The 66,268-nt window shown below is 34.8% G+C and overlaps 2 protein-coding genes, 2 long non-coding RNA genes and 2 pseudogenes across 8 annotated transcripts; 1 reads left to right on the forward strand and 5 right to left on the reverse strand.

The window, feature by feature from the left end:
* Positions 1-5,752: 5,752 nt before the first annotated feature.
* On the forward strand, positions 5,753-10,225 carry LOC145801026 (uncharacterized). Of its 3 annotated transcripts, XR_014341837.1 has the most exons (5): positions 5,774-6,294; positions 8,519-8,633; positions 8,963-9,090; positions 9,357-9,493; positions 9,731-10,225. It is a non-coding gene; the product is annotated as an uncharacterized LOC145801026 (long non-coding RNA). The 3 variants fall into 3 exon arrangements; XR_014341836.1 differs by having other exon boundaries at positions 5,753-6,294; positions 8,519-9,090; XR_014341838.1 differs by having other exon boundaries at positions 5,760-6,294; positions 8,519-9,083.
* Positions 10,226-22,320: 12,095 nt separating this feature from the next.
* LOC114272439 (putative disease resistance protein RGA3 pseudogene) lies at positions 22,321-29,735 on the reverse strand (annotated as a pseudogene). Of its 2 annotated transcripts, none has more exons than XR_014341831.1 (3): positions 29,117-29,735; positions 22,835-26,273; positions 22,321-22,722 (listed from the first exon to the last, which is right to left on the reverse strand). The product of XR_014341831.1 is annotated as a putative disease resistance protein RGA3 pseudogene, transcript variant X1 (transcript). The 2 variants fall into 2 exon arrangements; XR_014341832.1 differs by having other exon boundaries at positions 22,835-26,233; positions 29,117-29,734.
* On the reverse strand, positions 23,780-24,448 carry LOC145800227 (disease resistance protein RGA2-like). The gene has a single exon (XM_082889884.1). It carries the CDS (start codon positions 24,446-24,448, stop codon positions 23,780-23,782), a length of 669 nt encoding a protein of 222 aa, XP_082746010.1.
* A 20,859-nt stretch (positions 29,736-50,594) lies between the features above and the next one.
* Positions 50,595-51,461, reverse strand: LOC145801582 (uncharacterized). Its single transcript, XR_014343197.1, has 2 exons — positions 50,965-51,461; positions 50,595-50,851 (listed from the first exon to the last, which is right to left on the reverse strand). It is a non-coding gene; the product is annotated as an uncharacterized LOC145801582 (long non-coding RNA).
* A 468-nt stretch (positions 51,462-51,929) lies between these two features.
* On the reverse strand, positions 51,930-52,948 carry LOC145800228 (putative disease resistance protein RGA1). The gene is made up of 2 exons (XM_082889886.1): positions 52,074-52,948; positions 51,930-51,978 (listed from the first exon to the last, which is right to left on the reverse strand). The coding sequence occupies exons 1-2, from the start codon at positions 52,946-52,948 to the stop codon at positions 51,930-51,932; spliced, it is 924 nt and encodes a 307-aa protein (XP_082746012.1).
* A 732-nt stretch (positions 52,949-53,680) lies between these two features.
* Positions 53,681-54,314, reverse strand: LOC145800229 (putative disease resistance protein RGA3 pseudogene; annotated as a pseudogene).
* Positions 54,315-66,268: the final 11,954 nt, after the last annotated feature.

Below are 66,268 nucleotides of genomic sequence, written 5' to 3' on the forward strand. Positions count from 1 at the left end.
CGATTTTCCAAAACGATTTGCCGAATTTGGACTCTTTGGTGATTTATCAGTTTTACATTGCACTTTGTGAGATTAGATTCAGAACCGTGACAGGAGTCCGAACAGTAGTAACTAAGAACAACGATTCACGCCCTCGCACGCGGAGCGGAGTTCCGGGCGGTCTACAGACTGCTGAGTCGGTGACCGCTGTACTGGTGATCTAAACTTACTGCTCTCTGTCTCGTAACTGGGGGTAATGAAGCAAGCACCGGTTGTCCGTCAACTAGATCCTCAGATCGGTGAATCCTCCTAACTCTGGTCCAGAGTGCTCGGGGGGTATCTGTCTCTTCGGAAGCAATGATGAAATACTACCTTGCAAAAAGAAAAATAAAGCAAAAGAAAAGAAACATCAATCAGAAAACGAACAGCATCTCGGCTTAGATAAGGACAACACACAGTTGATATCATAAGCTGAACAATCTGTACTCAAACACTAATTTCTGTCCCCAAATTCTTTGTCTCAAAACTGATACATACTCGAACACTGATGTCCTCAGACTGATACCCAGACTTGCAACTGATACATGCATTCCTGCAGAGACATACTCTAACAGCACATAGCAAGCAAGTGAGAGCCAAAACACCCCTATAGTGGGATAGGGTTTCCCTGTCCTATTTTTTTTAGGAACTAGGGTTTCACTACGCACGCATGCGGTTTCAAACAATCCTGCATTTGGGTGAGCAACCTGTCCTAGTTTGGAACAGTCTCTAAGGCTTCCGATATGCACTAGGCCAAATGGTCAAAAAGGGTGCCTCAGCAAGACCACCTAATATACCTCTCGCTCCTAACACTGAGAAGTGAAAGGAGGATCAAACGGTACAGTGGTGATCCAGATCCAAGGTCTGTGTTCCCATTGTGGTAGAGCCCGTAACCGGTCAGCCTTATGGCATACTTTTTCAAGTAAGCCTCCGATAAACCGTTCAGGAATAACAGATGGCAAACACTATGACTTAGACGCACCAATGCAAATGCAATGCAAAGAAACACATAAGTGTAAATCAAACAACATATCATGAGTTCGAGTCAAGTTCTCTAAATCTCCTACAGAGTCGCCAGAAACTGTAGACCCGACTTTCTTCGCGCGCCCCCTCTTTTGGAGAAGGCGCGAATTAGTCTTACTACAGTTCGGACTCCTGTCACGGTTCTGAATCTAATCTCACAAAGTGCAATGTGAGACTGATAAACACCAAAGAGTCCAAATCTAGCAATTCGTTTTGGAAAATCAATTTTGAATGAAAAAACACCAAACATGGACTGCTTTGCCAGATTACAGAGTCGCCACCTAAATATTTTATTTTTGAGAAATTTAAGAAACCCTGACTCGTGCCAAATGCCATGTGTCCGTCATCACCAAAGTTGCCTCGACTCTGGAACTTGGGTACGAGAGGGGAAGGTCATGCAATGAGCACCCCCGCTCACCCGATCAAAGGATCGACCTCTACTAAGCATGATATGTTATTTTATAAACACATGTGTTCTTATTCCAGTTATTAGCTAACTTACTATGTGATGCGCACAACATACAAGTATAGACTCAGTCACAAGAATTAGAACAAAACAACTCATGTTTGTTTTTTAAAATAGTTTGAAAGTGCCACTCGCAAGTGGGCTAAAGCGCGGATTTGCTATCCTCAAGTGGGCTTAAAACATGATTTTGCCATTTCGCAAAGTAGGCTTAAAACTCACAATCGATGAATTGTCCCAATTCAAGCAACGAAACCTTCATCCACATGCATTCAAGCAGTTAAGCACTTAAGCAAATAGCCTCATGGCAAACATGCTATCATGGCAACACTCACACTCATGCAAGGATGCTAAAGCGTAAATACTTACAGTGTACTCCGGGCCAAAACAGAAAACTAGTTCGAAACAATGCATGATCCTAACTATACAGAATGCCTAATGCAACACATGCAAAATGCAACTAAATAGGCTCGGCTATCTAGATGGCATATGAATGCAACAATCGATACATGTATTCAAATAGGAATTGAAATACGATGCAGTTTGAATGATACGCCAAGCCCGGTGCATGCAATACAAATGGATGATGCAAACATGCAATCATAAGGTATGCTAATCAAAACGTGCCCTAAACTAACCATCGAAAGCGGTTAAGTAAAAAGGAAAAAGAAGTGGGGGTTGAAAGACATGCACACACACACACACACTTATTACAACATTACGCCCTCTCGAAGGAGGGTCCGCATAAATAAGCTAAACTACTCTAAGCTAAGCTAAACTAACTAATCAACTAATCTAATTAAGCTAATTAGACTAATTATTACACAACCAAATTGAATAACTGGCAAACTGCTTGCTAATTATTACAACACTTTAACTAATCAACAAAATTGCTAATTAAATTACAAATTCAAATGCTAACTAACAAGTAAAGCTCTACTTGTACTGTCTCAGTTCTGTTGGAAGAAGTTGAACATGCATGCCTCGATTTTTGTCTCAAAAAAGCTCTCCGGATTGCTCTTTAGAGGCTCTGTTTGTAGGGTGTCTTCAAGAACTTTCTGCTGCACCTTACCAAAACAATGCTGGGGAGTGCACCAGTGGCCTGCCGGCCATGAGGAGATGTTGTCGGCCATCTGATGGCCAAGAGTGTGCCTCTGCCGGCCAACAATGAAAGGGTGCCAGACACCAGAACACCAAACTGCAACAGAGCACAAAACAGAGAAAAATTGAGCTTCTTCCAGGGACATGTTTGTACCATGCCACCCCTTATCATCTCAAAACATAAGGAGTGGCACCATTGGGTCCAAAGCCACCAATCAAGCATCTCAATGCATAATGGCCAAGGATCCAACTTGCACAAATTCAATAAATGCAAGACAAACAAGACTCTAGGACCACTACCTTATCATGGATAATCAAAGGCAATGGAGACAAAAGGAATTGGCTCATTTTCATCACTTTGAGTATGAAATGAATCAATCCACCTTGTGTTCAACATAACGTCCGATTGAACACCATGCAACACAAACAACATGCTTATCTTGGCATGTTTTATTTGGTTCAATTCTTGTTTAACATTTTAAGTTACCAAGCCATTCATTAGTTGATTTGTCCAAATGTGAAAGTCGTCTAACGAGAGGAAGGTCAATCAAAAGATGACATAAGACATGAGAGAAGCCATGCCTTTGACTAGTAGAAACTCTCAAAAGAAGGTTAAAGCCATTTAAGCATAAGCCTCAATCCCATGGCTTAAGCACAACTCTAAGACTAACCAAGCCTCAAAACAAATCAAAAGTGAAGAAATAAGAGAGTTGGCAAGATTTTAGTGCTAAAATGGCATGAAACACAAGACTCTAACATGCAAACAACTCAAGCATAACACGTTAAGAAACTTAAGCAGTAAAGCTAGTGAAGAGCTTTACACTAGAACCATGCAACATCAATCCCAAATGGCCAAACTAGCTATAGACAGACCTCAAACATGCCAAAATAATGGTCTAAATGTGTTGAGATAATAGCATGAAAAGCAAGAAAATGATGTGTATGTATTGGCTCACAAACAAGACACAAAGCTCAACTCTCAAAAGCACTTAAAGAGTGAAATATGTGGAAGTGTGACAAAGTTATGAGTACTGAAATCACATGATAAATGACAACATATCATGCAAACATCACAAGTATAGCATGCTAAGGGCCTCAAAACTCAAAACTAGTGAAGCCAACTATACCATAGCTATACAAAGCAAGCTTTAAGGGTCTAAGACCATTCCAAACAGAGTTTAAGCATGTCAAAACAAAGCCAAAAACATGCTGAAATGGAGCTAACACATGCTAGAATAATAGGCTAAAACATCAAGTACATTAAGCTAGTGAGCATGATTACACTACAAGTGTAAGAAGCAAGCAAGAAGTGATGCAACCAGCCAAAAACAGAATTATAACATGTTGAAATAAATCCTAAAACATGCTGAGATCAAGCCATGAGATGGTAGAAACACATGCTCATATGTTAAGCTGACAACACAAGCAAACAAGATACAAGGAGAGGGGATCACCCCTCCTATTTTAAGCCTCAAAACCAACTTTTTACCACTGAAATTCCTCTGAGTTTCAGTGGTTAGAAGGCCAAGCAAAGAATGTTACAAAAGCTTAAAAAAGTGGCTCAAGAGGCTTTACAAGCCAAAAAGCAAAAGAGGGGAACCACCCCCTAACCACACAAGGCTCAAACCAACATTTAAAGACCTTAAAAATAGAACTTTTTAGAGGCTAAAACCAGCTTCAAAGTTGCATACAAAGATGGCAAAGCAATGAACTAGAACAAAGCTTAAAAGATGTAGGTTCTTACCCTTGAAGCATAGCAACTAATCAGCAAACTTCTGAGCCGAAACCATGCCAAAACCACTCCAAGGAGCTCAAACAAGACCCCCAAGATTCTCAACACTAAGGTAGAGGTGTTTGGCTAAGGGTGCTAGTGCAAAGGTGAAAAGAAAACACACTTTCAAGCACAAAATATAGAGAAAGATGATTCTAGAGAGAGAGAGAGAGAGAGAGAGAGAGAGAGAGAGAGAGAGAGAGAGAATTCTAACTCAGCTCAAACTTTGTAACCATTTGCATGCATATAGATGAGCTCTATATATAAGAGATACAAGAAGCCTTCAAACAAATCCAGCCCTCCACGTGCAAGCAGATGAGCTAATCTATGGAAACAGCTGTCAAAATATCTGCAAAAATATCTGTTAAAACATTGGTGGCCGGCAGTGCCTCATTGATGGCCAACATGGCCTATTTATGGCCGGCAGTGCCATACCATAGCCGACAGGCCATTAAGAACATCACTATGCAAAGACCAACACATGGTCCAAATATGAGACAAAATGGAAATAGGGTCTAGAAAGATCAAACCTAGAGCATTCCGTCGCAAAAGTCGAGTACTTGACGAGCGATCAAACTTGTTATTGGATGTACACTGCAAGAACATCCAAGTCTTGAGGACGATCAAAAATGGGTTATCTACAAGTCATTTTTCATCAAATTCAAATTTGATACTAGATTTGAATAACCGTTGGAGTCTAACCCGCTTATTCATCACACAAACAAAAAATTTAAGGATTCAATGGATATAACAAGATAATATGGCATGAACTTATTCAATGATGATCAAACCTGTCTACACAGTTGTTGCAAATGGAGCAATGAGAAGCACGTGGTGAACAATATAGCAAACAAGTATTTTTATGCAGAATGTCATTGATGGCGCCCTTATTAGGAATGTAGATGAAAACAGTGATGTCTTATCAGGACCAAAGATCAATCTTCCACCGCACAAAATGAAACTTGTTTGTTATGTTATTTTTGTTTGGAAAAAGACTTAGACCCCAAGTGGGGATGACTCCTACCACCTCACTGTTTTTTGATTGGTGCAAAATTTAATTTAATTTAATTTTTTTTTTTTTTTTTAGCCTTGCTCTCACAGCCCCCCACGTGGAGGTGGGGTTGTTGGGGGTCTGCAGCAAGGTTCTTTTTGTTTTGGGCGAATTACACGTTTGATTAAAATATTAATTTTATAAAAAGTTATAAATATTTTTTTATTAAAATTTTTTATTTAACAGAATTAATTGATAAAATAAAATTTCTAATTATTCTTTTATATAATAATAAAATTATTGAATTATTAATTGAAATAAAATTTTGATGTTATTAAAAATAGTTAATTAACTTGATGATTTATTTTAAAAATGAATAATTTGTTATGAAATTAAAAACTTCAAGGGATATGATGTAATTTTTAGAATCACAAGAAATAATTTATATTTTAAATTAACCTAATGGGTTGTATTTATCATTTACCCTTTTGTTTTTAAGAAAGTGAAATTGACTCTAAATTTTTTGAACTTTTTTATTAAAAAAATAAAGAAATTTTTAATTATTTTCGAAACAAGTTTTACTCTCTTCTGCCTTTCCCACCACCACCGGCCAATTGTCATTGAGCTCTAGTCACTTCAGGACACTTCGGCCACTACATCTATCTACCCTCCACTGTTTATCACTATCTTTTGTAACTCATCAAATATATTTTATTATTTTTATACCAAACAAGTTTTGTTACGTGTTTTTTGCAAACGGAAAACTTGAAATTGACAATGCTACTAAACGAGGCCTAGCTTATGCGTGTTTAGAATTTTTGTTGTGCATTATCTATAACTATCTGTAAAAGCAGGAAAATCTGTGTCTAACACCAGTGTGCCTAACCCAGTTGAAATGGCCAATTCACCCTCCTTGAAACAGAAGAGGTATGACATTCTTCAATTTCCATTTTTCAGTTGCAGTGAAATCCAATTCTTTCTTCCATTGTCATATGTTTGCTTCATTGAAAATTGTTTTTTAGATATCTGTTTATGAGCTTGGTTTGTGCCTATATTGAATTTAATTTCTTCTTGCTGAAATTAACTGTTCATGAATTTGTGTTTTGGGATGAAGTTCTTATTTTTTTACATTTGTTAAAATTTCTGCCCACCAAGTGTTTGATTCTATGTTCAAGTGAGAGATTCATTAGAAACAATTGGAACATGCTCACCAAGTGTTTGATTATTGCCCACCAAGTGGTTGTAACTTTGTTCCCATTTTGTAAAACGAAATTGGAACATGCTCACGTCTTGTCTTGGACCACAAACGCAACAGATATATTGAAATGTTGGATTGCTCCATTGACTTTAGTCTAAACCCATAATCTGCATAATTTTCCAGAAATCAATGTTAGATTACATTTAGTAGATGGCGTATTCTGAAAATTCTGTTTAAGTCGGTTTTACAATTTGGTGTTTATAATTAAATTCATTTGTTTTTTTTCCTTAAGATATAAATATATATAGTGTGACTAGGACATAGTTAACAACACTAACCCTTTGTAGCATCAGGAAGATGGCCTTCAATTGGTTGCTCAGGCTTGTCCTGAGATTAAGAGAAGGATTTCAATTAGAACTGAAAATAAGTTGAGAAGCTAAAAATTATATGACTAGACAAATGCCAATACCACAACAAACTTCGAAGGTGACTAATTCACAAGTTTGTCTGCATGTGTCAACACACGTGGAGGTACTTTCACGAATATTGTAATGTAAATGACCATACAAACATGAGGTCAGTAAATTTTGACTGGCAACCTATGATACATGTATACTAACAGACATCCAATTTGTAGGCCAATCCGAGTATTTGGGTTGGTCTCTAAATCTAATGTTCATGAACACCTATGGTCAATCTCTAAAGCGAATTTTTGTTTTCCTGGATTCTATTATTTGGTTAGATGTATTATTTGCACTTTATCATGTTGTATGTTGAATATCTTAATCAATTAAACTTCAATTGTCCAATTGATGGACTCTTATTTCTCTCAACAGAATATTTCAATTCAAATAAGCTAATGAAATAGTTCCAAATCCCTGACTGACTTGGAGTTTTAGTCTGCTTGTGAGATGACGGTGGTTTGGATAACTGGAATTTTGAATTAGGGGACATTAGAAATGATTGTTTGTTGATAGTTTTTATTTTTTATATTTTCATTTAAAAATTTACTACTGGTTCTCTATATAATTTATTTTTCTTCTTGTTATTAACATAACCAGTAAACCAGAAATGAAATCTCTTATAATTTATTTTCTGTAATTTATTTTTGTATTCCTTCGCTTTTGTTATTTGTTCTCAAAACAGAGTACTAGAAAAACTAGAATATTTTACTACAAACAAACTCTATTGTGTTGTCTGGGTCTTTCACTTTTTAACCTGGTTCTTAGTAGGTTGAACTGTTTTTATTGGTATAGAAATGGTTGGTCTGATGAAAAGACTGTAACCCTTTTGGATTTAGTACTCAGAACCCTTACTTGGTTAGCAATCTCTGTTTTTTTGCATACCCATTTCTCTAATTCAAGTGAACCAAAGTTCCCAATTTCGTTGAGGGTTTGGTGGGGTTTTTACTTTTCATGTCTTATTATTCTTTCACAAAAAATAGTAACTTTAACCATAAAAATCGTAACTTTTCTTATGGTGTACAAGTGCACATTGTAGCATTCACCCCCCACTCACATTCTTTTTTTTTTCCCATGCTTTTTTGCTTTTCTTTATTTGCAATTCAGCCAATTGGTTGTTCCTGTTGCTACTTGCTGGTTTATGGTTGTTTCCTGTTGATATACGGATATATTTCTGATAAAATGAAAGGGCAATGAAATATCACGGGTCAATAGTTGTGGAGTTGTATGCAAAAAAATAGCAGAAATTCTGGTCTGTAAAAGTTCCAAACGTCCAAAAAGATTTGTGCTTTATTACAATGTTGCTCAAAACATGGACAACAAAATAGAAAGGACCATAGTGTTCTTTAATTTGAACTATGCAATGAATTATTTTTATTTATTGATTGATTTGTTCTTTCATTGGAGGCTTATTATCAAGAAGCTTGTAATTTTCTAACATGCAATGGCAACATATATATGATATTATACTTATCCGGCAATGGTATTACAGCCAACCTTGCAGCCAACTGAACAATGATTTTCCACAAGCATCGGACGATGAAGTGCTTGTAGCATATTCTCATTCAAAGTTTTACATGTTCATGTGGTAGATAATATTTGTTGAGGTATTTTTTCTTGTGAATTTGATTTTTGGTTGTTTGTAGAATTGTAGTGTTCTCCATGGCAATACTGTATTGGTAATTTATGAATATGAAAGTGTTTTGTTAATTTTTATGGCATGTTTTTAAAAATTGGGTATTTGATCTCTCCTCACCTTCTCGTCATCTGAATGTCTCACTGTCAAGCATCTCTCTTGTTATGCATTTTGCTCTGATTTGGTATTTTTTTCATTTGGAATCTCCATGGTCACAATATCCACCCTCATGTTCTTCATTTGATTTGCATTTCCTTCAGATTTTGCTGTGTTTTTGCTCTGATTTTGCATTTTCTTCAGACTTTGGTGCACAGTTCAGAAATGGATTTAGTGACATATATAACGTGAAGCTTAGTGGTTGATGGGAATAGTGAAGATGAGGCTTTGCAAGGATGACACTCTGATTGTCAATGTGCCAATGGTTAAATGTAAATGGAACCCTACTTATCTAATCATTTTTGGTTGTTGAGAAAATTGAGTGAAGATAATGGAACAATAGATGAAAGTATAATACATATTGATTAATTTCTTGTTGCTTTGTTAGATTGTTGATGTTTTTGTTTTGATTTAAGTGGTTTTCATGGGCTCTCATATGTCCTCTTAGTTACTGCTTCAGATTCATTCTTCGTTTATGTTTGCCATTTTGCTCTCTGTTTGTTCACACTTCTACCCCTCTTATTTTCTTCCATTATAGCCACGCAAGATACAACCTGCATCAAGACAGAACAGAGGCCATGCAGCATTTTAGCTAGCATACCCAACTCACCAGGCACCACTAGCAGCAACCATCTTATCTCATTCCACCACCTATGCAAATCCTACACTATCCAGGTACGAAGAACAAATGATAGTCTAATCTCATTCTCTTCTTCACTTAAATAGTATTATTAGGCAAATTCCACACCACCTGTCCTAATTTGTGTTTGGATAACCTTCCAACTGCTTAAACATAACTAATCAAATCTTTTATACATTTTCACTCTCAGTACATCATTATACATTTTTACTCTCACTACATCATTTGTGCCCACGCAAATAACTAATGCTATTTTCCATTTAACTTCGCAGAGAAAACTCGAAGATGGATTTGTTTCCAGTTCCACCTTTGGAAGCAGTGGCAACATAGAGAGAAGGAAAAGAAGAAACATAAAGCAATCCTTCCACCTGGTTAACTCACAGAGTTTCATTTGAAGACAAGGGGACCAATCTATTTGCTAGTTTACAATTTCGTGAAATATGAAATATGGTTATGATTGATAGGATAGAAAAGAAGAAATATTGTATATTTTGCATTGGAGAACTTCTCCACAAAAAAAAAAAACACTGCATCTTTTCCTCATTATTTTCATCTACGATAATGCGACCCTTAGCATGTGGAGGTCCAACTAGTATAGTCAAATGATCGATAAGTGGCAGTCTAATGTGAAAAACATGAATAATTTTAATGAATTTAGAAAATACTTTTTGAGTAGATAAGGCCACCTTTGGTAGTTCCAACTTTAAAGAATGATATAAAGAATGAGAGCTCAAAAAATATAAAGAATGATTTAAACCAGAAACAAAATCCAACACATTTTACTTTTGAGCTGTTGGAAAAAAAAAATAATAATAATAATCTAGATATAAAAGAAAAGATAACAATGTCATATGAGATTATTTGATTAAACCTCCCAACTTTTATCTCAATAAACTATGACATTTCTAGAATGATGGTAATTAGTGAAACAAAAGTCATTGTACAAACCATCGAAGTAACTCTATCTCCAACACTCCAAAGATGAAAATCTTTGTAATATTCTGAATCATTCTTGAGCATCACAATAAATATGAACCCAAGTTAACTGGGAAAAACAAAAAAAAAAAATCCCAAAATTTGGGTCCAAAAGCGGTTAGCTGTCACCATTGAATAAGTTTATTCAGCTTGAGTTGATTTACTATTTCTCTCTTGAAGGTTTAAAGCGCACAAAACATGCAATCAAGCAATAGTTTACTACGGAGAAGAGCAAAGAGAAAGAGAATAAATATATAAATTATTAAAACTTGGACATACCCAATGACTATATCAACTTTTTATGAGAAGAAAGTATGAAACTTTTGTGTCTTTAATCAAATCAGAATTTTCCATTGCCGGTGACAAATCAAGATTATATCACAAGATTGCCAAAAAATATTAAAATTAAAAAAGCAGCCTTAAATTCACTAACTTTATTAGCTCTTCAAGTGTTACAACTCTAAGACCACTGATAGAATAAATTTTTGGCAGCTAAATCAATCCTTAAAGTTATACCAACTTCACATATAAATAAATAAATAAATAAATTATATATGTGAAACCTGCAAAAACCAACCTGATGAACAAAATGAATTGAAATGAAAAGTACCCAAATTGTTCCCAAGTACGAATTAAAACAATCACATAGAATAGAGCGACTTAAGAGAGAGAGAGAGAGAGAGAGAGAGTAACTTGCATTGCTTCCCTTCCAGACTTGATAAACCCTCTTACAGATTACACTCACGTTTCGTGAGATTTATATTTATTATAGTTTCCTCTCCCACTTTTTGAAAATTATATCTCTTTTCTTAAGATTTAAAGTTTTATTACAGATTTCTCTTTTAACAATTTAATTTTTTTAAATATCAATTTTACCCTCATTGGGTAAATTACATTGACACCCCTCACATTTTAAAAATTACAATTCCCTCCCTAAAGTTTAAAGTAGCATTACCAATTGCCCACTCGGTTAGTATTAGTTGGAAAAAAAAATTCATTGAAAAAAATTAATTAATTGGAAAAAAAATTATTTGAAAAAAAAATAAATTGAAAAAATTTTTTATTGAAAAATAATTTTGTTGGTAAAATTTTTAAATTTCTGTTTAAAAACCAACATTAACTCATTTTTTGAATTTACGTTTTTTTCTCAAATTTATAAACTGAGACAACAATTTATAAATCAAAAAAATTATCAAACAAGTTTTTATAACAATTTTTAAAATTTTTATAAATATAAATTGAAAACTGAAAACGAAATAGTTACCAAACATGCCTCAGATGGTAAAAATATCGTAAAATTAACAAATAATTAAATAAGTTATCAATGTAAGAAATAACTTATCAAAAGATTCTTAGGCTATGTATGGTTTGATTTTTAGAAAAAAAAATTAAAAATTAAAAATTAATTTGGTTAAGAAATAAAAAATAAAAAATAATTATCATTTAAAGGTAAAAAATAATTATCATTTTAACTTTTGGACATGTTATATACATACGTATGACTGTTTCAATTTAATTTGTAAAAAATTATTTCTAGCCACTTGAAAGATAAAAATTATATAAAAATGATAATTATTTTTTATTTTTTATTTCTTAACAAAATTAATTTTTAATTTTAAAAAAAAAAATTAAAAATCAAACCATACATAACCTAAGAATCTTTTGATAAGTCATTTCTTACGTTGGTAACTTATTTAATTATTTGTTAATTTTACGACATTTTTACTATCTGAAACCTGTTTAGTAACCATTTTATTTTCAGTTTTTAATTTATATTTACAAAAATTTAAAAAACTGTCATAAAAACTTGTTTGATAATTTTTTTTGGTTTATAAATAGTTGTCTCAATTTGTAAATTTGAGGAAAAAACGTAAATTCAAAAAATGAGTTTACGTTGGTTTTTAAACAGAAATTTAAAAATTTTACTAACAAATTGTTTTTTCAATTAATTTTTTTTTTCAATGAATTTTTTTTTGGGCAAATTACAAACACCCCCTCGAGGTTTGGTGAAAATACATATTCCTCCCTGAGGTTTGAGAAATTACATCCCGTCCCTGAGATTTATATTTTCATAACAAATTGCCCCCTGAGGTTTTTATTTTCATACAGATTCCCTCCTAATTTTCCCTAATTTGTTATAAAAATTTGACCTTCAGGGAATAATTTGTAATTTCTCAAACCTCAGGGGAGAATCTGTATTTTTACCAAACCTCTAGGGGGTGTTTGTAATTTGCCCTTTTTTTTCTAACTAATACTAACCGAGGGGACAATTGGTAATACTACTTTAAACCTTAGGGAGGGAATTGTAATTTCTGAAATATGAGAGGTGTCAATGTAATTTATCCAGTGAGGGCAAAATTGGTATTTAAAAAAAATTAAATTGTTAAAGGGGGAATCTGTAATGAAACTTTAAACCTCAGGGAGGAAGATGTAATTTTCAAAAGGTAAGGGAGAGAACTGTAATAAATATAAACCTTAGGGAGTCTCAGTGTAATTTACCCTTATTTTAATTAATTAATTAGATACTTTTTTTAATGCCTAAATTACCTATTTTACAAATTTATTTATTTAGATGTTAATAATCTCTGGGCCAGCCTCACATCACATGATAACTATAATGCCCGGTGACCAAAATTTGGAATCAAATATCATCTCTGACTCTTTTTAATGGATTCAGGTTTTTGTTGTGTATTCTCTGTAATGTGTCTCGAAATGAAAATAATGTCATTTTATGAGAAAAGAGGTTGATTGTGAATTTTTTTTTTTTTTATTTTAAGTTTTGCCTTAAAATAATCTTGTTTTTAACCTTACGGGCTGCACTGTAAACAATGATACTATAAGTGTGTGTTTGTTTAGACGGACTGAACAAAGAGAGATTGTAATTCACCGGACTATTAGTCCTGAGATACATTATTTCTGGATTATTTGATTGGACTGAATTTATATCCTATGTTTGTTTAGTCATGGAATTAGATATCTAAATTGAACTATTTTATTAAATCTTATGTTTGTTTGGGATATTATAGAAAATGATAAATGATCAAAATATTACTTTGTCCTTTTTGAATTATTTACTAAATAATAGGAATATTAAATTTGAATTATAAATTTTATTTTATTTTTTTACTACAATTTTTAAAAAATTAAATAAATAGAATACTAATAAAAATTACATAAATTAATTTTAATTTGTAGTTGAGATTTTTAAATTTTATTTTACTTTACTAAGTATAATTAATACCATATCATTAAAATAAATAATTTAATAAATAAATTTTATTAAGTATAAATAAATTTATTAAGTATAAATAATTTAATAGGTATAATAGTATAAATAATTTAATAAAAAATTAAATATAAATAATTTATTAAATAAAATTTATTTTTAAAAAAATATTAAATGGAAGAGGGTCAAAAATGTAATTTACTACATAATCTCATGGGATGATTTATCCTATGGATTGTGTCTCACCTCACCTCTCCCGTGGGATAGAACAATCCCATAGATTTGGGATTCATAGTCCGGTATAAAAAATTTCAATCAAACAACGGACTATTAGTCCAGATGGACTTATTAATCCTATTTTATACTTGAATCCTTCCAAACAAACACCCACTAAAGGGATCCAAACTTTGTTTTATGTTTGTTGCTTTGTAATAACTCTGATACACTAGCATATAAACTAGTTGAGTTAAGTAATAATTTTTTGGGGGTAAGGCAGTTGGTCCAATAGGTTATGTAATTAGGGCAATGGTAGAGGGCCACAATTTTTGTGGCTCAAATGGCTCAAAACTGCCAAAACGACGTCGTTTTGAGCACAAAGCATGCCAAAATGACGTCGTTTTGGCAATTTTGAGCCATTTGAGCCACACAAATTGTAGCTCTCAAACATTATTCATGTAATTATTCTTGGGGATAGTAAGAAGATTAAAGGTTTACAGATTGAGTCATTAATAAGTTACTTAAATTTATTTAAAATTAAAAAAATTATTTTGTTTGATTTTTAACTTTTTAAAAATCTTTCATAATTTTTTTTTTCATATTTTAGTCAAAAAAATTTATTTTTAGATGTACCTAAAATAAAATATTTATAAAGAAATCTAGAAAAAAGAAGCAAATGAGAATATGATTAAAATATGAAAAAAAAAGTTTACTTAAGAAGTTAAGATTAAAAATATATATAAAAAAACAATTTTTGAGTTTGCAAATCAAATAGTGAATTTTTAAAATGTGTTCAACATTAACTAACACATTGATTTATTTAACTCTTCAAGTCAATTTTAAATATTTTTAGTCAAAGTAGTTAGATTTTTTATGACAGATAACTGAGTCGTTAAGTAGTAAATCGTTTAAGTTTAACTTAAAAATTTAATAAATGTTAAATTTATTTTGTTTATTTACATAACGAGACAATCTTAAATAAGTTTTTAACAAATTAAATACAAATCGAACTTGAATTCGAGTAGCCCTACGCTTATCTCACCTATACCAAAAAAATAAAATACATATTAGTGTATTTTATCATTTCAATGCATAAAGTTATAACTCATTATTAAAATTCAAAATCAACAATCTATTAGTCAATTTAAAATTTAAAATTTAAAATTTAAAATTTAAAATTTCTCTTAATTATTTATAACCGTTGATTATAACCTCAATAGAGAGGATCAAATCAATTTTATCTAACCATATTATTATATAATAAGGAAATATTGGGGCATTGTTGTATTTTACACCAAACATATAGCTAAGCACATTTCAAGTTTATTTGAATTTTTGTCTTTAGGCGGTTTTTTATTATATTATTATTTGTTATGCCATCTAACTGGGAAGAAAAAGTCTATATAGGAACTATTTGTATAAATTTTTAATTAATTAATTAATTTTTTAAAAGAAGATAATTTTTTATTATAAGAGAAATGAAGATTGGGCAATTGGCCTGCAATGTAGTTGAAGAGCGTGGACATTGAAGTTGTCATCAATAGACAGCATGTACCTGGCTGCACAAATTATTTGATTGGATTGTATTTGTTTGAACTTGATTTTATATTGATAGGTAAGATCGATTATAGAGAAAATGATAGTGTTAAATTTTATCATTAAAATAATTAAATTTAAGATAAAAAATTTGTGCAAAATTTAAAAAAAAAACTTGATCTATTATCATTCATTTTAACATTTAGGGGACTAGATTCTGGAATGAGTCATAAATTTAAATATTTTGAATTCGACTCTCACTAATGTATCTCAAATTTAACTAATATCATTGTTGTTTGTAAGTGATTGCAACTATTTAGAATTTATCATCTTTAATAAATAAATAAATAAAATCTTGGCAAACATTAGTGGTCCCTAGAATCCACAACAAGAAATTGAAAATGAAACCTGTTTGTTATGTTATTTTTAATTTTAAGAATGTGAAATTGATTATAAAATTTTGAAAATTTATATTAAAAATGAATTTATTTATTTTCAGAATAAGTTTTTACTCTCTCCTCCATCTCCCACCATCGCCGGCCAACCCGTCATCAAGCTCCCGCCACTTCCAATGACCCTCCAACTAACCCATGATCTCCGACGACGCTTCAATCACCACATCTGTCCATCCTTCACTGCTAATCACCATTTTTTGCAACTCGTCAAACATGTTTTCTTTCTTTTTCTTTTAATTTATTTTCAAAATAATTTTATATACATGTTTTTTGTAAACAAAAAATTTGTATCTGACAGCGCTACCAAATGAGACCTAGCTTATGCATGTTTAGAATTTTCTTTACGCATTATATAGTCAAATGATTGATAACTGGCAACCTAATGCGATTAACATGAATAATTTAAATGAATTTAGAAAACACTGTTAAGGCCACGTTTGGTAGTTCCAACTTTCGCTTGTTGGCATACCAAACAAACACTATGGACACCAAGTAAGCAATCTATCCCTCCCGCCACTTTCTTTACATCTCAAAGCATTTGAACTAGGTTCATCAAATTTCCACCAACTATTTTTTACTTAAATTTGATTAAATTATTAAAAGATAAAGGTTTGGAGATTTTTTTTTTTTTTTTTTTTTCACCTGAATTGGTTAAATGATAGATTTTCGTGATAGGTTAAGTATTTTTAAAAAGATTTGATAAAAATTTTGATTCTCATCATTGGTTGGAATGAGCTTTATCAAATCAAATTTTGGAACCAAATTGTGAACAAATCTGATGAAGAAAATAAAAAAGAAAAAGTGAAAAGATCACAAAGACATTAAACAAACTTGTGCTTTGTTTGGGAAGCCAAAGGTTGGACTTTTTTGGCTAAAATAGTCACAAAAAATAAAATAAGTTTTTTAACCACACAAAACAAAATATCACATTCAACTTATAATCATTACATTTTTTTTCTCACAAAAAAGCTAAAAAGCCAAAAGCCCTTTCCAAACGAGATTTTTTAGCCTCAAGTTAAAATAGTCAAAAAAGTCAAAAAGTCAATCCACTTCCCAAACGAACCATTATGGGAACGATTATGGTGCACCTAATAACTAAAGAACAAAATTGTATAATTTTATACTTTCTGAGATGTAACTTTAAAAAAAAAAAAAAAAAATCATAACCAAACAACACAAGAGTTGTTTGGAATGTTCTAAATAAGTGTACTTTTTGACTTTTTATGAAATATGGGTTGGGTATGAGTTAGATTTGAAGCGATGTGATAGAGAGATAATATGACTTAAATAGGATAGTAACTTTTTGACTTTTTTAGAGGATGACAAACCATGCCTTATTTTGGATGGACTCTTATAAGCAAGGTTTAAAAATGCGGTGTTACGTAACGGTTTCGGTCGTTACGTAACGGTTTCAGCGGTAGACACCACGCGTTACCCCCAATTTTGCGGTGCGATTGAAATTCACAGGTGTATCGGCCGTTACGGCCGACGTAGCGGTTGTAACGGTGGCGTAACGGCCCGTTACACCCGTTACAGGGCTTTTTTCGCTGATTATTTTCAAAAAAAACAAAAGAAAAGGCTGTAGAAGATGTGGTACACACCTTTATTATGATTGAGTTTTTTTCTTTTGTCTTTACAGCACATGAACCACTTCGAGGTGAGATTCCATCACAAATTTTCAGATCTGAAATACGGATGAGTGAGAAATAGAGAGAGAAAAGAGAGAAGAGGGAAGAGGGAGGAAATGAACCTGTGTTGAATCTTCAAGCTGCCTCTGTTCTGTGTTCTGCTTTGTGTTCAAGACAAAGTGCTGCCTCTTTGTGTTGAAGACGAAGTGCTACCTCTGATCTGTTTTCTTTCTTCTATTATTTTGTTTGTTCAGCTTGCTGGAGAAGATACACAACATTTGTTGACCTTGGAAAGGTATAGCATTTGTTTTTATTTTGTGTGCACCGTGGTCTCCAACTGGCATTTGTTTTTTATTTTATTAATTTTTTTTTTAACAATGATTTTCAGATTTTAAATTTTGTAAAGCTTACAAAATTTATGTGATATATTTAGTAATTTTAATTTAAATATATATATATATATATATAGAGCTATGCATTTATTTTTAGTATTTTATATATAATAATTAGTGATTGATTTTTTTTTATAATATCTAAAAATCATAACACCTATAATTATATTAATACATTTTATATAATGTGTTGTGACAACAATGTTGAAGTCACTATTTTTTTTTTTTTTAAATATCTTTTCAAAAGAAAAAAAAAATCAATACCTCAAAAAAAATTCTTTATAATTTATTTTTTAATTTTTATATGATTATACTAGCATGTAAACTCCAAATGTATAAATAGTGTTTGTATTTTTTTTTATAATCATTTCATTTAATATTTAATTATAAATATTTTTTATTTTGTTATTACAACACTGTTAAAGAATCAATTTTATTTTAAAAATATCTTTTAAAAAAAATCAATACCTCAAAAAAAATTCTTTATAATTCATTTTTTAATTTTTATATGATTACATTAGCATTTAAAATCGAAATATATAAATAGTGGTTGCATTTTTTTATAACTATTTTATTTAGTATTTAATTTGAAATATTTTTTTTAAAAAATTTTGTTATTGTAATATGTTGTGACAACAATTTTGATAGCACAAATTTATTTATTCTTTTTAAAAATGTCTTTCTATAAAATAAAAAAAAACAAAAAAAAAAAATAGCTCAAACAATGCCATGAAAAATGTCTTTATTCCTAATTACATTAGCATGTAAAATCCAAATGTATAAATAATGGTTGAATTTTTTTTATAATCATTTCATTTAACATTTAATTATAAATATTTTTTTATTTTGTTATTGTAATGTGTTGTGATAACAAATTTTTTTTTTAATGACAATTTGTTGTGACAACAATTTTTATGGCAAAATTTTCTTTTTTTAAAAATATATTTCCTATTGGATGGGGTGAAGGTAGTAGCAATCAAACTCAACAATCTGATTCACAAAATGCACCACGTCACTCATTTTGGTAGGGTGAAGGTAGCAGCAACAATTAAGCTCAACAATTTGAATCTCAAGATGCACCAAGTCACTCATTTTGGTGGTGACATTATGTAATTTTAGTAGTAACATTATGTAAAATGTACTCTCTGTTATTTGTGATTTATGCTATGATGTTATGTACTTTGTCAAGTCCTTCTATTAAGGATGTATACTTTTTTAAAACTATTTGAGTTAAAATGTACATATGCTTCCACAAGTATAATAATTAAAAATAATTTTATACATCTAAGTCCAATAAAAGAAAATTTTGCCACAAGTGTAATATGGATTTATGACATATAAAGTCATTAATTATTGAAATAAAATGTAAAAAAATTCATTTTCTACTGATTTAAAAATATGAAATATATTGGATCATACTTAAAAATTATGAAAAATTTATCAAAATTTATTTTAAAACCCAATAAATATTATTCTTAAAAAAAAATATGCGTATCGGTAAATTTTTTACAAATTGTGCAAAAAATAAAAAAATTCACAGTTCCGGTAATCGCAACTGTTACGCTGCGGCCTTTATAGCCCACAACCGCAACCGCGCCACCACCACTGTTACGGCGACCGCAACTGCAACCGCAACCGCAACCGCTTTTCAGAACCTTGCTTATAAGTGTCTTTTGGCCTTCTTCAATGATACTTTCTACTGTCTCAAAAAAAAAAAAAAAACGACAACACATGAGGTATATAACCAAAATCTCACGAGTTACACTAAAATAAGATCATAACTAAAGAAGAAAATTAGCCATAACTAAAAGAAAAAAATGACATAACTTAGATATACATACGATAAGGAGGTGTATAATAGAATACAACACATGAGGTATAATTAAGATTTCATGAGTCATAACTAAAATAAGATCATAATTAAAGAAAAAAAAATTGATTATAACTAAAAAAAAAAAAATTACATAACTGATATGCATATGGTAAGAGGTGCGTATAATAAAATTTCCCTAAGATTTTTAAACGGTGTTTGGAATTTGCTTATTTGGTGTCTTTTTTTATTTTCATCTTTAATGAATTTTTTTAAAAATTTCAAAAAATTTAAACTTATAAATTCAGCTCGACAACACAAACTATAAAATTAAAAATTTTGAAAAAAAGTCCCCCAAAAAAATAAAAATAAGTCAAAAATAGTGAACTTCTTAGGCTTATTTTAACTCTTTAAATTTTTTTAAAAAAACTTTTTAGATTAGTCTACACAAGAAAGTAAAAATATTTTGACATAATTTTGAAAAAGTCACCAAAAACCCAAAAAAAAAAGAAAAAGAAAAAGAAAAAAAACTAGAAAACAAGGCGACTTTTTAAGCTGCCGTTTGGCAAGTGAGTTGGAAGTAAAAAAGTACAAAAAAAAAAAAAAAACTAAGCTAAATAGGTTAATAAGATAAAATATCATATTCGAACTATAATCATTTCATTTTTTTTTCACAAAAAAATTAAAAAAAATAAAATAAGTCAGAAAATTTCTTCCCAAAACATACATGGTAGACGAAGAAATTCTGCAAGCATGAAAAGCCTGGGCAAGATAACAGAAATAAAAATAATAATAATAATAATAATAATAAATTTAAATTTAAACTTAAAAAAAAAAAAAAATCTGATGGCCTATCGATCCACATAATGCCTCTAAATTAGCTAAAAAAGAGTAAACAAATGGAAATCGTCCCTCAAAGAAGGATGAAACTAGGAAGCAAACTTGACGAAAAAAAGAAAAAGAAAAAGAAAAAGTGAAAGATTGGTCACAAAGACATAAAACAAACTTAAGATTATGGGAAGGATTATGGTACACCTAATAACTAAAGAAGAAAATAGTATAATTTCATACTTTTTGGCCATGTTTGATTCACAACACTAATAGTGAGGTATTAATAATCCTATTAAATTAGTGTGGTATTAGTTATCCCACCCCTACCCCATTACTAATAATCCTACAAATTTGTTGGATTAATTATCCATTGGATTAATAATCCTAAACTAAAATGTCAAAACAAACATAGGATGATTGGGCCCACGGATTAATAATCCCAATCCTATGCTTTAATCCTTCCAGTCATAATTTTTTTTTTTTTTTTTAAAAAGGGTCATATAACCAAACAACACATGTAAGTTTTGGTTTGGATAGATTCTTGTAAGTGCCTTTTAATGATACTTTCTACTGTCAACAAAAAAAAAAAAAAAAACACATGAGATATAACAAAAATCTCATGAGTTATAACTAAAATAAAATCATAACTAAAGAAAAAAATTGATCATAACTAAAGGAAAAAAATGACATAACTTAGATATACATATGATAAGGGGTTGTATAATAGAATACAACACATGAGGTATAACCAAGATCTCATGAGTCATAACTAAAATAAGATCATAATTAAGGAAAAAAATTGATTATAACTATAAAAAAAAATTACATAATTGATATGCATATGATAAGAGGTGAGTATAATAAAATTTCCCTAAGATTTTTAATTGGTGTTTGGAATTTGCTTATTAGGTTTCTTTTTTTTTATTGTTAATTTTTTAAAAAATTTCAGAAAAGTTAAACTTATAAATTCAGTTCGACAATACAAACCATAAATTAAAAAATTTGAAGATAAGAGATTGTTTGAAATAACCTAAATAAGTACACTTTTTATCTTTTTACGAAAAGATATGTAGAAAAGTAGAGAGATAATGTAATGAAAAAAAGATAAAAAGATAAAAAGATAGATTATTTTGTAGTAGCCAAACTTAGCCTAAGTCCCCAAAAAAAAATTTAAAAAGTCCAAAATAATTAACTTTTTAGGCTTATTTTGACTTTTAAATTTTTTTTTTTTTACACATTTTAGATTCGTTTACACGGACAAGAAAGTAAAAGTATTTTGACATAATTTTGAAAAAAGTCACCAAAAACCAAAAAAAAAAAAAACTAGAAAACAAGGCAATTTTTTAAGCTGCCGTTTAGCAAGTGGATTGGTACTAAAAAAGTACAAAAACACAGACTAAGTTAAATAAGTTAATAAGACAAAATATTACATCTAAACTATAATTATTTCATTTTTTTCTCACAAAAAAATAAAAAATGTCAAAAAATTCTTCCCAAAACATACATGGTAGATTGAAGAAATTCTGCAGGCATGAAAAGCCTGAGCAAGATAACAGAAATAGGGTCATGATTGAGACCCCCTCCAATCACCACCCCCACTGCCCCACACACATGTGGCGGATGATGATTAGAGGAAATGGACAAAAAAAAAGAAAAGAAAAGAAAAGAAAAAGTAGCCAATCATATTGAGAGAAGGTCAAAAGTGGTGGGAGAAAGGAGGTCTAGAAATTATTGAACACGAATAATAATAATAATAATAATAATAATAATAATAATAATAATAATAATAATAATAATAATAATAATAAAAAATTTAAATTTAAACTTTAAAAAAAAAGTTTAAAAAAAAATAAATAAAAAAAAAACAACCGATGGCTTATCGATCCACATAATGGCTCTAAATTAGCTAAAAATGAGTAAATAAATGGAAATCGTCCCTCAAAGAAGAAGGATGAAACTAGGAAGCAACCTGGAACAAATCAATCCACAATAATATCTAGCACCTAAAACACCATCCTGTGCTTAGAAATATAAAATCAAAGGAAACTAAACAATGTTTTGCAGCAATCAATTATTACAATTCTTCACAGCCATCTATGATAAAACAACATAAGCTTTTCAGCGTGATTAGAGAAATGAGAGCATTCCGTACCCACGCCGCTCTGCGATGAAATAGAATTTCGAATTTCTTCAACCTATACAAGAGATAAATGAAAATAATCAAAATTAAGTGATTTTCTAATTTCACAAGTACATGAAATTCAATTCTGACTATGATGTATTATTATTCAAGAAAAAGAAACGAACCTTGAAAACTATGATGTATCAGCCACAAAATTCTTCAAGCACGCTGCATCAAAAACTCAAGTCTTCAATTCTGCACTAACTTGGGACTATGTTGTCACACTTCCTCAAATTAGCTTTCTGCAAACTGTTGGATGTGAATCTCGGCTTCAAACTAGCGCACTAACAATCCAAGGATTGTAATTTTTCATAATTGATCGAAATCAGAGGAATGTGAGCTATCTTCAGCCAATCCTTCCCAGTCTATTTCTCGCACCGGAGCTCCAAATGTGGACATCCAGCAATTTGCAGCAATTTCAGAGTCTTCTGATCCTGCAGCGCATCCGGCAATCTCCTCAGATTAGGACAATCGAAAATCCATAATTTTGATAATGACGGGAGGCTTCCTAGCCAATTTGGTAGAGAAAATAATCCGCAATTGGATATAAACAAATCTCGGAGAGCATTCAAATATTGCATTCCCTCTGGAAAAGATTGTATCTCTGGACATCCACTAATTTCTAAGGATGTAAGGGAAGTCAAGCCTTGCAATGCTTGCACTGGAAGGGACGTAAGACTATCAAATTGACTTATATCCAGTTTCTGCAGAGAGTTTAGGTTTTCAAGTCCTGACAAATTTTCAAGTTCAGGACAATTGTGAAGGCGTAAGGACTCCAAGGCCTTGAGATTTTGAAGCAGTCCATCTGGAAGAATCTTCAAATAAGAGTCACTTATCCGAAAAAAGGAAATTGAAGTAAGATTAATCACGGACCTAAATAACATTTCATTGCCTCCTTCAATTGTTAAGCTCTCAAGTGCTGGAAGAAAAGGCAATCTAGTCAATTTGGGGCATCCAGATATCACCAACTCTTGTAGGCAAGGGAAAATTTCTTCTCTATCCACTGTTGTCTGTTCCTCCAAGCTTGGCGTTCCATCAAGGCTGAGAGTCTCCAATGCAGGAAATGAACTTCACTCATCTCCATAATCCCCATGGTTGAAGTACTTAAGAGAACACATGCATTCGATCTTGAGAATTTTTAGGGATTGTAGTTTGCCAAGAGGAGGAAGATGTTCACATCTTTCACAATCTATTAAAGAGATCTCAACCAGATTTTTAAGAACCAAACCCCACATCCAATTTGGAAACTTTGAACCTTGGAAGAAATTTATGCTCAACTTCTTCAGATTAGAATTAGGTTGGAGAATCTCAAGGACCTCTTCGACATTCTTTGGTGTGTTTTCTTCATTGCTCTTGCTCCAATATAATTCCAAAGAAATAAGATCGTGTTTCTCCATCAAATTGGCCTTCTTGGCATCTTCTGAATTTCTTACATTCTCAAGTGCCTCTATGCTCAACGTACCCCCAAGATTTAATTCTTTCAACTCACCAATTTGGTAACCCTCATCTTGGCCCACAATGAATGTGCTTAGTCTTTGTAAGCAAGTTAATTGTCCCATTTTATCAGGCATTGAAGTAAGAGAATCACACCCTGTGATGTCCAAGTTAGTGAGATTTCTCATGTGCTTCATGCATTTGGGCAACTTACGAAGTCGTGGGGAATGTCTTAGCTTCAGTGTCTGCAGGTTTTGGAGATTACTTATTGATTCCGGTAGAATTTCTATATCAGAGTACGACATGTCCAGATACCTAAGATGGCTGAAATTGGAAATTGACTTTGACATTGACTTCTTCAAATCAGCATTGTAACCCAAATCCAACACTCTGAGATACTTTTGTTTCGAAATGAAAGGTGAAGGATCATTTTCCTGGTGAGGTAAAATGAGAGACCGCAAAGATGGGACTTCAGGTACAATCGCATTCCAAGGAACCATCTCTCCAAAGCCAATATTAAAAGACAAGTGACGAATTTTATCTGGAATTTTTCCATGCCCTCATGAAGCTCCATAATAGAGCATTCATATCTCATAATAGATTGTGCAAGATTATGCATAAGATCGTGCATTTTACATACTATTGTTCCACTACATAATATTGTTCTGTGGTATTCCTCTTCCACATCTTGTAAGAAGGACCTGCAAACCAATTCCCTAAAAATCTCATCGCCAATATGAAATGCCGTTTTTCCTTTAGATGGAATAAAATCATTTGCCATCCACATCCCTATCAGTTCGTCTTTCGTCATGCTGTAGTCTTTCGGGAATATACAACAATAAGCAAAACATTGCCTCAAATGTGGACGTAAGGCTTCATAGCTCAACCTCAAAGAAGGTAAAATACCACTTCCATCATCGGGCAAATCCCAAATCTCACTCTCCTTCACAGATAACCATTCACTTTCACTTCTTTTAAATTGCATTAGGCTTCCCAAAGCCTTTATTGCTAAGGGTAACCATTTGCATTTCTTCACTATTTCCTTCCCAATCAGATCCAATTGAAGGTTTTCCTCTCTGCTTTTGTTGCCAAATGCTCGTTGTCTAAACAAGGACCAAGAATCATCCTCCGATAGACAAGCCATGTGGTGTATAGGAAGTGTAGTCATGATAACAGCAACATTCTGAGTCCTTGTTGTTACTATAACAGTACAACCTCTAGCTCCACACTTCAGTGCACCTTTTAGCCTATCCCATTTCTCATGTTTCTCATTCCATACATCGTCCAAGACAAGTAAAAATCTCTTCCCACGCAGTTTCTCTTGGAGGCGATTCAGAAGTGGATCCAAGTTTGAGATATTGCACCCACCACCGTCTATGGACTCTAAGATTGCTCTTGTTAGTCTCTCTACATCGAAATCAACAGAGACACACACCCAAATTCTCAGCTCAAAGTGACTCTTCACCCGTCCATCATTGTAGATAAATTGAGCAAGTGTGGTCTTTCCAAGTCCCCCCATACCACACATAGCATACACCGAAACATCATCATCATCATCATGATCACCCGAATTATTGAGCAACATTTCAATTATCATTTCTTTCTCATTAGTTCTCCCATAAATTTCTGATTCATTCACCATTGAACTAGTTTGTTCTCTCTCCATCCCACAAACTTCTCCGGTTTCCACACCTTCCCTCAAGTGAAACTTATTTTTCTCCCCTGCAATGGCATCTAACCTATCTTTCATATCATTGATCTTATGCCCCATTTTCAACCGAAATATAAGCCGGTTTCGAAGAGAGAAAGTGGCCCTTACCTGGGATTTTATGCCACTCTCAGAATCCATCCTTCTCCTCATAGCTTCAGTCATGAACTCATCCACCAGATTGTCTGCATCATAAGCTGTGTCGTTGAGCTTTCGCAGCCAATTCTTTAGAGTCTCGCTCTTCCCTCGCTTTGTCTCTGCATCCTGAAGGACTGCTTGAATCGTACTTAGTGTGCTCTTTAAGTTCTCTAGCTCTGTTTTCAAACCCCATGCTATCCCAAACTCTTTTAGCACTAAAGAGTTCAAGGTTGCCAAAATTGATCTAACAAGGGGAGAAATTAGTAGATCAGGCATACTCTAATCTGTTTTGAGAATTGGAATTGAAATCAAAACCAGATGAGAAAAGAGTTGAATCAATTTTCACTCACAACTTTCGGAAATGTAATGAAAAGAAATGCAGACCCTCAAACAGTTTCAAAGAAATCAAATGAAAACACAGCAATTAATTAGGATTGGTTTCATATTTTTACACATTGGGCTCCACACGGTGTTGACTACTGCGGAGACTCGAGGAGGCATCAAGTTGGAACCAAAGAATAAAGATTCCATTTACATCTCTTTCCTATCATTTTCTTTCTTTTCTTTCCTTTTTTTTTCTTTTATTTTTCAGTCATGAGCCTCTCTAATCCTTCATATATATATATATATATACTAGTTTTTGTAAATTTCTTTACTTTATATAAATATTGTGTGGTATATGATAATTGTTTATATGCAAGTAAATACTATTTGTTTGACAGTAAATATAGTACTAAAAAAAGGGTTCTTGGCACCATTCAAGGGCTATTGGTATCATCAATCGGCTTATCACAACTGACGATTACGGAACGACTACGAACGCTTTAATAGAACATGCTCGTCGTTACGTAGTTACATCGACAGGATGTTTGGGGCGTGGAAATTAAGGCGAGGTATCTTGAGGAACATAATGAAATACGATTTTCTGACAGTATAAGTTTCCTTAGTTGCAGCATCAATGGCCGTACATAATTTCATAAGATGAAATAACCTCATTGATGAAGTAACGCAAAATATCCAAAAATAAAGCATGCGTATTTTGTAAAAAAACAAAATTTTCGGTAAAAATATTTGGTTATGAATTCTAAAAATAGTTCATAAAAGATAATCACTATATTTGGTTTCAATTTTCTAAAAATTGAATTTTTTATTTTTCGTACTTTTTTGTTTTTAGTGAATATTTTTAAAATTTTAAGCAATTTTTTTTTTTACTCTTTTAAATGCACATTACTTACATATATCTAAAAAGTAAAATATCAATAAATATCAATAAATACACAAGAATACAAAAAATATATTGAATTTTCGCATTCTTTTTTATATTTTTGGTATTAGTGAATTTTTTAAATATTTTTTGTTTCACAAATATTATACTTTTTAAATGTATTTATGTTAGGTATATTTAAAATATTATAAAAATTTAAAAATACGAAAAATAAAAAAACTCTAATTTTTTAAAAAATAAATCCTGAATTAGGAAACTAAGCAAGCTGAATTTTTTCCTAAACAAAATTCCCAATTGTGAATGGATTTTGAATTGTTCATTGTTTTGATGAAAGGAATATTTTTGTTATCAACAATCTTGATCCCAAATTTAAAAATACGATTAAAAAAAAATTTTAAACATCAAAAGTAAAAAAAAAAATTAAAAAAATACTGGTTGCGTTTGGTAGAGTTTTAGAATTATGATTTAAAATAGAGTTGTATTTTAAGTTTGTGAGTTTTGGAATTATGATTTGAGCGTGAAAAATTTGTTTAGTTATGAGTTTTGAATTGAGTGATGTAACATCTCAAAATTCTATTTAAAACTCATAAAAAATTAAAAAAAAATTCCCAAAATATTTTTTATTTAAAATATAAAAACAACAGGTGCAAAAAAAAAAATCGAACACTGTTCCGGTCAACCGACCGGACATCCGGAGGATGACCGGATAGACGTATTTTGAAAAGTGAATATGAAATCAATTTTCTAAAGCTATAACCAAATAACATACTCAAACCAAGAAGGGCTAGAAACTTGGGAGGACAGGCTAAGATAGTTGGAACTATCCTTCAGCCACATTATATGGAAAAGTTGTATTTGAAATGTTAATTTATGCAAGCTAAGGTATCAAATGTATATGAATATTAATATAGGACGTGAACATGCATTTTCATACAGGGTTAATTCATTTATTCAAACTTTTTGCTCATTGAGATTCTAAAGGCTTAACTCACAATGCATGAGAGCTCAAAAATATAAAGAATGATTTAAACCAGGAACAAAATTCAACATATTTTACTTTTCAGGCGTTGGCAAAACAAAAAAATCTAGATATGAAAGAAAAGATAACATTGTCATACGAGATTATCTGATTAAACCTCCCAACTTTTATTTCAATAAACTATGACGATCTAGAATGGTGGTAATTAGTGAAACAAAAGTCATTGTACAAACCATCGAAGTAATTCCATCTCCAACGGTCCAAAGATGAAAATCTTTGTAATATTTTGAATCATTCATGAGCATCACAATAAATATGAACCAAAGTTTATTGGGAAACACACACCCCCCCCCCAAAAAAAAAAAAAAATTGGGACCAAAAGCGGTTAGCGGTGACCATTGAATAAGTTTATTTGGCTTGAGTTGGTTTACTATTTCTCTCTTGAAGGTTTAAAGCGCACAAAACATGCAACCAAGCAATAGTTTACTACGGCGAGGAGCGAAGAGAAAGAGAATAAATATATAAATTATTAAAACTTGGACATACCCAAGCTAAATGACTATATCAACTTATTATGGGAAGAAATATGAAACTTTTGTTTCTTTAATCAACTCAGAATTTCCCATTGCCGGTGACAAATCAAGATTATATCACAATAAGCAGCTTCAAATTCACAAACTTTATTAGCTCTTCAAGTGTTGCAACTCTAAGACCACTGATAGAATAAATTTTTGGTAGCTAAATCAACCTTACAAGTTATAACCAACTTCACAAATAAATAAATAAATTATATATGTGAAACCTGCAAAACTAGCATGATGAACAAAATGAATTGAAATGAAAAGTACCCAAATTGTTCCCAAACGAATTAAAACAATCACATAGAATAGATCGACTGAAGAGAGAGAGAGAGAGTAACTTACATTGCTTCCCCTCCAGACTTGAGAAACCCTCTTCTGTTTAGGGTTGTTTTGGGACATAGATGGGTTTGTAGAAGAAGATGGACCCAAATTTGGATCGTTGTTATTGTTTTCAATCATAACTACCCTCTTCTTCTATTGATTTTTCGCGCAACCTATGTGAGATGAAGACATCAAAACCCAAACCCAAACCCAAACCCAAATTTCATTCTTTTTCGACAAATACACAGCTAAACATACAAATACAAATGATGGGTATTGTTTGAATTTCAATTTGATTGAATGTGAGAGAGGTGGAGAAGATGAAAGATCGTTGATAGATCGTTGATCGGTTTTGGGTACGATGAGAGAGAGAGAGAGAGAGAGAGAGAGAGAGAGAGAGAGGAGACGAAAGGGGATTTTTGAGATAAAAACCAGCTGCGTCTGCACTCAATCTCTATGAAGCCGAATTTGCAGACGGATTAACCCAGAAGGAATTGTTCCATCTTCTCTTTCTCTCTCTATATGTATCTACAGTTGTGTTTGTTGGTTTTTGTTTTTTGAATTTTGGTTTTGGTTTTGGTTTTTGTTTCTGTTTTCTCTCTCTAAAACTCTCACAGTATTTTTTTTCTCTCTCCTCTGGCGGAAGGATGTTGGTGGGGCGGATGTTCTAAGTTTGTACCGGTATTTCCGGGGTAATATCATCTAGGCGCGTAAGGATCCTCTAGAATAATGTTTCTACAGTGATTTCCTACAGTGCAAGACAAGCAGTCGATACGTGTCCCACTCATCAGACCAAGGGCTGAGATTCAACTAAGCAAAACGACGTCGTTTTGCTGAGTAATTTGAAAAAAAAACAAAACAAAAACAGAGTGAGAAAGAGACAAGAAAAGAGAGAGAAGAAGGATCCCCAATCTGCCATGGCTGGGTTTTCAAATCTCTACCTTGGTTGTTTTGATTTATATATGTTTATATATATATCATCTCTATGTTTTATATATTTGTTTGTTTTGATTTATATATATATATATATATATATCTAGAAGGAAAAGAAAAGAAGAGGAAAAGAGAGGAAGGAGAGGTGCGGCGGGGGAGCCGTATGGCAACGGCGACAGCGCATCTGGGGTGGGAAGGGGCGGGGCGGGGCGGCGATGCCCTCCTTCTCTTCTCTCCTTCTCTCAGTGGGTTTGTGTAGTTGTTTAAGGAGTTTTACACGATTGGAGCTTCAAAATCAAACCCATTCCATTGATAACAACATTGTGTTTGTGTTTTTGAATGCTGTTGAATAAACCAGAATCATCAATAAACAAACTCAACAGGTCTCTCTCTTTCTCTCTCTCATCAAATTACACACTTTATTGAAAATTATGTTAGGTGGATGTCTTGAATTAAAGCCTCTCATGCGGCTCTGTTTCTGAAGCAGCAAAACCCTTTTTGAATTGAAAGAGAGTCGCAGACAGGTCTCTCTCTCTCTCTCTCTAATGTTTTGAATTGAAACAGAGCTTTTAATCCTTCATATTTGCAGGAACTTGGATGTTTTAAATTAAAGCTGTTTCTTCTTGTCTTCTTCTTCCTCCCCTTTTTTTTTTTTTTTTTTTTTCAAATTACTCACCAAAATGACGTCGTTTTGGTGATATTTAATTTCCACCATTGGATGAATCACTCTAGAGATCACTTGAGAGTTTTCACTCTAGAGGATCCGGACGCCATCTAGGCCAGCCGAAGGAGGGCTGACATTCTGGTTAAGGCTTAGGGTTTAAGCTCAAAGGTCATATGTTTAAAAAAAAAATTTTGGATTAATTTTTTGAGCGAAGTATAGTTGGTTAAGAGGTTGGATTTTAAGTTGTTTAATTAGTACTTGGCGTGGGTTCAATACTCCTCGCTGTGCGAGTCCTGACATAAGCGGAGTTTGTCTTAGGAAGTCGGGACAAGTTCTTAGGTTATAGTCTCCTCGCTTGGAACGGCTAACAGGACACTTGGTGATTTTTGCAAAGGACGCTGTCTTGGACCTGCGAGAAAGTAGGAAGGATTTTCCTGTAACAAAAAAAAAAAAAAATCATTCAGGCTGTGTTTATTTGAACGGACTGGATAAGAAGATTGTAATTTATTGAACTATTAGTTCTGGGATATATTGTTCCTGATTATTTGGTTGGACTGGATTTGTATCTTATGTTTGTTTAGTCATGCGATTAGATGTCTGAATTAGACTATTTTAGTTATCCAATGTTTGTTTGGGATATTATAGAGAATGATAAATGTTCAAATGACTATTTTATCATTTTCAATTATTTTCTAAGTAATAACAATATTAAACATAGTTCTAATATTTTAATTATTTTTAAGTAGATTAAACAAAAATTTATTTTATTTTATTTTTTACACAATTAAATAAATTTATTTTAAAAAAATTAAATAAATTAAATATCAATAAAAATATATGTTATTTTTTTAATTAAAATTTTAAATAAATTTATTTTAAATAATAACAATAATTAAATAATGAAATAAAATAAAAAATCTATTAAAATTTAAATAATGAAATTAAATAAAATATAAACAAAATTTTAAAATAAAACATCAATAAAATATCTATAAAAAATTATTTTAAAAAATTAAATAAATAAAACAAAAATAAAAATTAAATAAAATTATTTTATTTTTAAATTGAAACATTTAAATTTTATTAAATTTTACTAAATATAATACATAATTAAATACCAGAAGGCAAAAATGTAATTTTAGTAGCTAATCCCATGGGATGAGTTGTCTCATAGTCTCTATCTCACTTCCCCCATGGAATAGCATAGGCCCACAAGAATAATGTTTGAGGGCCCGAAATTAGTGGCCGAATGTGGCTCAAAACCCAAAACGACGTCGTTTTGGGTTTTGATTTTTTTTTTTTTTTCTTTCTTTCTTTCTTCCTTCCTCTTCTTTCTTTTCTTCTTCTTCTTCTTCTTCTTCGTTTTGAACCTGAGAAGCAGAGGCGAGAGAGAGAAACAGAGGGGAGAGGTGGGAGCTCGTCGTCGGTCGTCGGCCAATCGTCGTAGCTCGTCTGTCGTCGGCCGATCGTCGCCTCTGCCTCCGCCCGCCTCCGCCTCTGCCTCTGCCTCCACCTCCGCCTCCCTCCGCCTCCACCTCCAGCCCTATTTTTAGGGCCCCCTCCAGTTCTGCTCCTCCTTCTCTTCTTCCTCATTCTCTTCTTCTTCTTCTTCTTCCTCCTTCTCAAATTCGAGCCAAATTTGGCTCGAACCCTTTCGGGCTCTGTAGCAGAGCTGGGCCCACAAATATGAGACTAATAGTCGGGGGGATTATTAGTCCGGAACAAAAAATTCATACCAAACAACAGACTATTAATCCATCCGGATTAATAGTCCAATCCTATGGTGTTATCCTTCAAAACAAACAGCTCTTACTGATTTATTAAATAATTTAATTAATTAATTAGATACTTTTTTTAATGCCTAAGTTACCTATTTTACAAAGTTATTTATTTATTAATATGTTAATAATCTCCGGGCCAGCCTCATATGATATCTATAATGCCAGGTGACCAAATTTTGGAATAAAATATCATCTCTGGCTCTTTTCACTGGATTCGGGTTTTTTAGTACATTCTCTGTAACGTGTCTCAAAATGAAAACGGCAATAGTAGAGGGCCACAATTTTTGTAGCTTAAATGGTTCAAAATTGTCAAAATTGAGCACAAAATATGTCAAAACGACGTCGTTTTGACAGTTTTGAGCCATTTGAGCCACACAAATTGTGGCTCTCAAACATTATTCAAATGAAAATAATGTCATTTTAGGAGAAAGGAGGTTGATTCTGGGTTGGGTTGGTTTGGGAAGCGGGTTAGTTTTTTGATTTTTTGACTTTTTTGACTATTTTAGCCTGAGCTAAAAAGCTTGATTTGTGAAGGATTTTTTGACTTTTTGATTTTTTTGACTTTTTTTATGAGAGAAGAGTGCAATGATTATGGATTGGATGTAATATTTTGTTTGTTGTGACTAAAATAGCTTATTTTATTTTTTGTGGCTAAAATAATCAAAAAAGTCCACAAAACCACTTCCCAAACGGTACTAATTTTTTTTTTAAAAAAAGTTTTGCCTTAAAATAATCTTGTTTTCAACATTACATGCTGCACTATAAACAATAACACTATAAAGGGATCCAAATTCTGTGTTTATGTCTGTTTTTTTTTTTTATTAACTCCGATACATCATTGGCACGTAAGCTAATTGAGTTAAGTAATAAGTTCTTATGTAATTATTCTTTGGGACAACAAGAAAATTAGAGGTTTAGTCAATAGAACAAATGCGGCCTTTCATTATAATACAATTTACTAATAAGTTACTTAAATTTATTTAAAATTAAAAAAAGTTATTTTGTTTGATTTTTAATTTTTTAAAAATCTTTCATAATTTTTTTTTTCATATTTTAGTCAAAAAAATTTATTTTTTGATGTACCTAAAATAAAGTATTTATAAAGAAATCTAGAAAAACATGAGCAAATAAGAATTTGATTAAAGTATGAAAAAAAGTTTACTTAAGAGGTTAAGATTAAAAAAAACAAATAAAAACAATTTTTGAGTTTGCATGTGTTCAACATTTAACTCATTGATTTATTTTACACTTCAAGTCAATCTTAAATATTTTTAGTCAAAGTAGTTTGATTTTTGAGTTAATTATCTAAAAGTTCTCATTATAAGTGTTATGGGAGGTTCTATTTAAGATTTTTTGAACCAATAAGTCATATTTATTAAAATTGAAAATATTATCAGTTTTTTCTAATTTTTAAAATATCAATTTTGCATAGTAATGTTTTATATAATTGTTTCACTAACTGATAAAAAAAAAAAAACCAGAGTATGAGATTAGACATTTTTGCTCTTCTACTTATTGGTTTAATTCGACTATCCAATAAAACCAAGAACATTATCATTTTTTTAAAAAAATTTTAAAACTGAAAACATTATCAGTTTTTTCATTTTTAAAGTTACTTTTTTTTTTTGTTTTTTTTGTTTTTAAGTTTTGTACATCAATGTTCCATCGCCATACTCCTTTATAGATTCAAACTTTTCAATTTTGCACAAAACAATAATTCAGTTTTTTCAAAACAAATTCGGGATGATCTAAATAAGTGCACTTTTTGACTTTTTATGAAATATTAGTTGGATTTGGGTTGGGTTTGAAGTGATGTGTTAGAGAGGTGATGTAACTTAAATAAGATGATGTGACTTAAATAGGATAGTGACTTTTTGACTTTTTTGAAACTTGCCAAACCAACCCTAATTAGTTTTTTTTTTCACATAATTTTTTTTTTAATTTTTTTCAATTTGAAAGTTGATATTTTAAAGTTTTAAAAATAAAAATATATGTCAAATCATCATGTTTCTTTATAGATAATCATAAAATGATAAACAATCATTGTTTGAAGAGTAATTCCTACTATTAAAAATTTAATGGAACTTGAAGATCTAGGACTTAATGAGGTATAAGTTCATAAATTAAGACTTGTGTATAAATGCCCCTTGATTTTTTATAACACATAACCGAGTTGTTAAGTAGTAATTTGTTTAAGTTTAACTTAAAAACTTAATAAATTTCAAATTTATTTTGTTTATTTAAATAACGAGACAATTTTAAATAAGTTTTTAACAAACTAAACACAAATCGAACTTGAATTCGAGTAGTCCTACCCTCATCTCACCTATACCAAAAAAATAAAATACATATTAGTGTATTTTTTTCATTTTAATGCATAAAGTTACAACTCATTATTAAAATTCAAAATCAACAATCTAGTAGTTAATATAAAATTTTAAATTTCTCTTAATTATTTATAACTGATAGTATTGCTTGTCACAAACCCATGCTTCCAACGTCGTCCCCTGGTCACTAAGCCCACCGGGGTACTTGCACAAAAGCCCAGCGAGGAACAGGAGTCTCCTAGCAGACCCTCCAACGGTTAAGTTAGAAGAAAGAGGTTAATAGCGAATGATAGGAGAATAATGATAGGGAACTTAACCTTTTTTTTTGTTTTAGAAACCTTCTTATATCCTTTGTTTATCATTTCCTTGTCCACTCCGACCTGTCGTGTTGGCCGAAAGTCTATGCTCTAGCTTGCCTCGTTCATGGTGAGGCTGTTTTGTTCCAACGTGAAGGGGTTATCGCATTAAATGTTGCAGGGGACCTCATTAATGGCTGATGTGTGGTGCAATAACTCTGCAGGATCTTTGTCTGCTTGCATGGCTAGTTCTCCTCTTGACAAGTGTTTAGATGTCGTTGGTTATTGGTGCAACGTTGGGTTCTAGTAATGTTGGGCTTTAGTGTTTGAACTGTGTATTGGGCTCTAAGTGGTGGGCCAAAAGCCTTTACGAGCCCACCTATGTCAGTAGTTCCCCATTCCCGAGTGCAGCTTCAGTCTAATGAAGGGAATAAGGAAGAAGACGGAGATTGTGGGTGACTGAGTGAGAGAAGACTGATTGGGAGGAGGGCCGAGCGCAAAGGGTGACTGAGCGAGAAGATTGACTGGGAGGAGGGCCAACCACAAAGGGTGACCGAGGGAGAAAATGGCGGCGCGCAGGGCTCGAGAAGTGGTTGGGCACGTAGTGATGAGAAGTGGAATAGATAGGGAAGAGGAAGAGAGTAGTGGATCGTTGTCGTACACGTGGCATAATCCTGTAATAAGAAAGGTGATGTGTTAGCAGGAAGCGAAGGGGTAAGCTAATATAGAGCGTCAAAAAGGCGGGGGCGGAAGTTTTCAAAATTTTTCAAATTGGTGAAATTTAATCTTGATCCTTGGAATATAGGCAAACCGTAGGCATTTGGAGTTATTTGTTTTACTTATCTTGTCGTAAATAACCAACACATCCCAGAGCTGCAATCGTTTGTTTCATGTGACACGCCGCTACGACACTTTGTGAACTTCCTTGTGCCAGCGTCCGAAGCGATATGCAGACACGTAGAAGGGATGGCTCGAGATGAAGTGCCAGCCACGAGGCTAGATGCACTGGGAGAGGACGACGTAGTAGGGTTAGTTGAACAATACAGAGTAGAGAAGAGGGATAAAAGGGGGGCTGGGCAAACGGTGGGGGCTCGCTCATGGACGATGATCGTACCCACTAGGTCAATTAGCCAAGTGAAACCGGACCACTGGCACACCAAGGCCGACAAGTCTACGTTCACGGCGAAAGAGTTGGAGGAGGTACGAAGGAAAAACCAAATTTCGGCGGAGATAGAGCTGAGGTTGCCCATGTCTAAGGAGAGAGTGTCGGATGCATGACCGATGGAATTCACGCTGTACGAAGGGGCATTGCGGGGGGGACTGAGGCTGCCGCTCCCCCAAGTAGTGGTGGACGTCCGAAATCGACTGGAGGTGGCGCCAGGGCAACTGGTGCCCAACGCATGGAAGATACTAATGGCCTGCGCGGTCGCATGGCCACAAGTAACCGGGGGGGGCGACTATGACAGTGGAGGAATTCTTCTCTTACTACAAGGCCTCTGGTTAGCAAGAAACGTGGGCGACTTTACAAGCAGTGGCAGGCCGCGGTCTAGTGGCAGGCTTGCCATCTTCGGTGAGGGGGTGGAGGTCGAGATGGTTCTATGTATCAACGAACGGTGAGAGAGGGGTTCGCACGATATGGAAAGTCCCCACAAAGTCAGTGGAGCCAAGGCTAGATGCGGAGGCTAAGAACATGGTGAAGAGGGTGAAGGAGTGGAGGGAGAAAGAGAGGGCGAAGTGGGATGACCTGATCCGACCCTCAACCCTGTTTGCGTTGAGCTTGGGGTTGCAACCGACGGAGAAGGATCCGGCACAGAGGAGTTGGAAGCGAGGAGGAACGCGGAGGAGGCGGAAGAGCGGAGAGCGTTCGCCAAAGCGGACAGGTATAAGAAGACACAGTTGGGGCCTGCACCTAAACTGGTGATGAGGGAGTGGGTTCGACCGCATCCCAAACCGTTGGGAGACAAAAACCTGACTGACTTTGACCCACTGCCGGCCCCAGTAGACCTGCTGAAGGAGAGGGGCAAACAGGAAATGGAGGCAGTGTTAAAGAAAGCTAAGAAAAATAGGGCGGCAGCAGAGTGGAGTAAGGACACCCCCCGCTTTGAAGAAGATGAAGGAGGGGAGGGCGGAGGAGGCTTCAGAAAGAGAGACTGCCCAAGTGGCGAAGGAAGACATGGGCCCAAGTGCCTAAGTACTAAAAGAAGACTTAGGCGCAAGTGCCTAAACGGCGGCGACGGTGGGGCCTGTGGTAGAAGTATCTCCCAGTCTTGGTGAAGGGAAGACTGGGGTTAGCAAACTAGAGAAAAGCGTCGCGTTGAAGACCGCCATGTACCACACGCATGCGTTAGCAGGTCACTCGGCAAAAAAAGATAGGGAAGCCACAGTCGCAGCCGACAGACTCATTAGAGTGGTGGAGGATGTGGCCGTGCAGTCGATGGCTCGATTGATAGAGACCGACCTCCTAAGAGGGTTTTGTTCTGCCCAGATAGAGGCAGCGACCCTGACGTTTGCCCTGATGAACAAAGCAACCCGCGAGAAGGTAGAGGTAAAGCCGCTGAGGGCCCAGCTGGAAAGGGTGAAGGCGCAGTTGTAGAATCTAAGAGTTGAGACAGCGGACTAGAGGAAGGCCGCTCGGAGTGTGTGCGCAAAAGGGTTGGAGTGTGCGCAAAGGGCAAAGAAGATGGAAGTATTGGCGGTGGTGCAGAGCTATTCAGCAGAGCGTGCTGATGCCGAGCTCCTCGCGACCAAATTAGAGCTGGAAACGGAGTGCCACAAGGCGGTATCGCTAGAGTTCGAGTTGGCAGGTAAGAAGAAGAAGCTAGAGCTGGTCCAACAAGCCGGTACCACCGCCAATGAGAGGTGGGAAGAGGCCCTTGCCAACAACGAAGAACTGCGCGACCAGGCGATCAAAGACAAAGAAGAGGCATATGGTCGGATCGCAGCGTTGGAGAAGGCCCTGGCAGAAAAGAAGGCCAAATTTGCATCTAAGAGGGCGGCGTACCCTAACTTATGCATGGCAGCCATGGAGCAATTCAAGGGGTCCGCCGAATTCCAAATGGCCATTGATGCTGCGGTCGCCAGGAGCATAGCGAAGGAGAGGGAAGAGGGTGTTGGGCCGTCGGGAGTAGCTGTTGGAGGGAGGAGCGAAAAAGAAGTGATCCAAAGCTTCCAGCGGTCAGACTTCTACAAGCACGAGATGAGTCAGTACTATGACGGCGGCTGAATGAGCTTCAAATATAAGGCACAAGAGCTGTTCCCAGGTGTGGACTTCAGTCTCATGAAGGTAAGGGAAGACGACGTTGCCCAGACCCCCTTGGACAAGGGGATTGAAGAGGAGGATCTTGCCTCCAGCGTGGGAGATTAACTTTTGTAACAAAGTGTAAAAAATTTTGTTTGTGTTTGTTTTGTTTTTTATACATGTAATTTCTGTAAACGAATGGTATGAAAGTGTAAGTTGGTTAATAAAACAACGACTTCTCTTATTTATTGTTGTTGTTGTTATTTATTTGATTTGTAAATTTTGAATAGTGAAAATGGCTGAGCAGAATTGGATAAAAAAATGGGTGAGAAAAATTCGGGAATATGAAATTTGATAAATAACCTATCTTGCAAAAATTTGGTAAAGATTGGCAAGTAGGCTGACCTATATGAGTAGTAAAAATGGATGGTCATGAACATGGATTTTAACAAAATCTGGCAGCGACTTCATGCTTGGTCTAACTGAGGCTTTAAGGGCTCAGTCGGGCTGGGGTTTTAGTTAACTCAGTTTGGCTAAGCTCTTCGTGCTCAGTCTGGCTGAGGCTATAGTTAACTCAGTCTGGCTGAGCTCTTCGTGCTTAGTTTGGCTGAGACTTTAGTTGGCTTAGTCTGGCTGAGCTCTCCGTGCTCAGTCTGGTTGAAGCTTTAGTTAACTCAGTCTGGCTGAGCTTTTCGTGCTCAGTCTGGCTGAGGCTATAGTTAACTCAGTCTGGCTGAGCTCTTCGTGCTTAGTCTGGTTGAGACTTTAGTTGGCTCAGTCTAGCTAAGCTCTCCATGCTCAATCTGGCTGAAGCTTTAGTTAACTTAATCTAGCTGAGCTCTTCGTGCTTAGTCTAACTAAGGCTATAATTAACTCAGTCTGGTTGAGGCTTTAGTTGGCTAAGTCTAGCTGAGCTCTTGGTGCTCAGTCTGACTGAGGCTTTAGTTAACTCAGTCTGACTGAGCTCTTTGTGTTCAGTCTGGCTCAGGCTTTAGTTAACAAGTTGTCATTGAAACATAATGCAAATAACAGAGATGTGAAGTTGTTGTCATTTAAGGCACAGCCTATTAATCATAAGTTACACCATGTATGGAAATAGCAATAATAGACAAGTGTACAGATCAGCAAAAAGAACATATAACAATGGAAAAGTACAAAAACAGGGGACGCCATGTCACTGGAAGTAACGCTTCAAGTGCTTGGCGTTCCATAGATGGGGGAGGTCTCTGTCTTCCATATCTTGGAGTCGGTAAGTGCTCGGACGGGGACTAGCCTTGACAACGTAAGGCCCTTCCTATTTGGCTGCTAGCTTGCCCTCAGTGGGATTTTTAGTGGCAAGGGTTGCTTCGCGCAAGACTAGATTCCCCACTATGAACTCTATTGGTCAGACTTTGCGGTTATAATGTGTTCTCATTTTTTGCTGATATGACACCCGTCTGACAGCAGTTGTCTCTCGGAGCTTTTCAATCAGGTCCAAGTCCGCCCGACGCAATTCTTCAGTTAGTTCTGGATTCGGGTGTAAAACCCAAGGGGTCGACAGGCCAATTTCCATTGGGATGACCGCCTCAGCGCCGTATGTTAGGCGAAAAGGGGTCTCCCCGGTAGCGGTTTGGGCGGTAGTGCGATAAGCCTAGAGTACGTTTGGTAGTTCCTCAGTCCAGAGTTCTTTAGTGGCTTCCAACTTAGTTTTGATGATCTTCAGGAGGGAGCGATTGGCGACTTCGACTTGCTCATTGGCTTGGGGATGGCCTGGGAAGGAGAAACATGGTCTAAAATGGAGCTCTGCACAGAATTTCCTGAACTTGGCATTGTCGAATTGTTTGGCGTTGTCCGAGATGATGGCTTGGGGGATTCCAAATCGACATACAACCGACTGCCAGATGAACCTGGTTGTGTTCCGCTCAGTGATTGTAGCGAGGGGTTCCGCTTCCACCCATTTAGTGAAGTAGTCAATGACAACTTCAGCGAACTTGGTTTGGTCCCTACCTGTGTACAATGGACCAACTAAGTCGATGCCCCACTTGGCAAAAGGGTAGGGACTACAGAGTGTAATCAGTTATGTCGGTGGAGCATGGGTGATGTTGGCAAAGTGCTGGCATTTATCACACCTAAGCACAAATTCGGTGGCATCTTGGTTGAGAGTAGGCCAGAAGTAGCCGGTGCGAAGGATTTTGTGGGCCAATGACCTGGCACCCGAATGATTTTCACATACGCCCTCGTGGACTTCCCTTATCACATAGGTCGCTTGAGCAGAACTAAGACACCTGAGGTATGGGCGTAAGAATCCGCGTTTATACAGTAGACCGCTGATGAGGATGTAATTAGACGACCGGGCTCTGACCTTGGCGGCCTGCTGTTTATCGTCTGGCAACTCTCCATTTGTCAAAAACAGAAGGATATCTGCAGCCCATGGGATAAGTTCATTTTGGAGGAAGTGAAGCTCCTGCTAGTTTGGCGAAATAGCCGAATGGGCCAGGTATTCAATGCGGACACCATGGTTGAGGTCTGACTGGTCAACCAAGGCTAATTGGGTCATTTCGTCTGCCTTAGAGTTTTCTGACCGAGGGATGTGTTTGATATGAAAAAGGCAAACAAGAGGGAGTGCAATGTCCCTGTAGGCTCGCATCGTGTCTTCCTTTATGTCGAATTCCCCCGTAATCTGCCCGAAGATTAATTGGGAATCACTGAACACTTGGATATGGCTTACACCAATATCTCTGGCTAGACGAAGACCTGCTATCAAGGCCTCGTATTCAGCTTCATTATTGCTCGCGTCGAACAGGAAATGGAGGGCACACTTGAAATAACTGCCCTTGGGGGCGGTGAGGATAAGACCATCCCCACTCCCTTTTTTGCGGGATGATCCATCGACATTGAGGGTCCAGGAATGGGGGTCTTCTACCTCAGTGTTGAATTGCATTGGCGGAGAGGGCGAGATAGGAGTGGGATTGGTGAATTCCAAGATAATATCGACGATGGCCTGTCCTTTGAATGCTGTTCGAGGTCGGTAAGAGATTTCAAATTGACTGAGCTCGATAGACCATTGCATAAGTCTGCCCAACAACTCTGGTTGTTGCATGACCTTCTTCAAAGGCTAATCAGTGAGAACCACTATGGAGTGAGCTTGGAAATAAGGTCGGAGTCGCCTTGAGGTTATGACCAAGGTAAGGGCCATCTTCTCCAACAAAGGACAGTTATGTTCCGCCTCCCTGAGAGCGCGGCTGATATAGTAGACTGGACATTGTACCAAGCTATCTTCCTTGATGAGGGCAGCACTGACTGCAGTGTTTGATACGACTAAGTAGAGAAAGAGAGTTTCACCTGTGAGTGCTTGAGAGAGAAGAGGGGGTTGGCTATGCACTCTTTAAGTTGTTGAAAAGCTTCCTCAAATTCGGTGTCCCACTCAAAAGCGTGTCGGAGGACTTTAAAAAATAGAAGACATTTATATGTTGCTTGAGAAATAAAGCGGTTGAGGGCGGCGACTCTGCCCGTGAGCCGTTGAACCTCCTTGACTGTTCTGGGAGACCGCATTTCTATCAGGGCCTTGATCTTTTCAGGGTTATCCTTGATGCCTCGCTGGTTGACCATAAAACCCAAGAACTTTCCAGATCCTACGCCGAAGGTGCACTTCTCTGGATTCAGCTTCATCTGATATTTGAGTAAGGTTTCGAAAGTTTCTCGCAGGTCTGTCAAGTGGTCAGATGCGAGTTTACTCTTGACTAGCATGTCGTCAACGTAGACTTCCATATTTTGGCCTATCTGGTGTTGAAAGACAGTATTGACCAAACGTTGGTAAGTTGCTCCGGCATTTTCAGTCCAAACGGCATAACACGATAGTGATAAGTTCCTCTATCTGTGATAAAGGAAGTGTGTTCCTGGTCGGCTGGGTGCGTCAGAATTTGATTGTAGCCGGAGAAGGCATCTATGAAACTAAGCATCTGGTGTCCGGCTGTGGCGTCGACCAACAGATCTATCCTGGGAAGGGGATAACTATCTTTGGGGCAAGCTTGATTAAGATCGGAATAGTCGACGCAGAGTCGCCATTTATCATTATTTTTGCGGACCAGGACTACATTGGACAACCATCTGGGGGTAATCCACATTTTGGATGAATTGCGCCTTCAGTGGCTTATCTACCTTACAGGTGTTGAGAGCATTGCATTCCGAGTGAAAGATACGCTATTTTTGGCAAAAAGGTCAGAAATGGGGCTTGATACTGAGACGGTGAGTGATGCAAGAGGGATCGATGCCTGGCATGTCAGAATGGGTCTATGCGAACACATCATTGTGCTTGGTTAGGAGAGTCGTGAGGTCGACCTTTGCCTGAGAGGATAGTTGGCTACCAATCTTGGCTGTTTTGGCTGAGTTCTTGGGATCGATGGAGCCTTCGACAAGTTCTTCCACTGGTTCCCCTCTGACTAACTCTTCTTCGTCTTTGACGTCGAGTCTTTCGATGATCATAGCTTCCTTCAGCTTGACCTCTTTTAGTGAGGCGACGTAGCATTCTCTGGCCATCATCTGCTCGCCCTTCACGGTGCCTACCCCAAGGTCGGTCGGGAATTTCATGGCTAGATGGTATGTGGAGGTGACAGCCTGGAAAACGTTAAGGGCTATATGGCCAAGGATTATGTTATAGGCAGAAGGACAATCGACGACAAAGAAAATGAGTAACTTGGTGGTCTGTCGTGGGTATTCTCCGATGGTGATGGGGAGATTGATGGAACCTATGGAGGTTACCCGATTACCTGTGAAGCCGACTAAAGGGGTTTAGAGAGGGGACAATTTTTCTTCATCGACTTTGAGCTGGCGATAGACGTTCAGGAAGATAATGTCGAAAGAACTGCCATTGTCGACAAACACCCGTCTAACTTTGTAATTGGATAGGAGAGCAGAGATGACGAGGGGGTCGTCATGGGGGAAACGGATGCCTGTGCAGTCGACCTTCATAAAGGTGATGGGTTCAGTCCATTACTTGGGGTGTTTGAAGGGGCGATCCAGTGTGGCGACTTCCTTATCGGAGCCTTGTCTGATTTTTCTGAGTTTGGCTCGCTGGGCCGAACGGGATGGTCCTCCGCATACAAGCCCGCTAGCGATGACTCTGATCCCTCCAACCAGGGGAGCAGGGTTGCCTTGGGATCGGGGTTGTAGTGGGGGTCTGTCATTATCTCGGTTAGGTTGTGGGGGTTGTCGGGGGCGACCCCCGGTAGGTTCGGTTCTTGGCCGGTGTTGGGGGCGGGCTACCGTGAACCGGCTGAGGTGACCCTAGCGTATCAGATTCTCTACCTAGTCTTTGAGGTTAACACATTCCTCAGTGTTGAGGCCGTGGTTCTGATGGAAATGGCAGTTTTTGGATTGATCTCACCGGCTGGAAGGAGACTGTGAGGGTTGGGGCCATTTCAAATGGTAATCCCGCTGGGTCTGGTTCAAGACTTGTTCCATGGGGAAATTGAGGGGAGTGTACTGCTCAAACCGATCGGGCGGTCGGGTAGGTGGCGATTGATCAGGGCGAGCGGGTCGGTCAGTGTAATGAGGGGTTTGCTATGTACATTGAGTGGGTCTGGTTTCAGATTCCTTTCTCTTCTCCCTGGAGGTTGGGTTTTAGTTGTAGTATCTTGACGGGCTGCCAGAGAGTCTTCGGCGTTCATAAATTTTTGGGCTTTGGAAAGGAGGGTGGCTATGGAGGTTTGAGGGTTTTTGGAGAGGGAGAAGAGGAAATCAGATGATCTTAAACCGGCCATGAAAGTCGTGAGAATGACCTTGTCATCATTTTCCGCCACCTGTAGGGCTTCGGTGTTGAAACGGGTGACAAAGCTACGTAGCGACTCTCCCTCTGTCTGACGGATGTTAAGAAGCTGTGTTGCTGGACGCCGTTGGTGTTGAGCGCCAATGAAATGGCTCAGAAATGAGTCATTTAGGTATTGGAAAGTAGAAACGGAGTCCGACGGTAGCTGACTAAACCATAGTAGAGCTAACCCCTTAAGTGTCACGGGGAAAGCCTGACACATGACCTCATCAGGAAAAGCATGGAGGATCGTTAGGGTTCTATAAGTCTCCAAATGATCAACTGGGTCGGTTGTGCTGTCGAAAGAGTCGATTGAGGGCATTTTGAACTTAGGAGGTAGGGGTTTGTCCCGGATGAAGGCGACAAATGAGGAGTTGGCTGTTGTGGAGGGTTTACTCTGTATGTTCTGTATAACTCCTTGAAGTTGGAGTTTCATGGCTTGGAGTTCTGCATCCCAAATAGGAACATTGTTACCCCCCCAGGGGAAGGGAGGCTGAACACTACTAGCCTCTCCTTCAGGGGCAAGTGTTTGACCGAACGGATGTAAACCTCGAGGTGGCGGGTTCATGTCTTGGGGTGGAGCTTGCTGACCCTCTAAGTTGGAGAGGTGGACTTGTTGGAAAGGATGGCTTGGGGTGTGTTCTCGATTGGGAGGGATATCTTGTGGTGGTGGGGGAGGTATAGGGAGGTCTCGCTGGAGCAAAGCGTTAATTTAAGGCCTGGTTTTATTCGGCCAAGCGGTTGATACTGTTGGAGAGTTCTGTGAAATATTGAGGTTGGTTGTTTAGATTGATAGGATTGGCTTGGGGGTCGACGACATTGTGTTGAGAAGCCATGGATCTCGTTATGACCATTCACCTTGATGGCTAGGGAGGAGGGATTATCAGGAACGGGTCTTCGGTAACAATGAGCACGATTGTCACGCGGAATGGTGATTCCCACAGACAGCGCCAACTGATAGAACTGCTTATCACAAACCCATGCTTCCAATGTCGTCCCCTAGTCACTGAGGCCACCGGGGTACTAGCACAAAAGCCCAGTGAGGAATGGGAGTCCCCCAGTGGACCCTCCGACGGTTAAGTTAGAAGAGAGAGGTTAATGGCGAATGATAGGAGAATAACGATAGGGAACTTAACCTTTTTTTTGTCTTAGAAACCTTCTTATATCCTTTGTTCATCATTTCCTTGTCCACTCCGACCTGTCGTGTTGGCCGAAAGTCTATGCTGGCCGAAAGTCTATGCTCTACCTTGCCTTGTTCATGGTGAGGCTATTCTGTTCTGACGTGAAGAGGTTATCGCATTAAACGCTGCAGGGGACCTCATTAATGGCTGATGTGTGGTGCAATAACTCTACAAGATCTTTGTCTGCTTGTGTGACTGGTTTTTCTCTTGACAAATGTTTAGATGCCATTGGTTCTTGGTGCAACATTGGGTTCCAATAATGTTAGGCTTTAGTATTTAAATCGTGTATTGGGCTCTAAGTGGTGGGCCAAAAGCCTCTACGGGCCCACCTATGTCAATAACCATTGATTATAACCTTAACAGAGAGGATCAAATCAATTTTATCTAACCATAATATTATACAATAAGGAATATTGGAGCATTGTTGTATTTGATACCAAACATACAGCTAACGTGCTGTCACAGCATATTTCAAGTTTATTTGAATTTTTGTCTCTAGGTGGTTTATTTATTTATTTATTTATTATGCTATCTAACTGGGAAAAAAAAAGTCTATGTAGGAACTATTTGTATAGATTTTTAATTAATTAATTTTTTATGAAGATTGGGCAATTGGCCTGCTATGTAGTTGAAGAGCGTGGACTTTGAAGATGTCATCAATAGGCAGCATATACATATACATGGCTGCACAATAATCCATTTTATAAATTTATAACTCTTGAGAGAATAATAAATAATAGGATAAATTACACTGATATCCCCTGAGATTTATGTTTATTATAGTTTTTTCTTATCTTTTGAAAATTACATTCTCCTCTCTGATCTTTAAAGTTTCATTACAGATTGTTCCCTCAGTTAGTTGGCTGTTAAGTCAACTAACAGATTTTACTGATGTTAGCAGTTTAATTTTTTTAAATACCAATTTTGCCCTCATTGGGTAAATTATATTGAAACCCCTTAAGGTTTGTAACTAATACAATTTCCTTCCCTCACATTTTAGAAATTACAATCCCCTCCTGAAGGTTTAAAGTAGCATTACCAATTGCCCTCTCAGTTAATTGACTATTAAGTCAACAAACAATATTTGCTTATGTCAGCAATAATTCTTTTTAAAATACCATATTTACCCTCAATCTTTTATCCATCATTTTCTTTTTCATTCCTTTCATTCTTTCCACACCACTTTGTACCACAACTTTAGGATGCTTCAATTACCCTGCTTTAACAATACCAACTATTTAATAGTCCTTAAAAAAGAAAGAAAAATCTAAAATATTGCACCCCACCAAACTTGACTTGACATGCATTCAAAAATAAAAAAATTTACAGTCTCATAAATGGAATCAGAAAAAAACAATCAAGAATATCAAATCATGCCATCGCGAAAACCACCACCATCACTACCATGCCATCGCCACCATTACTACCATGCTACCACCACCACCACCGCCATGCTACCACTACCACTAGCACTACCACCACCACTATTACCATTACTTTCATCACTATTGTCATTATTGCCATAAACACCACGATCATTTTACTATTACTACCATCACTATCTCCACCACCACTATGCAACTTCCATCGCCACCGCCACCACTACCACTACCACCACCACCACCACCACCATCACAATATAAAAATTAAAATGTACAATTTGCAAAAAAATAAATAAATTCAAATTTGATCTAATACATCTCAAATAATTTATTTTTAATTCAACACTTAAATTTTTATCAAACAGTTTTTAGTTTAACAAATTAAGCATTTAATTTTCAATACTTAATTTTCAATCTTTGGTTTTCAGTTTTTAGTTTTATTAAACACCACCTAAGTGTTGTGAGCCCATACTTTAAATAAATCTAGACCACTGATATTAAATTTGGCATATTTTCTTTTTTCTTTATGGGATTACAGAGGTGGGTCACCGATATAAACTCATAGTGGGGCGGTGAGAGAGTCGCTATGCTAGTAGCATTGAGAATACAAGAGAAAAATGAAAGTGGAAGAGATGATAGTAATTCCATAAATTAATATCTTTAGTGGAGGGTATTAATGTCAGTATCCTTTTTTCCATTAGTTCTGTTAAACAAACATTGATAGGTAGGGAAGTGTAATTTCTGAAATGTCAAGGGGGGATCCGTATTAAATTGAAATCTCAGGGGGTGTCAATGTAATTTACCCTAAATAATAACTCTCGCAAAGGATAGAATTTGCTTGACAAAATTATTTGATTTGATTGTATTTGTTTGTTCTTGATTCTATATTGATGGGTAAGATTAATTATGGAGAAAATGGTAAAATATGAAATTATATCATTAAAATAATTAAGTTTAAGATAAAAATTCGTGTAAAACTTGAAAAAACTCGACATGTTACCATCCATTTTAACAATTCGGGGACCTGATTCTGGGATGAGTCGAAAATTTAAATATTTTGGATTCGACTCTCATTAATGTGTCTCAAATTTAACTGATATCATTGTTTCTTTGTGTTGGAGAATAATTTCGGTAAAATTAATTAATACCGAATAATAAATAAAATAAAACAAACTTACAACTTTTCAAAGATCAAACTATTGAACAAAGTTGTGATTGAGGCCAGTGCATGGGTACTGTGTCTTTAAGACAGAATAACGCCTTCTCCACTGGTACTCGAGATTAATAGGCGTCCTGTTTCCAGGATATAACAATCACCACACATAGAATTCTCACTAACTCTATGTATACAGCGAACCAGAGTATGTGCTTTACACTCTTTCAAACTTAAACTCTAAAAAATATGAATATGTAGGATGAACAGAGGAGGATGAAGAAACTAGAAGTCTGAATCTTTTTTTTTTTTCTTTATTTGATTTGATTCCAAAACCCAAATGGAGGACTGCTTTAATATAGGCAATGGAAAAACCTTTTCGGAAGAGACATGTCCGTTGCCAATTGAAGATGAAATTCAAAATTTTTGTTTTCCAGCAAACAATTGAAAATAACTTCAAATGATTTTGGCCCAAGAAGATAGTAATGAGCCGCCCCAACCCAACTCACGCTTTGGGTGTCTTTTGGGCCCATGCCCAAGGTTCAATTTAGGACCTTATATCTTCTCTAAATTTTTCTTAACTTTCCTATGTGGGAGAAGAACATTCAACACCATTTTGAGAATTTTTACCAACATGACTAATTTTCCATTCACCTATAAATAGTTTTGACTCACTAATTTCATAATGTTGTTCACCGCATGACAACGAACACATTGCTACTCGAACCCTCCAAAACCGACTTATGGATCCTACAAAATTATTAGCATAAAGTTTCCAAAAAATCAGCATTTAAACCATTTTTTCCAACAGTTTGTTTGTAAGTGATTACAACTATTTAGAATTTATCTTTAAATAAATAAATAAATAAAATCTTGGCAAACACTTTGTGCTCCCTAGAATCCACAACAAAAGTATATTTCATAGCTTCCAAAGATTGAGCTGAAACTAAATGAGTAGTACGAAAACTTCGTTTTCATTTTTCTTAGATATTGAAAATGAAACCTGTTTGTTATGTTATTTTTGATTTTAAGAAAGTGAAATTGATTCTGAAATTTTGAAAATTTATATTGAAAAAGAATTTATATTTGTTTTTAGAATAAGTTTTTACTTTTTGTTCCATCTCCCACAACTGTCGGCCAATCGTTGTCAAGCTCCAACCACTTCCAACGACCCTCCGACTACCCCATGATCTTCGACAACACTTTGACCACAACATTTGTCCACCCTTCACCGCTAATCACCATCTTCTACAACTCATCAAACATGTTTTATTTATTACTATTTTAATTTATTTTCAAAATATTTTTATATACATATTTTTGTAAAAAGAAAACTTGAAACTGACAACGCTACTAAATGAGACCTAACTTATGTGTGTTTAGAGTTTTTGTTATGCATTATATAGTCAAATGATCGATAACTAGCAGCCTAATGTGATCATTATATAGTCAAATGATCGATAACTTGAAACCGGCGTTTTTGAAAGATTTAGCGACGTTTTTGAAACGCGAGTAAAAGTCAGTTTTCCTGCAGTGGCATGAATAATTTAAATAAATTTAGAAAATACTGTTAAGGCCATGTTTGGAAGTTCCAACTTTCACTTGTTGGCACACCAAACAAACACTTTGGACACCATGTAAGCAAGCTATCCCTCCCTCCACTTTCTTTACATCTCAAAGCATTTGTAGGTTGGCCTTGTTTGGGTGGTATTATTTCATCAAATTGCCATCAGCTATTTTTCACTTAAATTTGACTAAATTGTTAAAAGATAAAAGTTTAGCGATTATTATTATTTTTTTCGCATGAATTAGTTAAACGATACATTTTCGTGATAAATTAAGTATTGTTAAAAAGATTTGATCAAAATTTTGATTCTCATCATTGGTTGGAGTGAGTTTTATCAAATCAAACTTGTGATCTAAATTGTTAAACAAATTTGATGAAAAAAAAAAAAAGAAGTGAAAGATTGGTCACAAAGACCTAAAACAAACTTAAGATTGTGGGAAAGATTATGATACACACCCCCTTAAAGGATGCATCGTATGTACTTTATAACTAAAAAAAATTGATATAATTTCATACTTTCTGAGTTATAACAAAAAAAACAAAAAAAAAATCATAACCAAACAATACATGAGATATAATTAACATCTCATGAGTCATAACTAAAATAAAATCATAACTAAAAAAAACATGACATAACCAAAATATGCATATGACAAGGGTGTATATAATAGAATTTTCTTAAGATTTTTAATCGGTATTTAGAATTTACTTATTTGGTGACTTTTTTCTTATTTTTTATTTTCGTCTTTAGCGATTTTTTTTAAAAAAAGATTCAAAAGTTTTAAACTTGTAAATTTAGCTCGACGAGATGAACCATAAAATTAAAAAAATTGAAAAAAAGTCCCAAAAAAATAAAAATGGGCCAAAAATAGTGAACATTAGGCTTTTTTTTTTAATTTAATTTTTTAGATTCGTCTACATGGATAGGAAAGTTTAAAAAAAAATTGACATAATTTTTGAAAAATAGTCACCAAAACCAAACAAAAAAAACTAGAAAAAAAGTTTTTTCCAAAACATACAATTGTAGACCAATGCAATTCTGCAAGCATGAAAAGCCTGGGCAAGATAACAGAAATAAAAAAACAATAACAAAAATTTAAATTTAAATTTTAAAAAAAAAAAAGAAAAAGGAAAAAAAACTGATGGCCTATCGATCCGCATATGGCTCTAAATTAGCTAAAAATGAGCAAATAAATGGAAATCATACCCCTCAATGAAGAACGATGAAACTAGGAAGCAACCTGGAACAAATCAAAAAACACCATCCTGTGCTTAGAAATATAAAATCAAAGGAAACAAAGCAATGGTTTGCAGCAACCAATTATTACAATTCTTCATAGCCATCTATGATCTAATCTAATTCCACAAAAGCTTTTCAGAGCAATTACAGAAATGAGAGCATTCCGTACCCATGCCGCTCCGCTATGAAATACAATTTCCAATTTCTTCGACCTATACCAGACATAAATGAAAGAAATCAAAATTTAGTGATTTTCTAATTTCACAAGTTAATTAAATTCAATTCTGACTATGATGTTTTATTATTCAAGAAAAAGAAAACGAACCTTGAAAACTATGATGTATTATTCAACGAGTGTGCAAACCCATTGAGGCCAGCCACAAAATTCTTCAAGCACGCTCCATCAAAAACTCCAGTCTTCAATTCTGCACTAACTTGGGGCTATCTTGTCACACTTGCTCAAATCAGCTTTCTGCAAATACTGTTGGATGTGAATCTCGGCTTCAAAATAGCACAATAACAATCCAAGGATTGTACTTTTTTTGTATTGACCCAAATCTCGGGAATACGAGCTATCTTCAACCAATCCTCCCCAGTTTGTTTCTTGCACCAGCGCTCCAAATGTGGACATTGTCCCATTGACAGCCTTTTCAGAGTATTCTGATCCTGCAGCCCATCCGGCAAACACCTCAGATTAGGGCAATCCTCAATCAGTAAGAATGATAATGACCGGAGGCTTCCTAGCAAATTTGGTAGAGAAATTAATCCGCCGCAATCGCTTATAATCAACTTTCGGAGAGCATTCAAATGTTGCATACCCTCTGGAAAAGATTGTGGGGGGTGTGTTTGGTTTGTGTTTGTAGAGTAATTTTTGAGATAAAAAGTACGAAAATTTGTTTGGTTTGTCTTTTTTTAAAAATAGTTTTGGAAAATTGTTTTGAGGAGAGATTTTTAAAAAAAGTGATCGATTTGATGTGTATGAGAGAGAGAGTGATTTTGGAAAGTAGGTAACCAAACAAAATTTTGGGATTTTTTTTGAAAAAATTTGTTTGATTTGATTACTCTTAAAAATTTGTTTGTAGAGAATTTTTTCCAAATTTTTTTTTGAAAAACAAACCTAAACCAAACAAGGCCTGTATCTCTGGACATCCATTGATAACCAATCTCCGAAGTGCTGTCAGATATTGCATTCCATCTGACAAAGATATTAGTTTATCACAGCTGTCAATTGTTAAGGATGTAAGGGAAGTCAAGCCTTGCAACGCTTGCACTGGAAGGGACGTAAGACTATTACATCCCCATATATACAGTGTCTGCAGAGAGTTTAGGTTTTTGAGTCCTGACAAATTTTCAAGTTCACGACAATTATGGAGTTCTAAGGACGTTAGAGCAAATAGATTATCCAGTTGATTTGACAGGGTCTTCAAATTGTACATGGAATATAACTGTAGGAACTCTAAGGTCTTAAGATTTTGAAGTCCATCTGGAAGAATCTTCAAATAAGAGTCCCTTATCCTAAAATAGGAAATCGAAGTAAGATTAATCACAGATCTAAATAACATTTCATTGCCTCCCTCAATTGTTAATCTCTCAAGTGCTAGAAGAGAAGGCAATTTAGTCAATTTGGGGCATCCAGATATCACCAACTCCTGTAGGCAAGGGAAAATTTCTCCTCTATCCACTATGGCCCATTCCTCCAAGATTGGCATTCCATAAAGGCTGGGAGCCTCCAATGCAGGAAACGAACTTTCCCCATCTCCATAATCCCCATGGTTGAAGTACTTAAGAGAACACATGCGTTTGATATTGAGAATTTTTAGGGATTGTAGTTTGCCAAGAGGAGGAAGATGTTCACATCTTTCACAATCTATTAAAGAGATTTCAACCTGATTTTCAAGAACCAAACCCAACATCCAATTTGGAAACTTTGAACCTTGGAAAAAATTCATGCTCAATTTCTTCAGATTCGAATTAGGTTGGAGACTCTCAAGAACCTCTTCGACATTCTTTGGAATGTTTTCTTCATTGCTTTTGCTCCAATATAATTCCAAAGAAATAAGATCTTGTTTCCTCTTCAAATTGGCCTTCTTGGCGTCTTCAGAATTTCTTACGTTCTCGAGTCTCTTTATGCCCAACGTATCCCCAAGATTTAATTCTTTCAGCTCACCAATTTGGTAACCCTCATCTTGGCCCACAATGAACATGCTTAGTCTTTGTAGGCAAGTTAATTGTCCCATTTGGTCAGGCATGGAAGTAAGAGAATAACACCCTGTGATGTCCAAGTAAGTGAGATTTCTCATGTGCTTCATGCGTTTGGGCAACTTACAAAGATGATAACAACCTTTTAGCTTCAGTGTCTACAGGTTTTGGAGATTACTTATTGATTCCGATAGAATTTCTATATTAGAGTATGACATGTTCAGATACCTAAGATGGCTAAAATTGAAAATTGACATTGATAAATTCTTAACAACTTTGCCACTCAAATCCAACACTCTGAGATACTTTTGTTTTGAAATGAAAGGTGAAACATTCTTGTCCTCGCATTGTAAAATGAGAGACCGCATAGATGGGACTTTAGATACAATCTCATTCTGAGGAACCATCTCACTTGAGCCAATGTAAAAAGACAAGTGACGAATTTTATCTGGAATTTTCATGCCCTCGTGTGGCTCCCCAATAAAGCATTCATTTCTCATGATAGATTATGCAAGATCATGCATAAGGTCGTGCATTTTACAAAATATTCTTCCATTGTTTTCCTCTTCCACATCTTGTAAGAAGGACCTCCAAATCAAGTCCCTAAAAATCTCATTGCCAATATGTAATGTCGTTTTTCCTTTAGATGGAATAAAATCATTTGCCATCCACATCCCTATCAGCATGTCTTTCTCCATTCTATAGTCTTTCGGGAATATACAACAATAAGCAAAACATTGCCTCAAATGTGAAGGTTAGGCTTCATAGCTCAACCTCAAAGAAGGTAAAATACCACTTTCATCATCTGGCAAATCCCAAATCTGACTCTCCTTCACAGATAATCATTCACTTTCACTTCTTTTAAATTGCATGAGGCTTCCCAAAGCCCTTATTGCTAAGGGTAACCCTTTGCATTTTCTCACTATTTCCTTCCCAATGAAATCCAATTGAAGGTTTTCCTCTCTTCTTTCATTGCCAAATGCGCGTCGTTTAAACAAGGACCAAGAATCAGCCTCCGACAGACGAACCATGTGGTGTATAGGAAGTGTAGCCATGATAAGAGCAACTTTCTGAATCCTCGTTGTTACTGTAACGGTACAGCCCTTAGCTCCACACTTTAGTGCATTTTTTAGCCTATCCCACTTCTCATGGTACTTATTCCATACATCGTCCAAGACAAGTAAAAATCTCTTCCCAAACAGTTTTTCTTGGAGGCGACGTAGAAGTGGATCCAAGTTTGAGATACTACACCTACCATCTTCTACGGACTCTAGGATTGCTCTAGTTAGTCTCTCTACATCGAAATCAACAGAGACACACCCAAATTCTCAAATCGAAGTGGCTATCCAGCCTTCTATCATTGTAGACCAATTGAGCAAGTGTGGTTTTTCCAAGCCCCCCCATACCACACAGAGCATAGACCGATACATCATCATCACGACCACTTGAATTGTTGAGCAACATTTCAATTATCATTTCTTTCTCATCAGTTCTCCCATAAATTTTCGAAATTAGTTTGTCCTCTCTCCATCCCACAAACTTCTCCGGTTTCCACCACACCTTCCCTCAAGTGAAACTTATTTTTCTCCCCAGCAATGGCATCCAACCTATCCCTCATATCCTCGATCTTATGCCCCATTTTCAATCGAAATATAAGTCGGTTTCGAAGAGAGAAAAAGGCACTTACTTGAGGTTTTATGCCTCTCTCAGAATCCATCCTTCTTCTCTGAGCTTCAATCATGAACTCATTCACCAGATTGTCTGCATCCTTGAGCTTGCTCAGCCAATTCTTCAGAGCCTCGCTTTTCCCTCGCTTTGTCTCTGCAGCTTGAAGGACTGCTTGAATGGTACTTAGTGTGCTGTCTAACTTCTCTAGCTCTGTTTTCAAACCCCATGCTATCCCAAACTCTTTTAGCACTAAAGAGTTCAAGGTTCTTGTGGGGACATAATTTTTGAATGACAACACGTGGCCGAGGTGTCACCGAAGTGCCAGCCGAGGTGCCACGTGTCTTGGTCATGACGCCGAGGTAATCTCAGCTAGGTCGAGGTTATCTGCGAGAATACCGGAATCCGAGATAAGCGGATAAGGGACAAGAGTCCTAGAATGGGAGAAGACTTCAGTTTGGGTAAAGATGAGACTCTTCGAGAGTTTATCTTAATTCTACTGGGAGTCCAAGATTAGCAGTAATCCTAAGTCCATTAGAGCTAGGCTTCTATTGGGACTAGGATTGTGTTGGCTACAAAAGGGAGGCACCCCCATGGGTCTAAGGGATGTTTTTGGTATTCTGTCTAGTGAGTTAATTACTATTGGTTATCTTTGAGAGATATTGAGCACTGACTTGATCGTCGGAGTGCCCCTGGGTGGACGAGCCACCGCTAGAATCTTCTCTTTCTGTTGCAGGTCGTTTGGGCTTAATCTATTCTGCCGGTGTTCTCCAGTTGAGTACTAAGTTGGCAGTGTGGTCAGCAAATCACCCACACAATTTGGCGTCGTCTGTGGGAACGAAAGGAGAATAGATGGCCAACGACAGACCGAAAGAGAAGGTTGGGAACGACACCCCTACTGAGAGTGGGAAACATATTGACCTTGGCGTCGAAGAAGACAACTACAACGAAGAAACTCGTGATAAGAATCACGGAGAAGAGGACGTCGGCCAGGAGGGCGACGTGCCGAAGAAATCAGACCGAAGCGAGTATTATAACGAAGACGACCTCCAGGTATGGAAAGAAAGATGCTTACGAAGGGACTACGAGATGAAAGGAATGGCGAACAAATTGGCGGACCTGCAAACGGTTGTCAATTTCATGATACAGAACAACGTCATGCAGCCACCGTTCCCGTCACAAAATACGCCGATTCCAGCAGCCAAGAAAGATGCCCAGGCAGGGGGGCAGAAGACAACTCCTACAACTCCTCAGCACGATAGGACCAAGGAACATTCTCACCGGCCTTCAAGGGAGGTCGGACGAGGAGAATCAAGAAGGGGAGATTCACAGAGGACACATCGCACCAAGGAAGCTGACTCCAAAGAACATCGGCATGTTCAGGGGAAGGACCTCTGTTTCGACGCGACCAATGGAGGGAGGTCCAAAAGGACTCGCAATGACATAGGAAGTAGTGCACCAAAGAGGTTGAAATCTGGAGATAGCCGAGCTCTTGGACGAACCAAGGAGGATATGAGGGATTACCTCCAGAGAAAGCGACAAGATACCGAGGTAACCTCACCTGTCAAGCCGAGATAACGCTGGATATGAGAAGACAAAAGCTCAACCCAAGTAAACCGATCCCGGATTCCAAATCTCGGATCCCATACCCCAGAAGACAAGATCTCGGCCTAAGATGATTAAGTCCGAGAAGAGAAGAGTTTACCGAGATTATGTTTAACACTTGTTGAAACTTGAGAAAAGTTTACAAGTTGAAGTTAAACCGAGATGATGTTTAACACTTGTTGAAACTTGAGAAAAATTTACAAGTTGAAGTTAAACCGAGATTATGTTTAACACTTGTTGAAACTTGAGAAAAGTTTACAAGTTGAAGTTAAACCGGGGTCCTGATTAAAGGAATGAATGATATAGGTTCCATCACCTCAGGATGCCGAGGTAATAGAACCTAGGGGGCAGTTGTGGGGACATAATTTTTGAATGACAACACGTGGCCGAGGTGTCACCGAAGTGCCAGCCGAGGTGCCACGTGTCCTGGTCATGACGCCGAGGTAATCTCGGCTAGGCCGAGGTTATCTGCGAGAATACCGGAATCCGAGATAAGCGGATAAGGAACAAGAGTCCTAGAATGGGAGAAGACTTCAGTTTGGGTAAAGATGAGACTCTTAGAGAGTTTATCCTAATTCTACTGGGAGTCCAAGATTAGCAGTAATCCTAAGTCCATTAGAGCTAGGCTTCTATTGGGACTAGGATTGTGTTGGCTATAAAAGGGAGGCACCCTCATGGGTCTAAGGGATGCTTTTGATATTCTGTCTAGTGAGTTAAGCACTATTGGTTATCTTTGAGAGATTGAGCACTGACTTGATCGTCGGAGTGCCCCCGGGTGGACGAGCCACCGTCGGAATCTTCTCTTTCTGTTGCAGGTCGTTCGGGCTTAATCTATTCTGCCAGTGTTCTCTAGTTGAGTACTAAGTTGAGAGTGTGGTCAGAAAATCACCCACACAGTTCTCAAAATTGAAGTAATAACTGGGGAAATGAGTAGATCAGCCATACTCTAATCCGTTTTGAGAATTGGAATTGAAATCAAAACCAGATGAGAAAAGAGTTGAATCAATAGTTTTCACTCACAATTTTTTGAAATGTAATGAAAAGAAATGCAAAGACCCTCAAACAGTTTCAAAGAAATCAATTGGGAAACACAGCAATTAGGGGGTTTTCATTTTTCACACGTTGCGCTCTACGCGGTGTTGACTACTGCAGAGCGGAAAAGGGTCACTGCTGTACAGCAGGGAGTGCTGCATTGCAAAACAATACGTTGGGGCGTTTGGTTTTTCTTTTCTTTCTATTTTTTTTAATATTTTTGTTTTTTGTTTTTTGTTTTTGTTTTTGTTTTTCCGTTATTTTATTTTATTTTTATGCTGTTGTGTGTGCTGTTATTGGTTTCTTTACATTGCTTTAAGCAAAATTAACAACAATTTGGGCCATGCAAAATATCACTCAATCTGCTAAAATCATATCGATATGTATCTATCCTCACCGCTTTAACCGCTAATCGTGGTTTAAACTTTAAAATTTATAATCTGCCAATCAAACCGCTCCGCTCCGCTATAGTTAATACATATATATTTTTTAACTTCTAATAAAATATCAATGTAAAAATGAGTGTGAAAGAGATTTAAGATATAAAATTTATTATAAATTAGTGGTTATATATATGAAACATATTATTTAAAATTACATTGTGTTATATATCTTAAAAATATTATACAAATTAATATTATATATTATGCAAATGTATGATAATTAGTTAGAATATTCTTCAATCCGCCAATCCGCCAAAAACCGCCCAAACCGCAAATTGTCAATCCGCTAACCCGCCATTCGGTTTGTAATTTTACTTTCAAACTGTCCGAACCGCACCGTGCACACCCCTAACAACAACAACAAATGACAGAACTTTATTTTGAATTTTTTTTAGAATTTGACCTTTGTAACCAAATAAATTGTGAATTTTTTATTTTATCAATTCAAATTTAAAATTTTTGATTTATTTTAAATCTAAATCATTGGCCTCTTTTCACTAAGTAAGTTGATGCAAAAATAATATTTTAGATATTTTATATATATTTACATTGAATTTAATAATTAAAATATTTTTTCACTAATTTTACCTAACAAAAATAAGTGAATGATTTAGATTGAAAATAAATCAAAATACAATGTGCTTGGTTTCAGTTTTTTGAATTTAATTTTTTGAAATTTGAGTTTTTTATTTTTCGTGTTTTTTTGTTTTCAATAAATATTTTTAAAATTTTAAGCATTTTTTTTTTTACTTTTTAGATGCACCTTACTTAGATATATCTAAATAGTAAAATATTTGTGAAAAATATTTCAAAAAATTAATAAATACACAAAAATACAAAAAAATATACTGAATTTTTAATGATTTAGTACAGTCTTCTCTTAACATAACTCTAGAAGTAAATACATCTTTATACCATCTAAAATCACTTAAGGTAGAACAAGTCAGATTACTCAGTTGATCATGTATGTGAGAATAGATATTAGTTGGGGGTACCGATAAAATGTCTAACAATTGTATAAATTAAAGCATTAATACCATCAGGTTGACAACATTATATATATATATTTTTTGTATTTTTGGTATTTAGTTAATTTTTTAAATTTTTTTTTCACGAAAATTATATTTTTTAAGTGTATTTATGTTAGGTGTGTCTAAAAATTAAAAAAAAATGCTTAAAATATTAAAAAAATCAGTAAAAATAAAAAAATACGAAAAACAAGAAAGTAAAATTTTCTTAAAAAAGTTTTTAAAAAACCCAAACTAAGCAAAGTGTAGCATTTAAATTGATAAAAATAAAAATTTATGATTTATTTTGTTACAAGAGTCAAAGTATAATTTTTTTTAAATTTTTTTGCAAATTATAATAATAATAATAACATCAATATTGTTCTCATTTAAGCAAACCAATTAAAAAATTAAAAAATCCTTAAAATATTACTGTTAAATTTACTTGCAATGATGTGTATTATTACATATTATTTATTGATTTGTTGAAAAATCAACTAATTAATTTGAGTCTTCCCAATTAGTTTCAAAGTTATGAGATTATTCGAGGTGAACATAAGTTTAATCAAATACTAAATATAAATATATAGCACGTGACTTATATTTATTTGTGAATAATAGCATATAAATAGCTATACTCTAATAAATATTAATGTCAAAAGAAATATAACTAGTTTGATTTTTAAAAACAGCAACAATATAATAATCAATAAATATACATTAAATTTCAACTCATGTGAATTTTCAATATATATATATATATATATATATATTACTATATATTCCTCCTTATTAAAATAAATGCCTTTGAAGATTTGTAAAGTTTTATTTTGTTTTGTTTCAAACCAACAGCTCTCTCTCTCTTGCTTCCTCTCTTTAAAAAAAAAAAAAAGTCAAAATTTGGCCGTTTCTTATGCATAGCACTGACAGCTGGCACCCTTTGTTCACTGAGAAATGCTAAGGATCATGAAATTTTTTTCATGAAAATGATCATGAAAGATTTGTGACCCTTAGATTACCTTGATTAGTGTGTGGTGCTTTATTCTAAGTGTAATCCAAAGGTCACAAATCTTTAATGATTATTTTCATGAAAGACTTTTCATGATACCTAACATTACTGTTGTCCACTGCGGAGACTCGAGGAGGCATCAAGTTGGAACCAAAGAATAAAAAAGATTCCATTTAGATCTCTTTCTTATCCATTTTTTTTTCTTTTTCTTTTATTTCAATCATGAGCCTCTCTAATCCTTCATACATATATATATATATATATATAACAATGGAAGGATTAGCTTGAAAATATCTTTCAAATTAATGGTCTAGATCTGTCTAGATTTAAAAACGTAATAATTAATCTAAGGTCTCCCCTTCATTTTTAGTAATGGAAGAGATTCACAATATTATTTTATGATGTTTAAGGTCCCTCAACCCCACACCCATACATCACAGAGAAATTTGACTCTCTCACATCAAACCTCATTTCTCTTTCTCTCTCTACCTTCTCTATTTCATCTCTCTCTCTCTCTATAAATCCAAACCTCACTTCACTCTCTTTAATGGCCACTGCCACCACTACCACCGCAAATACCATCGTCGTTGGAGTTGCCGCCGATGTAGATCGGCTCATATCTCTGTCTCCCAAATGTCAATTATTATTGACCAGTTACATACCAAGGTGTTTGATTGGTGATTCTTTTTTATTTATTTTTCCTATTTCTAATCTTGAATTCGTTTTTAATTGAGATCCTCCAAACATATTTAGGCTTTGGTAAAGACTACTCACAACGCGATGGCTTGGAAGAAATTTGCAATGGAGGCTTCCCAGTGCAAGTGTTATTCTGATCTTGGAAGGATGCTTCTGAAACTACAGAGTGTTACTCCCTGTCCATTGCTAAATGATAGAAAAGTAGAAATGTGAACATGTGTCCTTTTCTGTCAAGTCTACATTCTTTTATTTTTTTTCCAATTGATAAGCTTGATAGGTTATTCTGGTGCTCGCCATCTTTATTCGATTTTCATTACTTGACTATTGCAAGGCATCAAATGTGTTTCATTATTTAGTATTCTCTAACACAATTTTCTTTGGATAGAGCCACACAAATTTTCTCTACACAATTTTCTCAAGATAGAGCCACACAAAACCACACAAATTGTCTCTAACACAATTTTCTTCGGATAAATAGAGCCACACAAAGCCACACAAATTTTTTCTAACATAATTTTCTCTGGATAAAGTCACACAAATTTTTTCTAGCACAAATTTCTCTGGATAGAGCCACACAATGCCACACAAATTTTCTCTACACAATTTTCTCTGGATTTCTTTGGTGCTCAGAGAAAATTGGTCAAAATGGTGATTGTTCAATTTTCTTTAGTTTGTTGTTGTCTAAGTGGTTTACAGTCTGGTTTGATAAAAAACACAGAGAAAATTATGAGTAAACCAGAGAAAATTGGTCAAAAACATAAAGAAATTCTCTAGGAAGTGCAGAGAAATTCCAGAGAAATTTGAGTAAAAACTCTTTTTGATATCATCTGCTCCAACGGAGGGATTTGACTTTTTATTAAACCATCGATCGATCAAGTGGACGACCGGCTAGTGCAAAATTTTCACAAAATTTTGCCTCGAGGTAGTCATCCGATAGTAAAAATACAACAACAATGATCAGTGATTTGATGAAAGGCACAAAACATCCTCAGTTTGATGAAAGAAAAGTGAAATTCTAGATTTGATACCAAATATGATGAGCCGTTAGGGCACGAAAAAATAACTTTTTTTCATCAAATTCAAATTTGATGATAGATTTGATGACCATTGGAGATGGTCTAAGTAAAGTGTATTTAAAAAAATAAAAAAATTATTTAAAATTTTAAAAATATTTATTAAAAAATAAAAAATTAAAACTAAACAGTGTTGCCCTTTCTCAAGAAAAAACCTTTTAGACCTCTAGAAACATCCATTACTGAGGGTTTTTTTTTTTTTTTTTCCTTTTGAAAGCACTTTGGCACTAACCAATTACATTTGGTTATGGGGTTTTTCATTTTCAACAATGATGGAGACTCTTATTTTTTGGAGACCCTCATAATCTTTTTTGGATCTTTACTATTGATGGAGTGAACCTCACACATAAATAAATAGGTTTCATACATACATTAATCATAGAGATTTAAAGAAAATTGTGAAGATCTTTAAAACATGAGGGTCTCAAAGATTTTTCTTTCAATTTTTTCCATGTTGGGCTCCACACGGTGTTGACTGGAGGACCCATCATGTTGCGACAGTATTCCATTTACTTGTGTTACCCATCATTTGTTTTGTTTGGTTTTGTTTTTTTATTTTTTATTTTTTATTTTTTTTTCTTTTCCTTTACAAACATAACGTTAGGATCATAGATAACCTTTCACCTTTTTCTTTTTCTTTCGAGAAATTACAAATCACTATAAATATTAAAAATAATAATAATTATAAATATATGAGGATTCAATTTTTTTCTGTGCAAAAAAATTACAACAAAAAATTATATTCCACTCCTCATTGTCTTTATAATTTCTCTCTTATTTTTTATTAAATTTATTCAAAAATTTAGACCAAAAGATTGATTTGACTTTAATAATGAAAATTAAAATTTTCATCTAATCTTTTTAAAATACTTAATTTATTTTAAAAATATCTTTTAACTGATGAAAAAAAGAAAAAAATTATTTTCAATCCTTCATCTTTTAAAATTTTTATCAAATTTAATTGAAAAAAGAGATGTTAAAATGTGGTGAAAGATTTGGTTCATACGATTTAATGAAATAGTTTGTGAATATTTTATTTAATATAAATTTGATAAAATGATTGGATTTTATTTTCGTCAAATTTTGTCAAATTTAATAAAAAAATTGATAAAAAAAATCAAAGATGCTTAATGGATGAAATTGTGAGAAAATTAATTTCAATAGCTTTATACTGTGTTTGGTTGAGAGATTTGGGGAGAGATTTGAAAATAGAAAGAAAAAAGGTATGTGAAACTAGGTGAAATATAGGTATATTTTATTTTTATTTCACCTACATTTTCTCTTTCTGTTTCTAAATTCCTTTCTAAATCTCCCAACCAAACATAGCGTTAGTGATTAATTTGGTCGTCAGTATTGCAATGTGGACATCAATTTTTTTCTCATCTTCTTTTTCTCTCTTTCTACATTTCCTTCTCTTTGCCACTACCATGAGCAAGGCGAAGTATCTTTTGAGTAATTTTTATGTTGGCTTTTGTTACATGTTTTTTTTTTTTTGCATTTTTATTAACTTTTTTTTTTTTAGATTTTACAGGATTGGACGAACTTAAAAAGTAAAATAAAAAAAATAAAAACTGAATAAAATTATCAAAGATAATTATAAAAAAATAATAAGTTCGACCTTTTTTTTTTCTTTTTTGCGGTCTATAATGAACTTTTTCTTGGTCATCTATCATGATTTTCTTGTCATACAATTACCCAAGCTAAAAACTAGAGCAAAATGAGATCAATTTTTTTTTTTTCTAAATTGAAGACCACAAAATTATTGTCATTTTTCGAATTATCATAGTGAGATCATTAGAGAAAATCATGTTGAGGATTTTGATTCAATATGAAAGTGTCAATTGATGAATAATGTAAAATATTACTCCAAGAGCACTTAATAATTTTCTCAAAAATAAATATCAACTTTTTGAAGCACTATTTTTTGTTTTTTCGGGTACAACTTTTTGAAGCACTTTGGCACTAAATATTGATTCCCCCTTTCTTTTTCTTTTTCTTTTATAACAGTGTTACCATTCACTAGTTTCACGTATCAAGCAAATTAGGATATTAAGACTCAAACCTAAGCCTTTCTTAATCAAACCGGAACAACTTACTAGAGTAACATTAGTTCTCGATCAAACAAAAGTTCACAAGCACACATTCTACTTCTTGCAAAACATTCTTTACCATAAATAACTATATAAGCAACCAAAAAAAATAAAAATAAAAATTCAAGTATCAAGAACTTTACAATATGGCACCATTAGTTTGTGGCGTTTCCTGCACTATTATGCATCATCATCATCAGCCATGCCACAATACAATCGGTCAAATGACCTATCGACAAAAGGAGCTTTGATAGCTTAGGAGCAATCGAACTAGTCTAGGACATATGATAGAAATGTCACATTAAGTACATTTAAATGCATATCTACATGTAACAAATTACAATATCTGAAATTTGAAGCCTGATTGAATGGTTAATTTTACTCAACTAACAAAGGTTATCTGATCTTTATTTATCTGTTATATTTAAATATTGGATAGTCTCACCATATGTTGTGTGTGATTTTTTTGAATAGGTGTTTCTGACTTGCCAATGTTAGACTAGTGCATTCACATTTGAAGGCAGTGTTTTGATGGCAAATGTAGAAATGAAAGATGCAGACTTAAATCAATTATTGTGTTTGAAACAACTCAACTATCCTCATTTCAGGAGATTGAAAATGGGGGAAGAGCAGAAATTGTTTTTTTGCCAAATTTGAGTTCTTTTAAATAATTTTTTTGCCATATACAAGTTATTTTAAATTTATTCCTCAAATCCCTGTTTTGTGAAACACATCGCTTTAAAGGTTAAAACTTAGTAGCTATTCAAGTTGCTCACAATTCTTCCTCAGAAGCATAATTTTGCGCTTTTGACTCAGATTCATAGAAGAATCATGAGTTTGATGTGAGAGACACGCGAATTTGATCACGACTTCTCTCTCTCTCTCTCTCTCTTCGCAAGTGGTTCGCAACATCTCTCTCCCTTTTTGTTGGGCTTTACGACTCCTATCTCTTTCTCTCTGATCTTCCTTCTCTTCTCAGATTATATAGATATATATGTAATATGTATGCATATATATTTATTTATTTATTCATAAATTACACTTGTGTATGTACATGTTTTTATAAATTATATTTGTATACTTGTATATGTTTTTACTTATATATTATATATAACCTTTTTTTTAAGATGGGAATATTATATATAACCTATATAAATTATATATATGTTTTAATTTATATATTATATATTGCCTTTATAAATTTATGTGTATTTATTTATATATTATATTTATTGAATTAATGTTATTATAACAAATAATTTTTAACAAAAATATTTTAGAATAAATAGAAAAAAAAGTAATTAAAATATTATAATTAGAATATTTTAACATATGATTTTTATATATATTTTTATTTATTTATAACATATATTATTCCATTATCATTAAAGAAAAAATATAATCTTACAATATATTTTTATATATTATTAAAATATATACAACCGTTCCAACCAACGATACTTGAAATATTTACGATTCCACACTCTTACTTCGTGCAACTAAGGGTTGAAGTTATGTTTTCATTTGCTTACAAAACACAACCTCAACCATAAAGTAATATTTTCAAAACATGGCCTTCACAAAACAACATGGATTTGGAAAATAAGTTCAAAACAACTTGCATTTGAGAAATAGGATATGAAAGATCTCGAGTCTAGTAAAAAAACTTGCATTCGCCCGTTAGCAAACAAGATGGAATTTCCACACCGAGGTCAAGTAACTCCGCCACTACTGTGTGCACACACATTTGATATTCATTATTGCCAACAAAGAGAAGAAGTTTCTCAGACAATGAATTGAAGAAAGATTGAACAAATCTTGTATTACATGAGGAAAAACATGACAAAAGGTGTAAAAAAAGTCAAGGTACTCCCCTAAAAGAGGAAGAAAAAGTTGAATCAAAGAGAATTTAACAAAAAACTGATCTTGAAGTTTCCAAGAATGTGAACAAGAGGAATACCGAAAAGAGCTCCATAGCTAAGAAACACTGCGACAGACACAACATCGACACGTACCTTCTTAGAAGTGTTTTTGCTTCTTAACTCCTTAGGCTTAAATATGAAAGAGCTGGTTTATTTGGCTTCATGGAGATATTTACAATAGCTTTTTAATGAGGAATAAACCAGCTCTTTCATATACCAGAATGGTCTCTAGTGCTCCGAAGCAACGATTATGTTTTTCCTTTAGCACTTTTTGTTATTTCTAAAATTTTGATTTTCTATCATTTTCCATCACAATTCCCAGCATAACTAGAAAAGAAACTTGTAGATGGAATAATTATCATAAAAAAATAAATGGCAGGTGTATGCAATCAATAGAACAAACAAAATTTTGAAACAATTAGGTCTTCCCTTACAGTCATGTAGAACAAAGCATGAACACTGAGTGCAAAGCAGTACTAAGATTCAAATGCAAATATTTATACTACAAAATTTATTGTTATATTGTTAGTCATTTTTAAGTAAAAATACAATGTTCATGTTACCTTTTAAATCTTAAGGAATTGGAGATGAAGTTCAATGGGAGCTACCGTCCTCACTCCTTTCATCTACACTTGTACTATAGCGGTTATGGGGGCTCCATTGTGAGTGCCTATGTTCTTCCGTAGTATGAGAGAATAACAGATCAAATGCATTATCCCCTCCTTCCTTCTTCAAATTATCATCAATCCCAACATAATCCAAATTTTGAAAAATATTTGGAATAAGAATTTCACCATCCTTGCTAAGCACACCTCCCATTTTTATGTCTAATTTATCTTTTGAGTCAATCATACCTCTACCAAACTTTTGATTTATGGATTCCATAAT

Source organism: Camellia sinensis, chromosome 10 (assembly GCF_055761805.1).
Source record: "Camellia sinensis isolate YWXY chromosome 10, ASM5576180v1, whole genome shotgun sequence".
In the NCBI taxonomy this organism is placed as follows: domain Eukaryota; kingdom Viridiplantae; phylum Streptophyta; class Magnoliopsida; order Ericales; family Theaceae; genus Camellia; species Camellia sinensis.

Coding starts and splice junctions, on each gene's coding strand:
- LOC145800227 (XM_082889884.1), bottom strand. CDS start 24,448: ATGTCGTACTCTGATATAGAAATTCTACCGGAATCAATAAGTAATCTC.
- LOC145800228 (XM_082889886.1), bottom strand. CDS start 52,948: ATGAAGCACATGAGAAATCTCACTTACTTGGACATCACAGGGTGTTAT. Junction 51,979..52,073: donor TTCCTACAGTTATATTCCAT/GTACAATTTGAA, acceptor AAAATTTGTCAG/GACTCAAAAACCTAAACTCT.